Below are 72,089 nucleotides of genomic sequence, written 5' to 3' on the forward strand. Positions count from 1 at the left end.
CGTTAAATCGTAACGTTTTCCGCTGTTCCACGTGTGCACCGATTGCACAGAAGCAACTAGCACATATGGATGCACTGGTGCCATTCAGTGGACTGGGAGTAGACAAGAAGAGGTTTTGCTTCACTCTTCCTGAAAGAAACTGACTACCAGTGACCTACCTGGACTCCCTGTAACTTTGCCACAAATTATATCAGTTGGTACTTCCTTTCAAAGGAGCAAAATGTTGACATAGACGGAATTGAGGCAAAACATGCATGAATGGCTTCAAAGTCTGGATTAGAGAAGAAACCAACCATGGGTGTAACAGAGGCCTCTGACTCAGCCTAACAGATGCATCTGTGAGAGGAAGGCCTCTAATGGGTCTCTCACCTAATTTTTTCAGGCCAGACCCATCACTTTGTGCTGCATCACGAAGACTTGCATTTAACCCCACGGTATTGCTCCTCTTTCTATGAGATATTGGGCTACATCACAGACCTAATAATGTACTTTTTCTTTTTGCTGTGCCAGGTATTTAGCTCTGCACCACACTACAATGAAGATGAGATGCTGCCCCTAATAAAAATGTCATGCCATTTGGTAGTGAAGTTCAAACTACAACCATGAGATTTCGTCCCACTTTGTCTAAAATATTGTATTACATGCGCAGGTGCATATCTTGTGCATAGGTCAGACCGACCATTTATGCATTTGCACAGGCTTCTAAATGGTAAATGTAATGCTACAGTGGAGAAGCACTGAGAGGGAAGTGAGAAAATATATTATGCCAGAGCATGAGATGCAATACTAGCCACCATGCCGGAAGTTGAGCCTAATAAACACCACCGGTAGGCTCTGCAGAGAAAAATGCACAGCAACCTAACAGCGGATGTACTGCATCAGGTGTAGTCCCCCTACCTTCACCACCCTCCGACGAGGATCTCTCCAAAGTTGGTGCACAATCGAAATGGTACATAGAGGGATCCAAGACCAAATAGTAAACTAACACGTGGATCATAACAATTAATCTATGGTACTTCTGGTCAGATATGCTGATGATGATACAATCATTTTCAAGGAAAGAGAAAAATAAAAGACAAAGCACCAAATTAACCGTTCAAATCAAAAAAACATTTTGTAAGAAATACAAAATTAAAAAAACAGTTTAAATGAAACTGATGCTATTCACTGTTGAAATACAGAAAAATCTCAATAAAAATACCAAAGAACTCAACATATCATCTAAAAACATACACATCTGATCGATTTAGGGTAATGAAAAGTGAAGGAGTGGTAATCCAAGGGTAGTCCATCTTCAGGCTCTCCCGATCCTCACAGCAGGTGGATCCCAATATTGCTCTGGGAGTGTTACGGTTCTTTCCTCATCGACTGTCCCAGTTAGAGTATGAGAGCACTCTTGGAGTGAAGATAATGCCAGATGGTAGTACACATATTAGCACATGGCCGCAAAGGGTTTGTGTGGCACACAGTAGAACCAACATGACAGGCTTGGACCAGGCGAAAGCAAGGTCCACCCAACAAGAGCAAGCTCCTCAAATCTTCTAGTTGGAAAAAAAAGCACTTTCCGTTGATTGCTCACATTTGTGGACATATTCACTATGATTTTTAGCTTGTTTGTGAAGTGTGGCAGGCTCCTAATTTTAAAACTGATTATTTATTGTCTGTATCACGAATTGATATTAGAAAGAGAGTTATTACCAAAATGGGTAGGATTTCAAAAGGCAGTCACACCTGTGCTTAATTTGAGCAGGGTATTGCAGGAGGTAGGAACCAGCACTCAGTTTTTGGGACCTGGACTTTTTAATCATAATTTCTTACAAATGAATGGCTTAGGATCTATGAAAAATATCCCCATGGACATGATCAATGCACAAGTTACACATTTGTCAGTGATACTTCCTTCATAGAATAGTAATATCGCATTAGGAACACATTTGACCGGACCAGGGTTGCCGCATTCCTTCTCTTGGACCTCTCAGCTGCCTTTGACACAGTTGGCCATAGCACTCTAACACAAAGACTCTAGGAAGCCTGCATGAGGGGACTGCTCTAGACTGGATCACATCCCACTGTCAAAACAGAACTAATTTCATATATACCTCCCTTTCTCTTCCAAACTGTACTTCTCAAAAGAAGGGGTCCCCCAAGGCTCTATCATCTCATCCATGCTTTTCAACATTTTATCCTGAAGTCATTACGTGCACTGATCAATCAATTTCACCCCACATGCTATAACTATGCAGGTGACACATAAATACTCCTTGAAAGCCCCAAAGGCATTGGAAACTCACACATTTTCACTTGCTCAGAGTGATGGATCAATGGATGACATGGAGCCATCTCAAACTGAATGTTTCTAAAGCAGAGATACTCACGTGTTGCGATTGGAAAAATGATGACCCACTCGCCGCCTGACCCGATGATCTGGGAACACCGTCTCAGTGCCAGTGTTCTAACCCCTTACAAAATGTATGTTGAATTGGATGCCTCCAATTGGCAAGTATTGACTTACTTATAACTCCATAGTATATGGCACCTAGTTTACCAAGGGCATGTAAGGCAGAGTGTCCACCCAGGGCTACAGCACTGTCTGTTCCACCCTGTGTGTGACAAAGTACAAAATGACTACCATCCTGCAACTGCTATCTGGAAAGGCAGTTGTCCCACTGCCAGTTCGTCTTCGCCATTATAACTAATGGCGAAGTCACCAGTTTCCTTAATAATGCATATAAATCTCCCCGGCCTAGGAAGACCTATGGAAGGCACCTGTATATTATTAAGTAGCATATATATTTTTGATATGTGTTGGCAGCAACATCTCGAAATAGTTGTTTTGCTGTGGAAAAGTTATTAGCTCAAAATGCTAACACAGGGTGACCGGCAGCTCCGCAGCCTGGCTAACTTCTGAATGGGATTACCTAACTGGGTACTGTAAGCTATTAAAATAATCATGGCACTGAGCCCGACCTTATACCCAGGTCGAATTTAATGTTGCAATTAAAGTTCTACAACCTTTCAAAGGTTGCCACACTGTGCTCCAGCTAATCCAGTGGTCTCACAAAGGCCCTAACACATAGACAACTTTTTGCCCACCTGGGGAGTCATGTGAATGACTCCCAGGCTTAGGAACAAAGGAAGTTGCCACAGAGTTAACTGTGACCTCCTCTCCCTGGAAGGCCACTCGGGAGGTAGCCCAAAAGGCAAGCTTCAAAGAGGAATCCACCTTTGAAGAGCTGCTAGTGATAACACTCGAGAGCAATCTGCCTTTTGTTCATGTAGACAAGTTGGAGACAGGATCAGAGAGGGAAACCTATCCCCAAACCATTTGTGTCCATGGGTGTGTATCCCTTAGTTAGCCACACCTCTATGGTGGGATACCAAGCTCCTGACGGCCAAAGAGGGGTCCTGGCATTTTGTGAGTGACTAGAATAGTGCACTCTGGGATAGCCAGATGCCACACATTGCAGGACACATGTCACCAGAAGAGAAGGGACCCAGCATCAAATTTGCTAGTTACTGTATGGTCCCCTCAAGGCACTTTCCTGGGATAAACATGGTACCCCATGCATTCTTTTTTCGGCAAAACCTCTCTCAAGTCGAACCTTTACCGATACAACGCATCTGGCTATGACTGCCTGATGCGCAGGACTACGCCATTGTGAAAACTTTATCTACATGTACGCAGATCCACTTTATTATTTTTGAGTACTTATTGAAGAGTTCTACTCACTACTTCAATTATCTTCTATAATATCAAGCCCGAGTAAGTACTGAAATATCTCGTTTTCATGGTTCTTCCCCTGAAGAAGGGACCTCACAGTCCCGAAATGCATCGGCATCAAAATAGAAATGGATGAATATTTTTCTGTATAGAGAAAAGTTTCACAACATTATTGTATACTTATTTTTGCGATGTTTATTACTTTATTATGATTTGTGTCTAGTTCCACAAAGCACATGTGATATATGTGTAATATGAATGTTGCACAGAATTTAAGATAATGCATATAAACTTTATTGCATACATAACTTTATGTTCTTGATTAATTTGTTTACAGAAAGGGGTTTTGGCTATTAAACCCATTGAACAGTGCATGGTACCAGCAGGTCTCCCTGTTATTTATTATAAATTGACCCCTGGCATCCTGCCATTTAGATCACATTTGATTTGCAGAAATGACTGAAGAAGGGCTGCCCAGCTAACCTTGAAGCTGCACAAAGAAAGACTGCACAGTCAGAAGGCCTGCCCCTGCTGCACTGTGGGCTAGTAAAGTTTGGGCTGTGCCTGCAACTCCTGACCAGGAGAGAAGTTAATTCACAGCACTAGTTTAAAGCAGTGACTGCAAGGATAAATTGGTTGATGCTCCAGATCAAGCTACAGGCACACAAGAGCTAAAGAAACCCAACCAGGCAAGTTTGTAGCCAAAGCAGAAGGTTGGCCACTACCTGCTGCTGGGCACACAAAGTGACCAATCTTCAATGGCCAAAATTTAAACCTGAGTCCACTGGACCCAGGAGTGTCATCAGAGTCCAATTTTGTCACCCAGGGGAATACTTTATAATATATGGAGGTTGTCTCCTAAAGTTTGGAACCTGATGTACAATCGCTCTAGTGACCAGGTCACTGTCCAAAGTCTCCTCTTTGACCCCTAGACCTCCATCATGCCAGATGTGGTCACGAACTAACTCTTTCAAACTGTCCAAAAGTTTACAAACTTTTTGATCACCAATGCTTTTTTAAGTTGCATTTAAAAGTGTTCATATCATCACAAATCTGTATATCTGACACGCTCTGGGGATTTTGATCATCAAGGTCACAGCGGGGGTACCTACCTGCAAGAGACACAGCCATGAGGGCAACGGCCTCCAGGGACCGCGAGCACACCAGCGCCTTGCCACTTTGCTCTCGGGCCCGCCACCGCGCCGTGAGGGCAACGGCCAGCGGACTCCAACACCCAGGTGCCCAGGCGTCGCACCTGTGACGTCACCATCAGCGCCCGGAGGCGCTACAAAGCAGCGGGGCTTGCACAGCTCCGTGGGGGTCACAGCGGGGGTACCTACCTGCAAGAGACACAGCCGTGAGGGCAACGGCCTCCAGGGACCGCAAGCACACCAGCGCCTTGTCACTTTGCTCTCGGGTCCGCCACCGCGCCGTGAGGGCAACGGCCAGCGGACTCCAACACCCAGGTGCCCCTGCGTCGCACCTGTGACGTCACCATCAGCGCCCGGAGGCGCTACAAAGCAGCGGGGGTTGCATAGCTCCGTGGGGGTCACAGCGGGGGTACCTACCTGCAAGAGACACAGCTGTGAGGGCAACGGCCTCCAGGGACCGCGAACACACCAGCGTCTTGCCATTTTGCTCTCGGGTCCGCCACCGCGCCGTGAGGGCAACGGCCAGCGGACTCCAAAACCCAGGTGCCCCGGCGTCGCACCTGTGACGTCACCATCAGTGCCTGGAGGCGCTACAAAGCAACGGAGCATATCCCGCTATGCGGGATGCGCGCGAACAGCGCCGGGCGAAGCCCGGGACAAGGGCGGGTCAGTCTTCGTCAGTCATCGGCAGGAAGAGGCAGGGCGGGGCCACCCACCTTGCATCCGACCTGACCATGGGTAAGCAAAAAAACACTACCTGTACAGATGCTGGGGGTAAAAAACCGAAGGTGGCTAGACATTCAGAAAACATCATTTCCTATCTAACATCTGCAGTGGGGGCCCTATCTAAAGAGATAGAAACCGCACAACAGGAACTGGGTTTACAAGTGACTGCTCCATTATCCCTAGAACCGAACCCTCATCAAGGCACCCCTCTGGAACCTGAGATAATTATATTAAAACCACCATCAATATCAGGTCAAACAGACCCTCAAGTTAGCAGTACACCAGCGAGCCCACCTACTCCACCCACCCTGCCCCCTAACCCTGCCACTCAAGCCAAACCAACATCCAGAAAGAGGAAGAAAGGAGATAGGGTCTCCACCACTAAATATATTTCAGAGGACACACTTAAAGAACATCTTGAAACCCTCTTCGAGGAACGGATTGAACCCCTCTTAGTGGGGATTGCAAAGGACATTGTTGAGACCATGAATACATGTCTTGAAGGGTTACTAAAGAAATGTGTACTAATTGATAACCTAGTTAGGAAACTTGAGACACCTCCTCCCCTACAGCTATCGGCAACCCTGGCACCTAAGGGTGGTAATCAATCTGCTTCTAAGCCTTTGCTGAGTATCCCTACAAATAGACCTATGACTGTGCCAGGTACAGAGAAGTATTTACAACAAGGGGTGGTGAGGGACAGAGTCTCTGAATTAAGCAGAAAGCTCTCACCCAGTCAAGAGATCAGGGCTAGATCCAACACCGTTTTTTAGCTCACTGCACCATCCCAGTTTCAGAACCTGGCTGTATGCAAATTAGTCTGTTCCTGTCCCAGTGCATGATGGGAACAGGACAAACCAAACTACAAAAGCCAATTCTTACACTGGGAAGGAAACAAGCTCCCGGGGACCGGTTTCTGGCATTACAGCCGTCTTCGGCCCGGTTTGCTTGAGTCCTGATGGTGCAATGAGCAAGGGTCTCACATCTGAGAATACCCTTCCACGCTTAGGGTGGACAAAAATATTTACAACAAGGGGTGGTGAGGGACAGAGTCTCTGAATTAAGCAGAAAGCTCTCACCCAGTCAAGAGATCAGGGCTAGATCCAACACCGTTTTTTAGCTCACTGCACCATCCCAGTTTCAGAACCTGGCTGTATGCAAATTAGTCTGTTCCTGTCCCAGTGCATGATGGGAACAGGACAAACCAAACTACAAAAGCCAATTCTTACACTGGGAAGGAAACAAGCTCCCGGGGACCGGTTTCTGGCATTACAGCCGTCTTCGGCCCGGTTTGCTTGAATCCTGATGGTGCAATGAGCAAGGGTCTCACATCTGAGAATACCCTTCCACGCTTAGGGTGGACAAAAATATTTACAACAAGGGGTGGTGAGGGACAGAGTCTCTGAATTAAGCAGAAAGCTCTCACCCAGTCAAGATATCAGGGCTAGATCCAACACCGTTTTTTAGCTCACTGCACCATCCCAGTTTCAGAACCTGGCTGTATGCAAATTAGTCTGTTCCTGTCCCAGTGCATGATGGGAACAGGACAAACCAAACTACAAAAGCCAATTTTTACACTGGGAAGGAAACAAGCTCCCGGGGACCGGTTTCTGGCATTACAGCCGTCTTCGGCCCGGTTTGCTTGAATCCTGATGGTGCAATGAGCAAGGGTCTCACATCTGAGAATACCCTTCCACGCTTAGGGTGGACAAAAATATTTACAACAAGGGGTGGTGAGGGACAGAGTCTCTGAATTAAGCAGAAAGCTCTCACCCAGTCAAGAGATCAGGGCTAGATCCAACACCGTTTTTTAGCTCACTGCACCATCCCAGTTTCAGAACCTGGCTGTATGCAAATTAGTCTGTTCCTGTCCCAGTGCATGATGGGAACAGGACAAACCAAACTACAAAAGCCAATTCTTACACTGGGAAGGAAACAAGCTCCCGGGGACCGGTTTCTGGCATTACAGCCGTCTTCGGTACAGAGAAGAGCATGGGCGATAAGATCTGCAAAGTAGGCACCACACAACCCTCCCTAGTTAGGCCCAATACAGCTGCAGAGTCAAAAACAACAGCAGATTCCAAGGTACATCTACATCTCCCCCCAGCTGTAGTACCTTTTGTGGCGGTTTTTGTAGGGGTACCACCCTTATTAGATGGGGAAGCAGAATCCACCAATAGGCTAATTGAAATAGCAAAAGAATGGTGTGAAAACTATAGCTGTGGGGGTATAAATATTTCAGATAGTGTCATCTTTGCAAGAAGGGTGGGGTGGGTGGGCCGTCAACCAAAATCTGTGAGGGGTGACTGTGTGGTGGTAAATTTCGATAACATAAAATGTGTAGACAGACTCCTTTGGGATGGATCAGAAATTCGAGAATATGACACTATTAGACCAGTACCACTAGGTTTTTTCTACCCACCCCACAAAGGGAACTTTCCCCCAAGTACACATCCACATTCATTCCCGAAGACAGGTAAAGACGATACTTTGTGGCAAATGATACCCTTTAAACGACAGCAGGAAAGACGTGTCACCGAAAGTCCGTACCCCAATCTGGTCCTGGCAAATAGTTTTACTCCCTTAGTGGACTTAGACTTAAATGACTGACAATTAACATCTACTCAGCCATTGTCACCAGTATGACTAGGGGAAGGGACACCTCATTTGTGTTAGTTCCTTAGTTGGAATGTGGCGGGCACTAGAGCTAAAAGGTTAGACCCTACCTGGATAGATTTTCTATCCAGTAATCATGTGATAGCCCTCCAAGAAACATGGGACACTTCACCAAATTTCTGGTTAGATGGCTTTTCGAGTTTCACTATACCAGCAATACCAAGCAGTGCAGGAAGAGCGAAAGGCGGTTTAGCTCTGCTCTTTTCTCTTAATCTGGCAGGGACCTTTAGGCAACTAGAGTATGGTTCCCCAAACATTTTAATTATAGAGTGGACTATTTCACCAGGTTGTATCCTTGTGGTAATAAACTTCTATAACTCATGGGTTAGATCAACAGACACAGTCCACGTGGACCTCCTGGAAAACGTCCTTAATAATTACAGCCAAAATACACGTACTCATTTCGAGCTTATTATATTAGGTGATTTTAACATCCACAAATGCATTTTAAAATGTAACTTAGGCAAATACGAGGGTCAGACTGACACTGGAAATTTACATTTTGTGCACACTAAAGCAGGGGAGGCACTTGAATTTTTTCTTGCTAGCCTTAACATGTTTGAACCCCACAGCACAGGAAGTTGCGAAATGTTGCCCACTTACAAAGGCTCAGAAAGCGGGTCTGTGATAGATTATATTTTTATCTCTCAGGGACTAACCTCTAAGGTGAGAAAATATGAGGTAATTGCTTCACCACATAGCGACCACAACCCAGTGTCTGCTGAGTTTCACCGGAGTGACTTGTGGAGCAAACACCTGGGTTTTCCCAGGGTTTGCACATTGACGGTGCCCAGTGACCAGGGCAGACGGCCTAAGTGGGGTAAGGTGGTCCAGGAAACCTTTATGGCATCCCTGCTCCCTAAGATAGAGGAACCCATGTGCATCTGTCTAGACCAAAATGCCACTAATAGCCAAATTATTTTAGCCTTTGACTTTATTTGCTCACAAACTGCTAAAGAGCTCACAGTTCCCCAATCCCGATTGCCACTTAAGCCCCACAAATGGTTTGACACCAACTGCTCAAGGGCCCACAGAGACCTGAAAAATGCATTAAAAACAAAGCCGAGGGATAACGTACTAATCTCCAAATTAAGACGGGATTATAAACTGGCTATTAAGACAAGAAAAAATATAATTAAAAATAACGCCTGGAATGACTTACTTGACGTGGATGTTCTACGTAATAGTAGGAGATTCTGGGAGATCATAAAAAATCAATTTTTCTCGGGGGAGGTTAACACAATTTCCGATTGTATCATTACTGATGAGAAATGAGTTAACCATTTTAAAAACATATATGGCAGCAATGACACTGTGGAAGAAAATGGCATAGGGCTAGGTCTGGGGTTACCTGCAGTAGAGTTTAACGAGGAGGAGGTGTATAAAGCTATAATGGACTCCACCAAAAACAAGGCTCCGGGACCAGATGGAGTCCCGGTGGACTTTTTCAGATACGCCCCAACTACCTGGTCCAAAGTCCTCACCAATGTGTTCAGGGCAACAAATGATGGATGTTTTCCAGATACATGGGCAACATCTGTTATAGTGCCCATTTTCAAAAAAGGAGATAGGGAGGATCCGGGGTGCTACCGACCAATCTCTCTAATAGACTCTGCCTTTAAGATCTTGGGCAGAGTACTATTAACTAAACTGAGAGCAAACCTGGAGCTCTGTGGGGGTCTCGCAGAGATACAATATGGCTTTAGGGAGAAACGGGGCACCCTGGAGCAATGCTCAAACTTACACCACCTAATCTCCAAGTATACGGTGGCCGGGGAGGGGTCAGTTTATCTGGCTTTTATGGACCTCTCCTCGGCCTTCGACCTGGTAAATAGGTCCAAGCTTTGGTCCCTACTCTGTGAGCTTGGTATCGAGGATTCCTTGGTGGCACTTATACCAAGCTTACACCAGGGGCTCTCTGCGAAGGTCCGGGTTTCTAGGGAGGGGCGATGCTCAGACAGCTTCAGGTCAAAGAAAGGGGTGCGCCAAGGTTGCATCTTGGCCCCCCTCCTATTTACTATCTATATAAATGCCTGAGGAAGTCCCGGGTAGCAGGCAACGCAGACGTCCCTCGGGTAGGTGGGAAGCAGGTCCAGGCTCTCCTATATGCGGACGACGCCGTTCTCATCGCCCGTACGGGATTTGGACTACAGACCCTTTTGGAGCTATTTGGTTCTTTTATGGGAAACTTAGACCTAAAGATTAATGTAACCAAATCACACACAATGATTGTGGGCCCACAGAAAAGTAAATCACATACAAAAACCTTTACTTGTAAGGGCGAGGCTCTCTCCAGGGTCCCTGTTTTCCCATATCTAGGGATCCTGTTTGATGAAAAAGGCACCTGGGCGCCGCAGATCAAGGCCAAGAATATCTCTCTAGCACGGTCCACAGCAGCCCTGATGGCCTTCACGAAAAGACTAGGGGCCAAACCAATGGAAGCTGTGTCGAAAGTCTACAAAAGCAAGTGTGTTTCCATTGCTTCATATGGTGCAGCTCTTTGAGGGTATGTTAACTTGGATAGTCTTCAGAGGGTAGAAAACAAGCTTATCAGACGAATTCTATCGGTCCCGAATTCTACACCCACCTACTCTATACACGAGGAAGTAGGCCTACCCTACATTATAGATGGACTGAAAATGGCTCCTTTACTTTTCTGGGCTAATACCTGGTTAAATACAGAGTTGTCTTTAAATCACAGTATTCTTAAATATGTGATTGCAAGGGAGGGGGCAATGAAAATACTATGGTTGAAATACATAAAGTCATCATTCACTGCCCTTGGGAGACCCGATCTATACACAACACCTTCAAATATCAGGAGGGCAGACATTGTATGGATCAAGCAGGAATTCCAGGGGAGGGCCCCTCTAGAGAGAGAGGAGCTTGAAGTTAACAAACCATCAGTAAGAGCAGATTTGGTCCTATCCTCTTCACCCTCTATGGAACCATATTTGCAATTTGTCACTAAACCCCTGCACAGATTTTTATTAACCAGACTCAGAATGAACCTGATCCATTATTCGCTAGGTCGTTTTCCTGTGTGGGAAAAACCAGAGTATGCACCACCTTGTGAGTGTGATCAGTTCTCCAACCAGGACACCCTTCATTTTATGTTCTTTTGTGGGTTATATAATACGGAGAGGGGAAAATATCTAATACCTCTTTTGAAAACCATGGGCTTTACACAAGTGAGACCAGCTTTACTTTTCCTTGTTACCCAATGCACATGTCACTTTCTGTGTTGCAAGTTTCCTTACAGCCGCTTATAGAGGAAGAAACAAAAGAATCCCTAGAACTGTATTGTTTTAAACTAAAATTGCACTAACATATTAATTTTAACCTAATTTTAAATATTTTATGGTGTCTTAATATTTGACTGTTTTAAGATGTGTAAATAAATGTATTGTGGGTGCTTTCAAAATATTTTAAATGTATGTATTACTTTTGCCTTTTATGATTTTAACAAAAATCGAATAAAGTGTATTTTGACTGACTTGACTGACTGATCATCAAGGTCTCTAAAACTTCCTAAAAATATAGTCTATTTTTATAAATTGGTGTCTGATTTCCTTTGTGCTGTGTGGCTTTCTTATTCTGTTATTTGGTGCTGTTAAATGCTTCACAATAAGTTTCTTTGTTAGCCTTGCTGCTTGAAACTGAAGCTACCTAGGGGTGAGCCTAAGGTTTGAAAATGAGCCTACCTGGACCCAAGATAGTTTTTGTGAGTGTATTGCAGGATAAGGCTCCCCAGCCATATCATATAATACACCAAAATCTTCAGATTGGTGCCTAACTGTGGGATCCAGAACTTCTGTTTAGCTGTACCAGACAGCTAATAGGTTAGCAACCACTGAAAAAATTGCCAAGTCAACATGTAGAAAAAGTTTAACAAGTTGTCAAGTTCTGAAATTCCAAATGCCCCTGTTCTTCAGAAAAAAGTCACAAGTAGCAAAACTGCTGTGTTACAAAGTCTTTAAAGATGCAGAGCAGGGGAATAGGCTTGGCTACCCTGCCCTCACCCTAGATTAATACCATGAAGTCACTGTGCAGGGAGACATTTTTTTCCCGGAAATACTCCATCTAAAGAGGGTTGTGGGAACTCCACTTAGCTCTGGAACAGTCCAGGAGCGCCCAGGTTCAGCTGGAATAAAAGGTCACACCTACTGACAGTGGGGAAGAGGAAGAAGATGGAGATTTTGTGGAAACAAATGGTGACAATGAAAGTGGAGTCCCCACAATTTCATCAAGAGTCTACTGCCTGTATGGGGTGAAAGGAGTTCTGCTTCAGCGAGGAGACCTCAGAAGCTTACATCTCAGCCTAACCTCTTAGAGATCCAGAAAAGAAAGCTGGCCCGGGAAGAAAATAAGTCGACCCTAGAGGAGAGAAGGGTCAAGCTGGGGATGAAATCCCAAGAACATGGTGGCAGTAACAGGGAAACAGAGGTAAATGCAATTGGTGTCTGTGATCCCACGTTACCCAAGTGTACTGTTCCAAAATATATGGGGAGATGCATAGACAAGTGGCTGGCATTCTATAAGAGAGTTCTCATGATAAGATGGGTGGGCTCACACCATTGAGAGTCTTTACTGTGGGAACCCATTCCAACAGTAGGGAGAGATAGTTTACTAACACTTGAGGATGAAGTCGCAGAGTCTTACACCCACATGAGGGAGGCACTCATTGAACTCTTTGGTCTTATTCCAGAGGAGTATCATGAAAGTTTAGGAGCATACACAAGGGGATCACACAGACATGGTTGGACTTTGTAGATGTTTCTGTGAAATCAATGGAAGGCTGGTATCAAGGTGGATACATATGTGGTGAAAGAACACATGCTTACCAATTGTACTTCAGAGAAGTTACACCAGCATCAGGTAGACTTTAGTCCTAGAAAGCTGGGGAAGATGGCTGATGAGTGGGTACCCAATACAGAGTCCAAGAAGTCCCAAGTTGGTGAACACAGGAAGGTAGGACAGGTCCCCATTCGGGGGGAAAAGGGGCCAAGTTCAAAAACTCAGAAAAACCCAAAGAGACCCCAAAAGATGCCCAAAGTGGGGAGCCCAAAGCCACACCCCAATCCAAGATAAGGAAGTACCAGGGAAATGATTATGACCTAAAAAAGGCTGCGGTGTGCTTTGAATGTTGACAGCAAGGGTACAAGAGGGGTGATTCTGCATGCACAAAAAAGTCAACCACTGGTGATAATCCCAAGGGTATTGCCAGTGTAGGGAGAGGGTTATAAATTGTCCCTGGGAGTTGTAAGGGTTATACTGAAGCCAGATTAGTTTCACTGGGTGGAGATAAAAATTAACCTTTGGCTCACTGGCCTGATGGTATGTAAAAGTAAAGACAGTGGCCAAAACTCCATGGGACTTGAGGGATACAGGTGCCAGCATTACCATAGTTACGGCCAAGCTGGTTTCCCCAGATAAGATCACCCTTGGTGAAGTGCATCAGATAGTCAACTCTGACACTGTAACAAAGTCGCACCACATAGCTATGGAAGACTTTGAGTGGGGAGGAGTTACTGGCCCTAAGAAAGTAGCTTTGTCCCCTGCCATCCCAGTGGAGTGTCTGCTGGGCAACAACCTAAAAAGCTCTGCCTGGACAGACGTGCAGAAAAAGACTCATGCAGCAATGCTGGGTCTCACTGACTGGGTGTGTATCTACACTAGAGCACACAAGGCCTTAACGGAAAGTCTGGGGGTGGTGGAACCTGAAAGTAAGGCCCAACTCCCTAGTACCAAGAGGAGGAAAGTCTCGCATGGCCACGACCACAAGTCCACAGATCCTGAGCCTAACCCTCAGGGGAAGGCCTAGCCTCTGAGCAGGAGGATGCTCCTTTGAAAGATTTTCCTGAAATGGCAGAACTTCAAGGAACTGGTACTCCAAAGAGGGCTTAAGCCAGGGACAGGATACTTTTCTAACTCTTGAGGGCCTGAGACAGTTGGCTGTCAAACTGGATTAAGGAGATCTCAGAGGTGCTCATAATGTATACTGGGAGAAGAGAATCCGGTACAGTGAGGTAAGGAACCAAAAACCAGCAGCAACCATTAGAATGCTGGTCCCCCAACTGTAGAGAGAGTTTCTCCTTGACCTGGCCCATGACATCCCCTTAACTGGACATCTGGACAGACAAAAACCTGGGACAGGTTGGGCAACCATTTTTATTGGCCTCAGATGTCAGAAAAGACAAAGGAGTTTGGTCACTCCTGTGTTATTTGCCGGGACATTGGCAAAGCAGGTAACGAGTAGGCCTGGGCAGAGGTAGTGGAGGGCAAAGTGACCAAAAAACTCTGCTGCTCTACGCAAGGTTCAGCAAACAGCAGAGTGCGTTAGATTGCGCCATTTGTGCTGATTTTTAGCACCAGGTGTTTGTCCCATGCTGGAAAATCATTGCAAACTGCACCATCCACAGCGCAAGAGTGCACTGCTTCTTTTTGCCGCTCAAGTAGATTTTCAACTCAAGCGGCAGCTTTCTTAACGTGAACAGAAGGTTTCTCAGCGCAATCAGTAACGACAATCCACGACCGCCCGCATTGAGAAAACTTGCTGGGAGGTGGTCTAGCGTTTGATTTTTCTCACTCGTGCTCCCCAACTTAACGATGTTCAGGGCAAATGAGAAAAAAACTTCGCTTTGATTTTTTGGGAACTCTGTGTGCTCTGTGGAGTGCGGAAAACTTTGCAAACTCTGCAAACGGAGCGAAGATCACCACCTAGACATAGTAACAAGCCAATCTCCAGATTGTTTTGTTGGATAAAATGTACCCCTCATTCATTTGGTTGCCCGAGACTTTATTTTTGATGGTAGCTTTCGCTTCAATGGCCAGGGCATTTGGTCCACCTGTGATTTCCTTTGTCAGGGCCCCAGTAGTCAAGTCACAAACTTGAGACTAAGATACTAATACTACAATCCCTGGCAAACTACGTTAAAAATATAGAGACCCAACTAGATAATCTAAATTCCCTTATAATGAAAGCACAGCAGTAGCTGGACAAGTCCCCTGACCCTTGCTACTCTTCATTATTCCTAGAATAAATCTGTCTCAGCTTTTCCTGGAGTCATGTCTGACCTATTGAAAGTGTACAAAGCGAGCAACAACAATTGCAGGCCAAGATCTATTTCGGAAAAACTGGCCAATAACAACATATCCTCTGTCTCTGACATGGGCTTGGCCACCAATGAAAATGCTGCAGACTTGTTCTCTGAAGAAAGTGCTGTGACCCTCACCTGAAGCATAATATTCTCTATTCTTGTACAAGATGATCCACCTTCAATCAAGCTCTCAAAGAAAAACAGAAAACATTTGAAAAAGCTAAACAAGAATCAAAAATATCAGTCAAAATCAGATCTCTATCCCATCTTTGGAAACGCCTCGCTGTGGCACAAGAATAAAGACACAAACCTCCCTCAAAAAAGGTGAACTTGCTAGTTCAGGAAAGCATCCAGCCAAGTGATATACAGCGGTTGCATGAAGTAACTCCAACTTCTCCAAGTATTGGATCGATGAGAACAACCAAAAACACGGATATGGGCATTGCGGTAACCAGCTATCCACTAAATGCCCCAAAGGAAACAATGACTACTATACCCGACCAAGGAAATCACAGGTGGACCAAATGCCCTGGCCATTGAAATGAAAGCTACCATCAAAAATAAAGTCTCGGGCAACCAAATGAATGAGGGGTACATTTTATCCAACAAAACAATCTGGAGAAAGGCAACATGACTCTGTCAGCCCAACTGACCACCCTCCCCCTCCAAACCACCGTCCCCCCGAGGTGTGGAGCAAAGCATCTATCAATTGGGCCTCTTGGGCAAATCCCCCACTAATAACAGCCATCGAGTTACATCCAACAAACATAAAGCCAGTGAACAACTTCAGCAATGCGGAAACCTGTACTGTAGTGACATATAGATCGGGCCCACACCTCTGGATTGCTACAGTGCATAAGCACAAACCTCAGTATGCCTATGCAGGAATGCCACACCGGCTCCAAATACTGTGGAGGAAGGACTCTGGCCCAGAAACTCACTTTTGGACTTCCCTCAAGCCCCTCCTGAGCAAGCAGGTGAACAACAGGAAGCAGAGGGCCCGCAGAAGACTCTCGTATACCATCCCGGATACATCTCCAGTGGCCAGGAAGACATCCTGAACAGATGTAATCTACTTAAACTCCTCTCGGCTCTCCCCGGGCAGCGGTCACTAGAATACAAAGACCTGGTCTACATTGTATTCATCTCTGGTAAAAAGGACAGTCCCAGTGAGGCCACAAAAGTGAGGTTCTGAGATGTGGAGATAGTCAGGTGGGTGGAGAGCCGTTCAATGATTTTGGCAGAATGGGAAATTACCATAAGTAAAGGGTAAAAACCAAAATATCGTTGGCTTCTGGCTAAAAACACCAAGCAGTTTCGCCAGAGAAGCTCAGTGCTCTGCTTATCCAAGGGCCCACAAAACCCACAACCTACAGTATAGGCAATCAGATACCAATGGAACATGTTGCCAACAAAAGAGTGTGCTGGCTGTCCAGGAGCTCCTACTGAAGATCGACAATACATAGGGGATGCAAAGGAGCAATAATTCCGATACCACAAATCCATAATTGAGACTTGCAGATCTGTTCTTGGAACATCTGTGGCTTTCAAACCACCTTGAACAACTCCAATGCGATGGAAGAAATCTGTACAAAAGATATAATCTGTCTACAGGAAACTTGGTCGTCGGCCACAATAGCCTAGCGGGACCATGTTGTAAATAGAATTAAGTAGGTAGCAGGACACGTCTTCAGGTAATTAAGATGGATTTATTAAGTTACATAGAATAAGACAGCAGAGCACAAAACCTCACAGCTGACCAGACCAACTGCCAGGGCTAGAATCCCCACACACTAGATAGAACACAGCTAGGTAAGAAGATAGAAACACAAAGAAAGGACTAAAGACACCAAGAAGCCATATAGAGCTAAGTATGAATTTACAACACATCTTCCCCCCTTACAAACAACACATATGAAAACTCAAACACATAGTAAGAGATAAAGCATGGAAAACACTAAGAAGAAAACATATAACACTTAGGAGGTCGGCGACCTCATGAACTTCCAGAACAGGGAGAAAGAGAATCAGGATCAAGAAGTGAAATAAGATGAAGATCACTATGACCACCTTCTCCCCTTCAATTGACAAAAATGAAGAGCCAGTCCACTCTCTACACTCCATCATTGTGGCCACCAAAAACAGAAATAGAGAGTTCACTATCTCCAACAATAATTGTCCATCACAGATATTCGCTATTTAGAAGATAGAAAAAGTTCTGGAAGAATACTCCCGAAGAAAATTTGGATCTAGACTTCTTTCAGTCCAAAAGTTAGTTCTGAACCAGGTGTCTAGGTTTTGGGTCTTTTCTTCGGGTCAAGAGCCTCAGATTGTTTTTAGGCTTCCGAAATCTCTTTAAATTTCATTTCTCAAGCTCTAGTCCTTCACGAACCTTGGTCGTGAACCCTGCCAGTCTTGGGACTCTCCCGTTACAGGTTGTGGGAGTTTTGTCCTCCTCCGGTCCTGGGACGTCCTTTGTCCTCTCCCGGTCCTAAATCTGGAACTTTTGTCCCCTTCCGGTCCTGGATCATTCTTCGTCCTCTCCCGGTTCCTTTCTGGGATTTGCGTCCCCATCCGGTTCTGGGACATTCTTCTTTCCACTCTCGGTCCAAAATCTGGAACTTTTGTTCCCTTCCAGTCTAGAGACATTCTTCTGTCCCCACCCATCTCTTGGTTCAGCGGGTCCTGGAATTTACTTTGTCCCCTTCCATTCCAATTTGTACCCTTCCAGTCCAGAGACATTCTTCTGTCCCCATCTCTTGGTTCAGCGGGTCCTGGAAATTACTTTGTCCCCTTCCAGTCCAGGGACATTTTTCTGTCCCCACCCATTTCTTGGTTCTTCGGGGTCTGGAATTCACTTTTTTGACTCTCCTTATTTTTTTTTTTACATATTTCTCCTTAGACCACAGGAGTCTCCCTCTAGATCCACTGTGGCAATGGGGCGTTTGCCCACTTCCACATGAGACCCCTTCCAGGACCATTGTCCCCTCCTGGTTCTGGGACCCTTCCCCCCTCCGGTCTTGGGACTTACTTGTCCTCTCCCAGTTAGATTCTTGTATCTTACTTAGTCCCCCGCTGGTTCTAACGGTCCTTGTATTGACCTCCCATTGAGTCCTGACTTGTTGTTGTTTTGCAGTAGCTTTGGCTACTAACTGGACTGAACAGTCAGTCCCACTCTCGTCGCCAAAATGTTGTAAATAGAATTAAGTAGGTAGCAGGACACGTCTTCAGGTAATTAAGATGGATTTATTAAGTTACATAGAATAAGACAGCAGAGCACAAAACCTCACAGCTGACCAGACCAACTTCCAGGGCAAGAATCCCCACACACTAGATAGAACACAGCTAGGTAAGAAGATAGAAAGACAAAGAAAGGACTAAAGACACCAAGAAGCCATATAGAGCTAAGTATGAATTTACAACAGACCACAATGAATTCTCATCAGCGGCGAACCGTCTGCCAAAGGGGGACACCCCTCGGGAGAAGTCTCCATACTGATGGACAAAACTTTGGAGCATGAAGCAATAGTCCTTGCAAGTTTTATGGGTCCCCTTATCTTTGTGAAAGTAACAGCTGCAACGCAGGCTATGGCAGGGAGGCACCCTACCTCATCATTGGAAATATTTACATAAGTCTCAAACAGCCCCAGAAGATAATAGCCACTAGAAAAATTCTGAAACCATTAAGACCATAAGGCAACAGCATTTCGCTGATATGTAGGTCCTTGTGGGCTACTTCAATATGTTTCTGTTAGAAGCAGCAGAACCTCCCCCTGGCAACAAGAAGAAGAGAATGCTTCGGAAATTCCAGAGATCTTCCTGGGAAAATAAAAAAGGACAAGGCTGGCGAAAAATGTGCCTCAACCTTCAATGCCTTGGGCCTCAGAACCCTAAATGGTAGAGGGACTGAGGATCACACTGCTTCCTGTATGTATACTACAACTTCTGTACTTCACTAATAGATTGCATCTGGATATCCACCCAGCATTTTACACAAGCAAGTAACTTACAAGTCCAGCACACACTGAACTGCGACCATGCAAGGCTAACTTGTACTCTCTACAGGGCAATTTCTAGTTTTCTACAAATAGAAACATTTGGCCCTGAGGAGGGCGTTAGCAGGTTTCGAAGAATAAAATGGTCAACAACTCCCTCAGCCACAGACCTGGGTGATCTGAGAGAAATCCTACAACAAGGGGCTGGAGAGTCATCCTCTTTGCCTGCAAATTGGGAAAAAATTCCTGGAAAGTTAACTGAACAAATAATGGGCAAGGATCGTAAGGTAGGAAGCTCACAGACACAAGCGAGAACCCACTGCCTGGGACTGAGAACTCTCAAGGAAGAATTGAACTAGATCAGCTTGTAAAAATAGCACCACCGCACTAAGAAGCAGAGGAAATCTGGAAGGCAAGAAAGGCATAAACAGTCAGAACTATAGTTCTATGGATACTTTACGAGGCTCAAGGATGCCACCTTGGGATCCCTCAAAGAAACGATAAGACAAGGCATCCAAGAATAAAAAAACTCTAGTGAGAGCCATACGTGAGGAACGTCATTGAATCCCTTGGAGCCCAGAACACCGTCAAACAAAATCTGCCTCCAAAACTAACTGCAAAATTGTTGGCCAAAATTGCTCAGATATAATCTGGAGATAAAGACAGACAAGAGCTTTCACAAAAGGCCCATGCTGACTTATGTAGGACTTTGTACCAAGAACAGAGAAACACATTGTACCTATCCAGTGCCATTAAACTGGCCTTAAAAAAAGAACTCATGAGGCTGGGATGGGTGAAATGCCCCTAAAAGATCATAAATGTGGGAGTTGAACTGGATCCTTGGAACACATCCGCTGATTGTGCAACTACCAGAAGGAACCACTGACGCATGTGGCTTGCGCTTGTCCCGCCCTCAAGAGTTATAAGTGCTACTGACTGAAACCGATATTCCACCACCTGGGCCGAACACATTGCAACACGGCCATTACAACATGTCTGAGTAGAGCTGATGCACAGCTATCAGTCAGGTGTGTGAAATTCTTTAGAGTAGCGATTAAGCTACTGAACTAATGCTCTGCGGACTGCTAAAAGTTGAAATTTTACTCATCTTCTATCATTTTGAAGCAGTGCCATTCATGTCAATCCTATGAGGCATCGCCAGGTGTGGCTTGCAGTGGCAGTGGCAGTGCAGGCCTTGTCTATTTGGGTCAATTCATGGCCGACCCTCTTGCATTCCGAGAGAATCGTACTGTTAGAGCAATCCAGAATGAACTTGCCTCATATTGTCACATTTTCTCTTTATCATACTCAAACCGAGTGCAGTCTGCACTTTAGCTACTGGCTTCTCAGTAGAGCTCATCAAAATCATCATGTCAGATGACATCGCACAAGGCACCTTATCAAACTCAATCTGATCTTTGTCTCCTCTTGACTCACTGGTCTCTTCAGTGTAAAAGAACTGTGTTGACAGAATAGGACTCATCCGGGCTTGCAGACATGTCTTGCATGTGCTGATTGCTGCCTACACTTTAATCGCTGGTCTCTTCAGTACAAAAGATCCTTATTGACCCAATAGGAATTATATGGTCTTGCAAAACTAAATAAAATCACCTTGCATATTGTACCAACTGGCCTTTCATCTTTTGCCTGACTCTGGACTCCGGGGATTGAATCAACTCAAAATTAACAGACTATACAATATGGCAAGAGACACCTTACTTAATATAGTCAACCGAGCTTCACTGTGCACTTCACTAATTGACCAGTAATCCAGGTAGTTAAGTCATAGGAAGTGCCCCGTGCATGTTAGCAACCGGTGCAAGAATAGGCAGCTCATGGACAGCAAAGAACTAAGGGGCTCATTACGGTGGCGGAACGATTGCCACCGCCAGGCCGGCGGTGGCGATCATCCAGCCGTCACAATGAGATTTACTCGCTGCCATATTAGGATGGCGGTGGATATCGCGGCAGACGCAAAGTCCGTCCACCACTTTTCCGCCGGTGGCAATCGTAACGATTGCCTGGTGGGTGTCGCAGGTCCACTAATGTGGTGGCGGTGCCCAGCAGCCACGGTCCACCATATTAGGATGTAGGTATTGAAGAGGCCTTTCCATGGCGGCGATCCCGCCATGGAAATGCTGGCGGGGTTTGGGGGCCCGTTGTTGGCCCCCTTGTTTGGGGGGTGTCACTGCACTGAGGGGTACCCATGGTGCCCCCTGCATTTCCATGCACCAAGTTGCAGGCACCGCGTGATGCCTGTCACACGGTGCAGGGCAATGTAGTGCTAGCATTTTCAACATTGCAGCCGGCGCTGCAGCCAGCAGCACCGCCCACAATGTTGAAAGCCCTGGATGCACCCACCAATGTGGAGGGCGCATCCTAATTTTGCTGGTGGGACCGCCGAATGTCTGGAGGGCGGTCCCATCACCGTTTTGATGAGCCCCTAAGTGAGTTGAAATCTGAAGGATACAAGACACTGCAAGATGCACTTTATTAAACTCATTTCGATTGTATTTGCCTTCTTATGTCATGATCTATGTCCCTATATCACTGGAGGAGGTTATCTATCATCGGCTCTTGCCCTTGAATGATTATCATGTTACTGGCAATAGTCTTTTAGAAGCAGTTTAAAAATAAATATTTTCCTATTTTAGATTCGAATTTCTAAGACTTAAGGCACACCTGCCTTTATGATGTACTAAATGGAGAGAAGCAAGCATGATGGAGCTAAACAAAACTGCCTTTGACCCCATGCTATTTTAACTGTTTTCTATACATGTCTTTTATATTGTGATGGTTTTGAATAACTTGAAACAATAATATTTACCTATCTATCTATCCTTGGCAACCTTCCTTCTGGCCGACAAGACTGGGCAGTCCCCCTCGCCCAGTCAACTCAGCAAAAAGCCTGGGGGTCATTATCAGCAGTGACCTCTCAATGAAGTCCCAGATCAGTGCGGTAGTGTCTTCCAGTCATTTCCAGCTCAGGAAGATCCGTAAAATCTCATGCCTCCTCACCACCGAGGCCCTCACTCTGGCTCTGCTTGAGCTAGTCATTTCACGAATTGACTACGCAAACACGCTCTATGTAGGCATCCCTGACTACCAAGCCAAGAGACTGCAGCTAATCCAAAACCAGGCCGCCCGCCTCATTTTTCACCAACCCAGACATCAACATGTCCGTCCCCTCTTAAAAAGTTTACATTGGCTTCCGGTCACTGCACGCTGCAAGTTTAAACTAGGCTGCATAATTTTCAAATCCCTTGCAGGCGGAGGCCCCTCATTCATCTCTTCCCTTCTTCACCCCTATGTTCCTTCTCGTAGCCTTCGTTCGTCTCAGCTGGCCTTACTGACAGTCCCCAGATTCAAGAGGAAGAAACACGGTGGCCTCAGGTTTTCTTTCCTAGCTCCTTCCTTCTGGAATGCCCTCCCCCTCTATCTAAGGTTACCTTCCCCCTACACCAGGTTCAGATGTCTCCTTAAAACCTTTTTGTTTACTGAAGTCTACAATTAGCCCTCTATCCCCTTTCTTTTCCGCTCTCTCCACACAAGCGCCAAGAAACCTTCAGGTGTTAGTCGCGCTCTACAAGAACCTTTCACATCACATATCTAAAGCAGCATCATAATTAATCAGGGGCTTCGGCTCTACCTGGCTTTAAACTAGTAATACCCTTTAGAAAGATTGAATAGCTATAGTATGTGATACACTGCGTTAAGTATAATGCAGCTCTCAGACATAGCCCATCCAACATTCTTTTGCATTACCTTTTTGAATGACATATTTCGTTATTGCCCATCATTTATAACTCTCCCTTTTCCGATTTTCTATTAAAAGCTCTTGTGAGGTGTCTCCATTAATCTCTAGCTAAGAGGTTGGTGCATGAATCTGATCTCCTAAGCAGCCATAACTGCTTACGTAGGCACTATTTCTCTCTCATACATGCTGCAAAAAATCAACAGGCACCCTTGTTTCTCTTATCACTTTGTATTGTATCCTTATAATACATGGTATTCTGCAAATTCTGTTAAAAAACCTGTCTCTGATTTCTTTATAATTGGCGACTTGTGCAGCACCCAGTGCCAATTATACAGAAATGAGTCAGAACTCAACTGTAATAGTTTATTACAGTTGAATTGTGACGAGGCACTGCCTTCTGCCAAAGCCAACAGCCAGAGGAAAGGCAGGACAGGTCACAGAGCATAAGTAGCAGCAGTTGAAGAACAAAAAAAGAATCAGGCTTCTTTCTTTTGCTCTGTTTTCCAGCTGTACAGTAAAATGAGAAATTTGAGGCAACATGTTTTTTTTACACTTGTGTAATTATAGAAAAGTTATAACCCTTCTGCATGTTTCTGCACACTTTGAGATGCTGCACCTTATTTGAAAAATATAACTTGTATTAAAAAAATGAATCTAATAACTTTTGCAACAAATATCTGACAGTTTTTATTTTTAATTTTGCACTATATTCTATCTTTATTCTTCATGTTTGCAAACATGCCCTCTCTTTCATATGAAAAAGATATGCACCAAGGATTTGAGAGGTTGAAGGAATGGTGATGGTATGGCCAGGAATAAAGTACCCCCTGCCATACATTATGAGGGTATTGCAAGTCACCTTGAAGTTCCATATTCTTATAAAGGAACTTGGCCTTCAGCCTCGTTCCTATGTTTGGTCATGGAATTCCTTGGTATCTTCCAATAACCTTACAATGTATGTCAAGGTATACTTTATCCTATATTATATTCACTGCCCAAGTGCTAGTAGTTCAAACAGCCTAGGAAGGAGTTTTCTTTTTTCTGTACTATTCAAGGGGATTGCTGTGAATGTTCCACAATAAATTATTTAGGACAAATGCCAACATGGTGAATGCTGTTTCTGTTCATTTTTCCCCCATGGATTTTTGACTTTCATGTTGACTTTTATAATTTTATGGGGGCTACCCTCATGCTCCCTTTACCTACAACTTATGTTTGCATTCTTTTTTCTCTTCCTACTGGAGCACTCCCTTTCTTCAGTGGCCCAAAAACCTATGCAGACTCTTCCTTTTGTAACTACGTTATCTTTCCAAGACCTCTTAGAATTCTACTTCTCTGAATATATAAAGGGGACTTTTAATGTCCCAGCCTGCATGCATTTGTGCATACGTACACACACACACACACACCAATGCACACAGACACACATACAAAACACACACACATTTCCTGTTGCATGTAGGCTGTTTCTTGTGCGTTCTATTTCTATTTTTTACCTGCTTCTCCAGGTCATCCACTATTTAAGAAAATACATTTTGAGGTACTGCAGATAACCATAGTCCAGGCTCTTATCACCTCTAGACTGGACTACGGCAACATTATCTATCTGGGGACTAACAAGGAGGTCAATGAATGTTGAGGGTAGAACACACTATCCCCGAGGCTGAGCACTCATTTAACAAAGAAAACAAGTTTCTACTCCAAGTTCATCAGTTTTATTTTCTTGATTCAAATTTTAGCAGTTGATGCATTGTATACGTTTAAACGGAAATTTCTGACAAACATAATTCCATTCTTATGAAGTCATTGCATAATTTTCAAATGTTTCAATCCACCCAATGCATTTCGGGTCCATAACAACATGACCCTTCGTCAGGGGTCTGAAAATTAAGCGCAAACAGGACCAAATTAGTCACTCTCACATTATAGAAACAACACAAAACATTGCACTTTGTCACAACTCGATACCGAAAAAATTCCAAGTGATAACTCAGTTAACAATAAAACAACAGTAATTCACTTGCTTTAACCAAAATTAACCATCTAATGCATTAAACTATGACCAACAGATCTCAAAAGCATATATTTAACGCAAAAACCAAAAGCATTATAAGTGAGAAATTTCCGTTTAAACGTATACAACGCATCAACTGCTAAAATTTGAATCAAGAAAATAAAACTGATGAACTTGGAGTAGAAACTTGTTTTCTTTGTTAAATGAGTGCTCAGCCTCGAGGATAGTGTGTTCTACCCTCAACATTCATTGACATTTGTAAGGCACGTTCAGACTACGTGTGACGACCAGAGCACCGCCTTAAGAATCAACTAACTTTGTTGAAAAGTCTAAAAACATTGAGTGCACCGGGATAACATTTTCCTTGACTAACAAGGAGGTGACACGTGAGTTGCAGGTGGTTCAGAACTCCGCCGCCAGATTGATATGCCAGGTTCTAGAGCTGCCCATAGCTACCTGCGTGATCTTGAATGGCGGAGGGTGGAGAACCGAATTAATATCAAAGCCCTGAGCTATATGTTCAAAATCAAAACTGGAGTGGACCCCCAGTGTCTGCAGGCCTTGGTTTATCCTTATGTGCCTTCTCGTATCCTCCGCTCAACCACTCAAGTGAAAATCTCTGTGCCCAGAATTAGATTGTCACAGATGGGCGGTCCATCTTTTGCCTGTCTCGGTCCGTCCTTATGGAACTCTCTTCCCATATCGATTCGCAATGAAACTGTGTATGCCCAATTTCGTAAATCCTTAAAAACTTGACTTCTTAACCAATAGTCTTCAACTTGTTTTGTTCCCCTTCTGGTTGACGCCAGAAAGCCCTTTTTGGTTAGCTGTTGCGCCTTGCAAATTAAATTAACATAACATAACATATCAGGTACTATTTCTCACTCATACTACTTTGTAAAGCAGCGGTTATCATGTTGATCACCTCGTGTCTAGACAATTGTAACGCCATGTATCTAAATATCAATAACTAATCGCTGAACAAACTTCAGATGGTTCAAAATGGGGCATCCGCAACATCCCGAAACATCTTTCCGTGAAAGAACGTCTTCAGAATCTTCACTGGCTGTCAATTTGAGAACACTTGATCTTCAAGGCACTTAATATAGTGCATCTTGCACTTCATGATAAGGGAGCATTGGCAATCAGTTCCACCTTTCATTGGTACAGGCAGACAAGGCAGTTGAGATCAGCCTCTGGCAAGATAGTTGTAGTCCTTACATTTCAAAAGGCAAGATGTAGTGCTCGCTCCTTCTCTGTGGTAGCTGTGAAACTATGGAACACCTTGCCTACGTACATCGATGAGACCGACTCCTTCGCTGACTTTCGAAAGCATTTCAAAGCCTGGCTTTTCATGTCTTAGGCCTGTATGTTTGGATTCAATAGTTGTTCCTGTCTTTTTACCTTTTCTTTTTTGTAGCTTAGGGCATTTTTTTCCTTCCAAGGGATCCCAGAAAGGGTTTGGAATTCCTTAGGTGCAGCGCCTTGATGCCTGCTGGTTAAGAGCGCTTTATAAATCACTTTTCATTTAATTTAATTTCAATACAACAACGTTTGTGCCTTTGGTAAAGACAGTAGTTTGTATCTATACATTAAGAAACCTTTGTCCCATACCGTAGGCTGGATCTAGAGATTGTCATGACCTTGTGCCAAAGACAGTAAACTGGGACCACCGTATTGTGAAAAGCCTGTTTTATACTGAAAAGTCGTTCCTTGTGTACCTTTGTAATTCTTTATATATAGCATTTAACTATATGTGTAGAATAACGTGCATTCCTTTACCAAAGTAAAAGTACAGACTGGTAGCATTATATGACTGTTACAAGTGCTATGCTGAGTTATGTGTTTCTGATTCACACCATCTCCCTGAATAAGCCTTCCACTACTCTGTCAGGGTATATTGAGTGTCAACTGCTAAAGTGGTTCACTTGGTGACCAGTTTGGGCCCCCAGACACCAGAGGAAAGACGCTCCGCATGTCACAACCGGAGCCCAGTAACCTGTGAATGCCATAGGATACCCCAAAATAGTTGCCCCATCTTTGAAGAGTTAAGCATGAGGAAATCTCTTGCCATAGTTGTTTTTGTGAATTCACAAAACTAGTACGGGACAACCCATTGAAACCTGCGACAGTTGCAGGGCTCCAGAAGCACTCTTGTAGCCATGCTTAATTTCAGCTGGTGGTTTCAGATGGGGGGCACCTGCACTGATTTTTGGGGACCGGCACTCTTTTCCCCTCATCTGACTTTGAACCAGAGCACGAAACAGAAAAATACAAAAGGGGGAAAGAAATAGAAAGAGAAAGATGGAAAAACGATGATAAACAAAAGAAAAGGACTGAAAAATAACATGCGAGACTGAAATAAATAGGCAGGGGGTGAATTAAGAGGCATGATGTGGAATCAAGACTACTCAGCCTTGGTTGGTATTCAGCATTTCAATTTTCGAAAATGCCCGATGCGGGCTTCTGAGCAAAAATGTAGGCCCTGAAACTTATTATTTTATACATTTGGCACTTCTTGGTTAGGACTGAGAGACTATCAGCCTGATTCATCAAGGGGCCGTTTTGCGAGCCCCTAATAGCGAATCACAGTGATTCGCTATTAAGGACTTGCAAAACGGTAATCATGTAGGAATCGCATAATAAAATGCGATTCCTACTGATTCCTTATTTGCGATTAGCAAATTGCTAATCGCAAATAAGGAATAACTCGCCATTCATTCCTATGGGCCAAAAGGCCCATAGGAATGAATGGGGAGTATTCCTTATTTGCGATTAGCAATTAGCTAATCGCAAATAAGATTGCGATTTGAAGGGTGCCAGGGGTGTCCATAGGACACCCTATAGCACCCCTCAAATGAAATTTCACACAGGTGTTGCACACACACATGTCCAAAGGACATGTGTGTGTGTAACATGCAACTCAGAAAAATGCATTTAAATGCATTTTTCTGAGTTTTCGCAATTTACCGCGAGGTCTGACCTCGCGGTAAATTGCGGCAAGAAATTGCGAATTCGCAAATTTAAATTGGATGTTGAATTGCATTTAAGGAATCTCTAATAGAGATTCCTTAAATGTAATTCCTCGCACATTTGCGACATCGCAATTAGCGATTTTTGCATTTGGGATGCTGAATCCCAAATGCAAAAATCGCACTCGCAAAGGGCCGGATTCTCAGAATCCGGCCCTTTGCCAGCCGATTTAGCCTTCATGAATAAGGCTGTTTGTTATTCAAGAATCTGAACTAACATAGAGGCGAAAACCTCCAGGTGCGGATCAACGTACAACTTTGTGACAGGTCCCTACCCCGTGTGTCCTCTAAGAACACAACACATGCAACACAATACATTACATAAGCATTGCTGTAAAGACATACAGCAGACATGCACCATGGTACTGAAAGTATGAAATAAATGCATGTATATAATTAAATTTTCACAAAAATATATTGACATTGTGAACAAAAACACACATAGTAGAAAACACCAGGGAAATTCGACTGCACATCTCAAAAACGTGCTTCCCTGCTTCAGGTCTACAGGGAATATTTCTTTTCGACTCTGTAGTAATGCCTTTTTGTTGACAAAAGTGAATTGATGACAGTCAGTAGGGGGCATCTGGTGGAAAAATTCTGTTGACCCATCTCAGATTGGATTTGCCTGCACCGCAAGCTACCAGCAGTTGCGGAAATGATAGATTATTGCAATGACCGGCAGAGTGGTCTCTGGGCATATTTAAATGATAATACATTTTACCAGCAAGGAGGCAATTTAGCCGGTTTAAAGCAGCGAGAGCGCTCTGTGTGTGTTTGAGGTGTAAATATATTGCGGCTCATTAAGGGCGCACAGATCACATTAATGGCTGAACACTGGAGCAAAGAGTGTTAATATTTAATTTAATTTTCCGAGTCGACCATAACTGTTAGCAGTCTCCGGGCCCATCTTCTCAGTCTGCTGACTAATACATCACAGGTTCCACCCCACTAGATTTGTTATCTCTAATATGCTTGGGCGCGGGGCTCCTTAAACAAAGCTGGGTTGCCACACGTGAGGCTTCCCTGCCTCCCAACCTGGTTCAGAGCTTCTCTGAACCCTTCATTAATCTGGCACTTCAGACGACTGCACGCTGAACCCTGGCATGAAGGGAGCAGGCAAAGGTGTCAAGGGAACTTTAACCTGCCTCCAGCAAGGATTCTATTAAAATCCACTTCCTGTACAGCTTTTGTCTCTAATTTTAGATCTCAATGACTGATGGACAGGGGGACGTGAGAGGGTAAAAGAGGGGAAAAGACTGCCTGCGGATCACGCAACCCAATTTGTTAGTAAACAATGCAAACAAGTTGCAACCCAATTTATTAACAGTTCAAGCAATTTTGTGATTTGATTTCTCAGTTTTTAAGATCCTGAATGTATTAACTTCAGATTTATGTTTGTAATAAGTCTTTTTCTTATGTATTGGTCTTGGGCAGAGGGGGGGGGGGGGGGGGGAGGGAGGAGGATGTGTATATATTGAAAAATTGTCAATAAAAAGATTTTAAAAAAAATAAAAAGACCCTGAATGTTTTTAAAGCAAAAACTATCACAAGCGCGGTGCAGTTTCACCTTGAATGCTCTCAGTATGACTGAGTGGCTCATTAGGGGTAATCTTCATTACGCGGAGTCCAGGTCTTCCCTTTCCATTCCTTCACACATGAGCAGTTCCCCTGCTCCACATAACCTATTACCTAGCTGAGGTCAGAAACGTCCCCCAATATGCCTCTGAACTACCCAACATGCATAAAGGGGGGGAAGTACGACATGAAGATATTCTGTGAATACCAAAGAAACCCAAAAGAAAAGAAACAATCACCAAAAACAAGATACGAGAGGGAGGAACAGGCTCAGGAATAGAATGGGAAGACCAGGAGTCGGAGTAATAAAGATAACCAGTAAGTAACAGGGTATTACCTCCTCGCCCGTCCTCCCATCCCATTGTGGAGTAGTGTGGCTCACTGGTTAGAGGCGGCAGACCCAGAAGCAGAGGACGGCCCGGGACCAGGTTTCAATTCCCGATGCAGCAGGGTGTTTGGGCCAATGTCAGCGGGCTCGATAAATCTCGCCTCGGTGTCACTATAACCATGGGTTCCACTCAGCAACTCTGGGCAATAGCTTGCTTAATCTCCACAAATGGCCCCATCAACGCCGGGAATGCCTGGCATCACCTTGGGGGTGCCCAATAGGGACCATCTCACAGGGAAAGCCAGGACGGGTTCCCCAGCGTTTTACAGCGCCAGGAAACCTATGGATAGCAGTGCGCTTTACAAGCTCAAATACATTTACAGTTACATTCCTTCACACAAGAGCCCATGCCCAATCGCATGGTTATTAATTCACACACAAACCCAGGATGATGCAACACACTTTAATCTTACAAAATCATGAATCATAGATTATGATACATTCTTAAGGGCTTCCAGTTTACATGGATTCCTGATGATGGCTGCCAAGTAGGCATGGGCGGAAAATCCGTTCCGCTCGCGGATTTTGCGGATTTTCGGGAAATCCGCAATCCGCGAGATTTGCGAATTTCCTGCAAAATCCGCAAATCCGCGAGCAGCGGATTTTGCTCGCACTGCTCGCACTGTTCGCGTGAGTTCGCGCCCCGCGAATAAGTGCGAAATTGCAGAAATACGATCTAAGCAAAACTGAAAGTAACTACTTACCAGGTTCAAAAGTTCAGGCACATCATTAGTAGCCATTTCCTGTAGTGCTTCCTGAGGGGCCCCTCCAGAGTTCAGTTGCCAGTTGAAACTATTATGTGACCCTGCTCTGAACCTCAGAATAGTTACACATATGCCACAAAGGTCATGAATTACAGCTAAGGGAGACAAGCAGGAGCCAGGCTGGAAGTTAAAATCCATTAATCAGCCCCTAATTCATTATTGTCAGTTGGGGCAGGGCAGGTGTTGTAACTAATTTTGCAACAATGAAAGCACTTAGCAAGTGCAAAAGATCACTAATCAGGGCGCACTAAGGAAGCAGGTGCCAGCTAAAAAAATATTCTGTGACACATTAATCAGCCCCAAATTAATTCAGGTCACTTGAGGCAGGGAAGGTGTGCTTTGCTTTGCCGAAAATAATGTACACTGGACAACCAGAGGGTGTGGTGATGAAACAGAGGGTGGCATGGGTGGGCCAGAGGGTGGCATGAGTAGTCAGAGAGTGGCAGTGGTGACAGAGAGTGGCAGTGATGAAGAAGAGTGTCCCAAACAGGTTGGACACGTAGAAACAACAAGTTCGCAAAACTTGCGACCCGACAGGTAAGTTCGCAAATTGCGAAATTGTAAAAACCCTCGCGAACTGGCAGAAACACGGGCGAACACAAAAAAAAAAAAAATCCGCAAATTCGCGGGAATTCGCGGATTTTGCGGATTGCGAATCCGCAAATCCGCAAAATTCGCGAACGCGAGATCCGCAAAATTCGCTCATGCTTACTGCCAAGCCGAAATGCACGTAGTGTGATGGGAACAAATAAGCCAGGATGAAGATGAAATCTTAGCTCTAACCAATTCTCACAGTTCACCAAACAACTGAGATATTTTCACTGCCAACACATTCATAAAAATATCTGTTATCCTAATAGAAAACATTATTAGCACAAGTATATAAATATATAGAACAAAACATCTTCTATGTGAGATATAAAAGAGAATATTTGATAGATTTGTGAAATGTATTGTTATATTTATGCAATACTGAATCCTATGGATAGTTTAACAATATTGAAGGCTGTATGAATAAGTATGACTGAACGATAGGTTTGGTATGTCCCACATCAATAATGAAAGTCTTTTTTAATTAATTTGTCTGACATATAAATTCAAATGTATATTTATGACTTTTTTAACTCCCTTTTTGATGGAAATAAAAGATTCTATTGTCATTTGTGATCTGGGTCCCTGTATTTATACTTTGATGACCCCATTCTATGCTGTTGCCTAAGTATTTTTTCATACATTATTGCTGTATCCCTGACTTAGGAATTTTATCCAATAACAGAGGAATCCCTATTTTTACATTTGATTTCTCCACAGCCGGCCTGTGCGGGGTATTCCTTATTTTAGAAGGAAGTCGATATACCCAGGTTTTTAGTCTGAGCAGTCACAAGTCGCTATCACCACTTCTTTCTTTCTTTTCTATCTTTTACTTTTTCCAAGGGTCACAGGTGAAACTTTCCTCTTGATGCTTATAAGTCTTTAACTAATTAGTAGTTTTCTTTTGGAGCAACTTCTCCTTGTAAGTACTAGTAAGTTAGCAGTTCCTTTTTGAAGCAACTTCTCTGTGTAAGCACAGGGGCATGTTAGAGACCTCATGTACCCACATGATTGAGAACTCAATAGATCAGAAACATTAATTATGGGAAAACTACAGGCATTTATATTTTCAGACAAAGACTTTGCCTCGCTGGTAGGCAATCAGTCCTGGTTTGATAATACAAACGGTCATAACACTGTTGGTAACAAAGATATACAAAGACTTACCACCCTAAAGAAAAAGATTAAAAGGATAGAGCTACATGGGCACTTTATGCTTGAATATCTAAAAGCAGAAGTAATACCTCAAGCACTCAGTGTCAGAAATCTACCTGGACTTTTAGTCCAAATCCGTAAGTTCCTAGAACGTTAGTCCATGATAGCAAACCGCTGTTCGTGAGCTCTGATGATCCTTATAGTAGAAACAGGAAAAGAACTGGCCCAAACCCTATTGGAAGAGATGCAAGAAATAGAATTAGAAAATAGGATCAAAAACAGTCAGGCACTAGAAGAAGCAAAAAAAGAAACTTGAATAAGTTGAAAAATATATGGCCTCCCATAATGATTACCTGATGAAGAGAAAAACAGTTAAACTTAAAAAGGACATCAGGTTTGCCACCACAGAAAAACAATATCCATACTTAGCAGAAAACTACTATTATCAGGGAGAGACACAATACAAGACAGACCATCCATCATATAATAGACCACCACATAAAATTACCACTTTTTCAGATACCTCGGACAACATCACAACCAATACCAACAAGTGCCGCTCGCAGCCGTAGTGTTTGCCTGTTGCCGGGATTCGGATTGCTGGACATTGGAGGAGCCACCGGGAGCCTGCTTGTTGGTCACTGGGAGAGGCTGTCGTTTTTCGGGGGTGAACTCTGTTTGTGCTCACTGCCTCACAGGACTGCGAGGACCAGCCTGCCTTGCGGCGTGCAATCAGCCGCAGCTGGTCCTCTTCCCGCCACCCCCCCTGCAGCTCTTAACGGCTCGTGGCCCCCACTTCGCGGGAGCCGCTCGCAGCCGTAGTGTTTGCCTGTTGCCGGGATTCGGATTGCTGGACATTGGAGGAGCCATCGGGAGCCTGCTTGTTGGTCACTGGGAGAGGCTGTCGTTTTTCGGGGGCAAACTCTGTTTGTGCTCACTGCCTCACAGGACTGCGAGGACCAGCCTGCCTTGCGGCGCGCAATCAGCCGCAGCTGGTCCTCTTCCCGCCACACCCCCCTGCAGCTCTTAACGGCTCGCGGCCCCAGCTTCGCGGGGGCCGCTAGCAGCTGTAGTGTTTGCCTGTTGCCGGGATTCGGATTGCTGGACATTGGAGGAACCACCGGGAGGCTGCTTGTTGGTCACTGGGAGAGGCTGTCGTTTTTCGGGGGTGAACTCTGTTTGTGCTCATTGCCTCACGGGACTGCGAGGACCAGTCTGCCTTGCGGCATGCAATCAACCGCAGCTGGTCCTCTTCCCGCCACACCCCCCTAGAGCTCTTAACAGCTCGCGGCCCCCGCTTCGCGGGAGCCGCTCGCAGCCGTAGTGTTTGCCTGTTGCCGGGTTTCGGATTGCTGGACATTGGAGGAGTGACCGGGAGCCTGCTTGTTGGTCTCTGGGAGAGGATGTCGTTTTTTGGGGGCAAACTCTGTTTGTGCTCACTGCCTCATGGGACTGCGAGGACCAGCCTGCTTTGCGGCGTGCAATCAGCCACAGCTGGTCCTCTTCCCGCTCACACCTTATTGGACTTCCTATTTATTACCCCCTAACTCCGCGTCTCAGGGGACGCGTGCGGGTGAAGCGCGGGCGAAGCCCGGGCAAAGGACGGGCCCATTTAAGCCCGTTCAAGGGCGGGCGGGCCACCCCCTTTATATTTTTGTAACTTGTGGTTCATACTGTACACATTGTATGCCCCCCTATCTGTATTACTGCCTTGTGTTCATTGTAAATGGCCGCTAAGGAAGGTAGTAGCAAGATGGTTAGTGCTAATTTAATTGGTTCTATGGAGAAATTCATGACCAGGGTGAATTCTGCTATTGATCAGGGTATTTCAATAATGGAGAGGCGGGTCTCTCAGGATCTGGCACTCGCCAGAAGATCCTCAATGGGTCCAATAGCTAATGTTAGGACACCGACTAACCATTATAGCCCTAATAATCCCGTTGTACTCCCTCTTTTGGAAACCCTAATCCCCGATCTGGTGGTTTGTGACACTGATTATTTTTCTGAAGGGAACCAAACCATGGCTTCTGATTTGCTTATGATACCTCCCCATAAATCACCAACAGAGCCTAGTCCCATTATGGAGCATAACACCAGAAAACTTTGGGAAAGGCGTCAAGGGGCTATCCCAAAAACTAAGCAGCGCCAGGTCACTGTTATAGAACAAAAGAAGGAAAAAGTGACCAAACGCAAGGGAAAAGCACCTATTGAAAAAGGGCAGGCCCCCCAGAATACTAAGGCAATTGTACATACACCCAGGGTAATTTTGAGCCCCGTTTGGTTTGGAATGGATGTGGAGGACTCCCTTATAAATAAGATAGGAGATCTATTTAAACTTCTTCTCCGCCCAGTTATAGAGAGGCTGACCAAGATCGAAGAGAAACTAGATTAGATACGAATTGTGAGCCTTGATACGGTTGATCCATTGCGGATGGGGAATGCATCCAGGGCTGAAGCCCCCTCTATCAATCCTCCAGGAGTGGGAGTTGTAAATGATCATATAACCCCGCTACCCAAGCCTTCAGACACACTGGTTGCAGCTGCTTCCTCATTTAAGGCGCAGGCAAAGGTCGCAGTTGCAAGTCAGAGTAAACCGTCTCGAACGAAGACGGGAGACGGGGTTTTGATGGAACCTTCTACCAGTGAAGGAATTAATATTGATCTTCTTCCAGAAGTAAGCCCCTACTTGGTAGTTCTGGCAGGAGTAGCAGTTTTGAAAAAAGATGACCATGGATCATATGCATCCCTTCGGGTTAAGGTTGTAGACTGGCTCAATAAATTTAGACCACTACCTATGCATATTTTGAGCAGAATATTGATGGTCAAAAGGGTTTCTTGGGTGGGACACACAGACAAGGATATCAGAGGGGATTGTGTCTTAGTTAACTTTGATGATCCCAGGACAGTAGAATACATCTGTAATTGGAAAAACCATGGTTTGGGAACTTCCATTCTATCCCTCTCATTGTCCTATTTCTATCCTTCTGGTTTTCCTCCACCAACAGATGATGGTTGGACCCTAATACAGCGGAGAGGGGGGAGACTCAACCAGGGGGGGAGTTTGAATCCTGGGGGCCCCCAGTTTGCCCCGTCTTATATTCCCTGTCAAAACCGGTTTAGCGGACTGGAAGCTGTTGATTGACTCCCGACATGTGTAGGGGTTTTTCCTGCCATGACTGTCCCACTGAGAACTATTAGTAGTAGTCCCCTTAGGTTATCACAGCATGATGGTATCGCACACTCAACCCATGTTATACTAAAACATAGGGGTAAAAAGGATAATATCCCAAGTTTTGATCACCTATTAGGTATGGCCACCCCCCTGGATATTACTGCCTCTGCTGAAAGTGACATTGTTGGGCTCATGGAGCCTACAGTGCCTACACTGGCAAGTCCATTGATACCCACCCTGGAAAGTGTCAAAGGATCAGGTGAGGGGTTGGCTTCGCTATACGATGGTGTTGCCTCTATTAATGGCTGCAATAGTAACCTTAAAATTATTTCATGGAATGTAGCGGGCTTGTGTAAAAAGTTACCTCTCCCCGACTGGAATAATTTTATAGATAAATATGACCTGTGTATTTTCCAGGAAACATGGTGTCTTGAGCCAATGTATAAGTCTGGCTTTTCTTCTTTCCATGTGCCAGCTATCCCCTCTGGGCGGGGTCGCCCGTTGGGAGGATTGTTAATCTGGGCTAAAGTTGCGCTCAATTGTAAAATTACCCACCATCATAGTGCATTAAAGGACTTGATGAGGCTAACAATTAGGGTTTCAAAGGCTAGTGTGACCCTGGAACTGTTTAATGTTCATGCCAGAGGCCTGCAAGGGGGGAGCTAAATCTCCGACTATTTCTGCACTGTCCGAATTACTTTCATGTTGCCCTACTGACTCCCTGGCCTTGATTGCCGGTGATTTTTACTGCACCTTCGAACCGTTGGCTGTCTACGGTGCTGGTGGTTTTTATGATGAGGACACTGGATGGGGCATACCGCAACTGATGATCGAACCAGTTAAGAAATGCTCGCCGCTTGTCATACAAATGAATGCTTTAATAATGGAGCATGCACTAGTAGCAGTAAATGGGCGTACGCCGTCCGACTACTTGGGAGCTCATACATATAACAGGGTCTCCTGCCCAAGTAGAATAGATAATATTTTGGTTGACAAGAGGCTGTGGAAATTTGTGAGTGACATGTCTGTCATTCCATCTATCCATAGCGACCATAACCCCCTGTCCCTTTGTATGCGAATCCGTTTCCAATTGATTAGTAGTAGACCGAGGATGCTGACCAGGGAAATTACCCCTTCCAATTGCAGAAGGTTTATGAAATGGCAAAAATTCATCTTGGATGAACAAAAACTAGTGCCCTCGAAGAGATCGCAAGTGATCAGACTGCGAAGCTTTCAGCAATTTGTACCAATGAGCTGGGACCCTGTCGGGCGGATGTAATTTATGCTGAAACAATCAATATGATGGGTGCTCTCCTCCTAAATACTCGGTCTATAAATCAGTACAGGAGTAAGAAACCTGCAGCCAAGTGGTATAACCAGGATTGTAGGGGAGCAAAATCAAAATTAATATCTGCCATCAAATCCTGTAATGCTGCAGAGGTTCGCTTAGCACGTTTCCAGTATAGGCGAGCAATATCGGTGGCAAAAAGGGAATGGGAGGACCAGCATTGGGATGAGTAGAAGTCGGCATGTCAGTCCAAGAATGGTGAGCTGTTTTGGGCTCTGGTCAGAAAGTCAAATGGTGGTGATACTGATCTAATACCCAACCATATTACTGATAGGGAATGGTTTGACCATTTCAGGAGTTTGTATGAAGGGGCTGAGGTGATAGATAATAGAGGGTTTCCTGAATATGTTCCATTGTCCCGGTCAACTATTACACCCTCCTTTGATCCTGTAGGGCAAAAAGAGGTTGAGGTTGCCATTAATAAAATCGTATCTGGGAAGGCACCGGGTCAGGATGGCATTCCAGGTGATTTATTCCGTGCCAACACTGAGCAATGGGCCAAATACTTTTCCCTCTTGATCAATGCCCTTCTCCGGGGCTCTTCAGTTCCAAGCTCTTGGAAAGGGGCTGAAGTGATCCCTATTTACAAGAAGGGGCCTAGGGGTGACCCTGCCAACTATCGCCCAATCAGACTCATTGATGCTGGCCAGAAGGTGGTTGGCAGGGTACTTCTGGAGAGGATTCTTTCGTGGGCGGAAGGGAATAATATTATCTCGCAATTCCAGGCAGGCTTCAGGGCTTCTACAGGTACTGTCGACCAGGCTTTCAAGCTGGTTTTGTTTCATTGGAAGACAGTAACCATTGGCAAGGGCGGTCTTTATTTAGCATTTATCGATCTGAAGACCGCATTTGACTTGGTTCCCCGAGAGTGCCTGTGGGCGGTCCTGCGGGAGATGGGGTTTCCCTTGCCTATCCAGAATTTGTTGGCCCGTATGCATGATGGAAATTATGCATGCATCAGCTGGGGTACCCAGGAGCAGAAAACGGACAAAATTCCGCTAAATAGAGGTGTCCGCCAAGGATGCGTCCTGGCGCCGACCCTCTTTACGTTGTTTGTGAATGGGGTTGTCTCATTTTTGTCTGAAATTAACGCTGATGCCCCCACCCTGACTGGTGTTAAAGACCCCACTTTGCTTTTTGCGGATGATACGTTATTGGTATCAAAAACACCAGCGGGCCTCCAGAAGCTTTTAGATCGTTTTTGTCTCTTCTGCAACTTAAGGGGCCTGGTAATCAACACAACCAAAACCAAGCTCCTTTATTTTAACCCTAGTAGGAATGCTAAATCTACGCTCACACTTGACGAGGTGCCCCTAGAGCATGTCAAAGTTTTTGACTATCTAGGGATTAGACTATCAGACCAATTGAAATGGCAGCCACACATCGAGAAAATGGCCTTAAGCCACAAGCGTGTTCTGGGAGTCATTGGGAGGGAACACAGAGCCTCAATATCCAGACCCATAGCCCCTGTACTGGAGATTTATGCTGCAAAAGCTGTAGGTTGTGCGCTGTATGGAGCTGAGCTCTGGGGTTTTAACAATGTTGATACACTTGTTACGGCACAAAACAAGTTCTTTAGAGAGCTCGTTTTGCTTCCTAGGGGTACTCCAATTAAGCCACTCCGGTGTGATTTGGGTCGCCGCTCAATCAAAGATCTAATTGTTTTGCGCCCGCTTCTCTATTGGGCCCGTTTGTGGCGTGCACCCGAGCTATCCCGCTATGCAGACGGCTTAAGAGAAGTCATGAATTTGGAGGGTTCGCACAAAATTGTCTGGCTTGCTAGGATAAAAAAGCTTTTACTGGCTATTGGTTTTAATATTGCTTGGGAGTCAGGTGTCTCGGTGTCAAAAGTGGAAATTAAGAGAGCCTATTGGGCATGGGTAGATGCTCAAGATCTCAGAGATACTGACTTGGGGAGATTGACAGATGAGTTCCGCTTGCACAAGACAGTACATCATCTTGAACCCTATCTGGACTTCATTAGGAAACCCAAATATAGGGCACTTTATATTCAGTTCAGAATGGGAACTCTTCCCGTTCGTGAACGTACATGCAAGTGGAAACCACCCAATCAAACCCTTTTTGACTGTCCATTTTGTACTGGTGTACCTGAAACTATCCCGCATTTTTTCTTTGTATGTCACGCTTATAGTAAACCTAGGTGTAAATGGTTAAAACCTGTCTGCCGTCAGCTTGAGACCAAGAATTACTCTTCTGCCCTCAGAATTTTGCAGCCAGATCCTAACACCACCCTAGCTTGTGGGGCGGCCAAATTCCTTAGTTGGGCCTGGGTGATTAGACTGAAAGACTTAGGTTGACTCTATAAGGTGACTAATTTTAACTTTGTCCAAAGCTGTCATTGGTTTAATGCATTTTTATTATATTTGTATTTTTGTCAAAGAGATTTTTAATGTATGTTTAAAATGAATTGTGATTTTAATTGTAGATGTGCTTTTTAAGATATTTTATATCGAAATAAAGCTTTGTACTACTACTAAAAAAACAAGGACACAACCAATATCAGAACCACAACCAGTACCTGGTCACTAGAAATGGCCAGTATTGGCGGGATTAAAACAAATACCGATTTTCAACCTCAGTTCACATACCTTGGAACCCTCCATACAATCTCTATTAACAAAAGGACTATCCTTTGTTCCTCATACAAGGAGAAACCAATTTGAGATATTTCAAGATCTCATGGCCTTTTTTAGGAAGATCAGGTTTCGTGCATATTTTGAGGGCCAGATGGAACATCTCCCTATGTCCATCAACAGATCAGGACCCCCCCCCCTCTATTTTCATTCTTACCCGCCCTGGAACAAGTGGGCCCTGAGGTCACAATCTTTGAGCATCTGGTATATAAAAAAATGACTGCAGCAATGAAGTTTATTCCAACTCCGACTTACAACCTAAATCGGTTGGAACACACAGCGTTACAAGAGCTAAGATATAACAAATCCCTTATGATAATAAATTGTGATAAAGGTGGAGGGATAGTCATATTGGATACTTCCCAATATGTTACAAAAATGCATGAAATGCTATGTAATCTAGATTACTATGTACCTATTGCCATTGACTCTAACACAAGCATTAAGAAAACGATCTCAGAAATTACCACCACAGCACTGAGACAAAACCACATATGTGACAAGGAATAGCAATTCCTTAATGTTACAAAGCCCAAACTGGCGGCTATTTACAGGGTTCCAAAAATCCACAAGATCATTGTAGATCCACCCTACAGACCCATAGTTTCTACTATAGTGTCGGTCATGGAACCCCTATCTAAATATCAGGATTCTATACTCCATCCGCATGTCCCAAAGATCAAGTCTTATGTTCTGTCCATCAATTGTTGCTTTTGCATTTGTCACCCCGAGTGGGATGGGTATGCTCAGATGTGAGTCCAATACTCTCCACACCACTGGAGTGAAGCTATCCTGGCTGAAGACGGCTGATAGCCAGAAACCGGTCCTAAGATGCTTCATTCCGGTTCAGGAAAGACATGGCTTAGCAGTTCGGGCTGGACTGTTCCCATGAGGCTCAGGGTCAAGGCTGATTTGCATATGGCCATGTCTGAACTGGGGTGGTGTGGAGTGCAAAAAAACGATGGATTTAGGCCCAGATCTCTGTACTGGGGTCGATGTATGACATTGTTCTGCATTCTGTCCATCAATTGTTGTTTTTGCATTTGTCGCCCCGAGTGGGATGGGTATGCTCAGATGTGAGTCCCATGCTCTCCACACCACTGGAGTCAAGCTATCCTGGCTGAAGATGGCTGATAGCCAGAAACCGGTCCTAGGATGCTTGATTCCGGTCCAGGAAAGACACGGCTTGGCAGTTCGGGCTGGACTGTTCCCATGAGGCACAGGGTCAAGACTGATTTGCATATGGCCATGTCCGAACTGGGGTGGTGTGGAGTGCAAAAAATTGATGGATTTAGGCCCAGATCTCTGTACTGGGGTGAATGTATGACATTGTTCTGCATTCTGTCAATCAATTGTTGTTTTTGCAGGAGAGACACTGTGGTCACTATGGGCATAGAGGTGTTATATAGCAACATCCCTCAAGAAGATGCCATAGATGCAGTGGAATGGTTCATTCAGGAGTTCCAGATAGAATGCCCCACGACATTTTTCATAGCCTGTCTACGTATCATCCTACAGGAAAATACATTCAAATTCAATGGCCCATTATACAAACAAACCAAAGGCGTAAGTATGGGTGCATCTTGTGCCCCCACAGTAGCCAAAATATATATGGCCAAATTTAAGTCTAAAAAAATCTGCAATGAAATTGTCCTCTTCTATGAATCTATTACCAACTAGTCTAGAGATATAGACAATATGTTCTTTATATGGCCAGAAAACCAAGAAGATCTATCAGAATTTGTGATGTGGCTCAATCTATGTGATATTAACATGCATTTCACTGAATCCATCAGTAATAATCAAGTCAAATTTCTAAACATACGTATTAAACATAACAAACAACATCCAGAGGTTGACTTTTATGTCAAACCTACTTCTAGAAATACTCTACTACACTTTGAGAGTTGCCACCCACACTCACAAAAAAATGGCATTCCGTTTGGCATATTCCTGCTCCTCAACAGGAGTTGTAACAATTTAGCGGACTTTGATCTGAGGGCCACAGAGATGAAGGAGAAATTTATCACAAGAGGGTACCCAAAGTGGTTAATATGTGATTCTTATAAAAGAACACAGTATAATGACAGACAGCACCTGCTAAGTAACGGGGACCCCAAACAGATGTCCAACTTGGTATTTGTCACACGCCATTCTACTATGAAAAGATACGCCAAATTATCAACTCCTGTTGGCACATCCTAAATGCAAAAAGAGAGAGAGAGTACCATATACCTAGACCTCTGTTTGCCCATAGGAGGAATACAAATCTCAAGGAATATGTCGTTAGATCACGCGTGACACAAAGGAAGTCTGCTATTCAAACCACCATAGACAATAGCACTCCCCCTATGGGAAACTACAAATGTACGTCGTGCAAAGCATGCAATTTTGCCATTGAAAAAACCACATGAATTATCAATGGTGTGTATGTCTCATTGAAAAGCTCACTGGTGGACATGGCCCTTTTTGCAGGGTTATCCCTAAACTTTGCTGACGTGGTGTAGGGGGTTTTAGGACTTCGGGCACTTTAGCACTGGTTAGAAGTGCAGAGTGCGTGCGTCCTCTGCCCTCCATAGGCTAACATTGGGCACTTCCCCCTTATGGGATCATTCCTAAATAAAACAAAATAAGTATGGCTTGTTTGGTATGTGTGGAATGGAAATGATAAATGCTGTGCAATGGTGTGCGCAGATTCACTTTTACTATTTTAGGAATACCACTTTTAAAAGTTAGCACTTCTGTCTGCTGTGTGCCTGCCTGCATGTCTGGTTCTAGTAGTGACCCGGGCTGGCGAGGAGTGGGTGGTCCCAGGGAGGCAGGTCAGGCTGAGTGGGAGGTCTGCAACTAGAGTAGTGTGCAGAGAAATCCCCTGTCCCTGACTGGGTCAGTGCCTGCCCTGTACAAGGCTAGCTCCGCCCCCTACTAACACATCTCTCAATACCAGTTGGGACTGGAACTTCCAAGACCCTTCCAGAAATCCCTGCCCCTAGACCCTTCCAGAAGCTTCTACCCCCTTTGAGACGCCGGGCAGCAAGGTGTATAAATATAGGGGCTGTGAGCCCATGTGGTGTGTTGTGCTTGTGCTGACGTGGAGGGGATACCGTGCCAGAAGGAACCGCGGTGGGACCCCTCGTGCTGGCCCCTGTGCCCAACTTGGCCCCTCTACCTTCTACTAGACAAGGGATTGCTACTCTGCTGGGGAAGAGCCCTGTAGGCTGCTGACCTTTGTCCAACCCTGATTGCTTGCCTAGTGCATCATGAGCGCCATACTTTACCCAAGACATGAACGAATGTGGACCCTGCAGCGCTGTGCTGCCGCCGTGCTGGGAGGGAATCCAGGCGTGTGGGATTCCCCCAGCGCTCTTGAGACCAGTGTGTGCCCACCCCACATTTATGCACACTTTTGCTTATTTAAACTAAAGCGGGAGCCATCCCCACGTTGCACCAGGAAGAGCAGGTGCCTACCCTGCTTTATGCTGCACTTGTTTTTATTTGAAAGCGGGTGCCCACCCTGTGAATCCCCGCTGTGGCCCGAGCCGCCAAAAGCACCAAGAAGCGGATGCCCACCCCGCTCTATACTATAAAATAAGAAGGGAGCCTACCCCTCATCACCCCAAGAAGAGAAATCACCGCCGCAGCCCAGGACCCGGCCACCGCAATCGTGCGACGGCCAGGAAGTAAGGGAAGGTCGCGCCTGGCTGTGGGTGGGGCTCCCGGACGGAAAAATCACCGGGAGGAGGCAGCCACGCTGAAGGCTACCGGGAGGCCAGAAGGAGTGTTGCGGGGAAGGCGGGCCCCCGTGTGCTGGTGGGAGCTCGCACCTTTGCTAATTTTAAAACCAGAGCGGGAGCCCACCCAGCGGTTTTTGCCCCGCTGTCAAGAAGAAGTGGCCCGGTGCTTCGTTAGTGGCGGGGCTCTCGTGAGCTGAAGAGAGCCCCACGGGTGGCAGAACCTGCAGCCCGGAGAAGCAGGTGCTGAGGAAGAAGATTGTAGCCTTGCGGGACCCGGTGGCTACCACAAGAGGAGCACTGCTGGAGACCGGGTGAGTGTCCCTTGCCCCCGGGTGCGCCGTGGGTCTTGGGGGCCAAGGGGGTCAGTGGAGAGTTCCTCTGGGTGCTGAGGTGCATCGCCTCCCCCGTGTTGCACAGGAGAAAGACCCTGAAGAGCCCGGGGAGTGGGCCTGCCCAGGGGAGTAAGGCACATTGCTGGTGCCTGTCTACTTGAGCGCCCCACAGGACAGTGGGCCGCTCCAACACGGGGGACAAATTTGGAATCCGAGTGCCATTTTTCCCCGGGGCCACGTGTGTGTAGACAGCCCCATAGGAGGGTGCTCCAGCTGGGCCTGTGTTTTTGTGGGCTGCAACGTGGGTGCTGTGGGGCTCACCTTGATCCCAGCTGTGTCGCAGAAGCAGGCAGCTGCAAAGGAAGGCATTTTTTAATTCTAGAGTCCCGGAGGGGGCGCCAACGGGCAAGTACTTTGGGTGCCACATCATTTTAAATCTTAGAGTCCCAGAAAGTGGCGCGCACTTGGTCAGGGATTTTGGGCCCCATTTTATACAGCTGTGCCGTTGTAGAGGGCAGCTTCAACGTGGGAGGAACTTTTCCTTTCCTTGAGAGTCCCAGAGTAGGGGCTCCCCAGGTGAGTGGCGCCAGAGACTCATCTGCAAAGTAGGGGGCAATTATTTTAGTTGTTACTATGTGTGCACTCCTGATTATGTTTTATGCCCCATGCCCATATGATTAAGCCTCATATTTTTACGCTGATGATGATGCCTAATGTCCTACTACGATGCTTAGATGGTGCCTGAAGCATATGTTTCTGCCTAATGAGATGCCCCATAGTATGCCTAATGCGTTGATGAATTATGTGCTTTACGCCTAATCGGATACATCATGGTCATCATGTCTAAATTTGATTTATGCCTATTGGGGTCATGCCTTCTACTGTTGCATTTATGCTAAGGGGGCTGCCTGACGTCAGGTCATTAGGTGCATGCCTGATCTAATGTGTTTTTTCCCTCATGCTGATATGATGCTAAGTTTATGATCTTGCCAGTAGGTACTGGGTTTTCTATATTGATTACTTGTGCTTGTGATGGTTCTGGCAGAGACCCGATTGGCGCTGCCATGTACATAGTCCCCTGTAAATTGCTACCTGGTGCCAGTTGGCACAGTATATATATATATATATATATCTGTGATTGTTATTCTAATGTGTTGTTAAAATACAAAGGCTATTTTTATATAACCTGTGTGGAGGCTCTTTTGTAGTTTGCCTAGTGTGTTGCCGCTGTGTGTGTGTGTTGCCCAAATGCTTTACACATTGCCCCTGGGATAAGCCTGACTGCTCGTGCCAAGCTACCAAGAGGGTGAGCAGGGATTATCCTCAGTGTGTAGCTCTCTCGCCCTGACTAGACCGGTGGTTTCTGCCTGGCTCTGGCACGTGCCCTAGCCTACTGGGAACCTCCGTTTCTAACACTCACTAATTGCAAAACTAACAACATCATTTATTTGCTACTGTGCCTTTGTAAATGAGGATATGTGGGGGAGACTTCATGCACCATGGCTATGAGGCTGGCAGAACATCGGTCAGCCATACGTACAAAAAAAATCTGCGGCACTACTGGTTACACATTATATTGAGGCACAACACACCCCAATGACAATAGATGATCCTGCAAAATATCCACATGAATACTGGAACTTTAAGCACAGAGATAGGAAAATGAAAGGAAGTTGTTATGTTATGTTATGTTAATTTGATTTTTGAGCGCACAGCTGCCCCAGCGAAGGGGCGTCCCGGCGCTATATCTGAAAAGGTAACATAACTAACAGAAAAGACAAGTAGGGAAAATTAATAAGGCAGGGGGAAAAGATACGTTTTAATGGCTTTCCTGAAAGCAAACAGATCTTCTAAAGATCGGATACTCACAGGGAGCGCGTTCCAAAGCTTGGAAGCCAACACAGTAAAAGAACGGCCGCCTAGTCTGCATTTTTGGTAGCGTGGAACGAGTGCTAGATTTTGAGCTGCAGAGCGAAGACTACGTGAAGGAGTGTACAGGGACAAGAGATGCTGGAGGATGATGGGGGTGTCGGTTTTGAGAATTTTGAATGCAAAACACAGAGTCTTGAACTCTATGCGCCTGATTACAGGTAGCCAATGTAATTTGGAAATTGTACTGCGGGCTGAACAGAACCGTGGCAGGCCAACCAGAGCCCTGGCATCCGCGTTCTGCACCTGCTGGAGTCTCAAGATCTCCGACTAATTGGCACCCAAAAACAATGAACTTGCATAGTCAAGCCTTGATGAAACGCGAGCTTGAATCACCAGCTGGCGAGTGGAGGCATCAAAAAATTTGAGGACATGCCTCAAGCCACGAAGGATGCCGAAGTATGTAGATGCCACCTTCTTAGTGTGACATGAGAAGGTAAGTTTGGAGTCCAGCCACACGCCAAGATTTTTAAGTTCGGCTGCCGGTTTGGGGGGGGGGGGGGCCCAACTTGTTAGGCCACCAGCTCGCACCCCACAGATCAGGTTGTTTCCCTAATACCATCACCTCGGTTTTGAGGGCGTTGAGCTGTAAACAGTTGGTGGTAAGCCAGCCAGCAACAGCCCTCAGACCATCCGCAAAGTTTGATGCCAATTGGCCAGAGTCCCCATTGAGAACCACCGCCAACTGGGTATCATCGGCGTATGATACCATAGTGAGCCCCCAACTCTTCGCAACCGCCGCCAAAGGTTGGACGTATAAGTTGAAGAGAGTGGGGATCAACGCCGATCCCTGCGGGACTCCTTGCGTGATGGCATGAGGCTTAGATCTGAACGGTGGCACTACTACCTGGAAAGATCGTTCCGAGAGAAACGATTGGAACCAATCTAACGCCTTGCCAGATATGCCAGCCTCACCAAGCCTGCGGATAAGAATGGTGTGGGATACAGTGTCAAATGCGGCACTGAGGTCTAATAAGACCAGTGCCGCCGTTTGACCTGCATCTAGTACAGAGCGGAGATGTTCAACCATATACAAGAGTGCCGTCTCTGTACTGTGCCCAGATCTAAAACCATTCTGTGTGGGATCCAGTAGGTGTGCAGAGGTCAGATGTTTCGATAGGATGTTATTTACATGAGCCTCTGTGATCTTTGTCACCCATGGAAGGAGGGAGATAGGTCGATAACTCTCCGGCTTCACTGGATCCAATCCCGGCTTCTTTATAATGGGCATGACACAGGCAGCCTTCCAACTAGGTGGAACTGACCCGGTGGTAAGGGATTGATCCACCAGTTGTCGAATCGGTGGGAGGCAGAAAGATGCCGAGTCCAAAAACTGGGCCGGTCTCAAAGGGTCGTCCGGCGAACCAGACTTAACCTTGGCCGCTAGGAGGTTAAACTCCTGTTCCGATGGTATGGGGAGCGAGGCCAAGCACTGTGATGTACGCAATGTAAAGGTCGTACCGTCAGGATCAGTTTTGGGAAAAGAGCGATAGATGGTGTTTACTTTCTCCACAAAAAAACTGGCTAACGACTCACAGTGGGCAAGGGAGCATATCTCCATATTAGGAAGTCTGCTCGCTGTAAGCTCCTTCAAGACTTTAAAGACCAGTTTGGAGGGATTGGAACTCGCCTGGAACTCTCTAGCATAGTAGTCAGCCCTAGCCCGGCAGACAGCTCTATGATACATCTTTACCTTAGCCAGGTAGCATGCCTTTAGATCTCTGTCATAGTTCTTCCTCCACGCTCTTTCGGCTTGACGGCAGATGGCTTTAGTCCGTCTAAGTGCCTCCGAGTACCAGGGGTTAGACTGAGAAGATCGATTTCTACTCCAGCTGGCTGGGATTAGTGCGTCGAGCGCTTGAACAATCCAAGCGCAAAAGATGTTGTACCCAGTTGCAACGTCATCCTTAAGAACCAGAGGAGTGGTGGCCATTCATTGGATTTTTTCATTGGATACCTACAAAGAGGCTTGAACAGTGAAATACTGTGGGAACAGGCAACAAGGTACTATTCTAAATGATCCCATGAGATTTCACTTTACGTACAAACTTTTTCTGAAGACCTGCCTTTCATCAATGAGTCCCTCCAGTCATGGGACATGAACACATCACAGATCTAGGGGGATCCTTAAGATAGCTTTATTTATTGCCTAGTATGATAACATCACTATATATATTGCTAGTAAAAAGCCCTGCATATAAACTCAAACACTCATCCCAGGAGACCCACACCCACATAACTGAATTGCGTGCATATTCATTTGCCATTTACCATCTTGAGGAATATGGGCTCCATCTGATCGTATGCATAACTCAATAATATCTAGTTAATACTGACATTTTAAATCTTCATTAAAAATTCGAATGTACCAACTGTTTTCCTATAAAAGCCAGTATCAGTTTCTCTTTACATTACTAACACTTGAGAAATGTCCTCCTTTTAATCACATTAAAATACTGAAGGGATTTTATTCAAATGCGGTCGACATTTTCCAGTGGCCGATAGATTTATTCAGTTTTCAGTTTTGAATATTGTGCCAGGATTACGGTGAATCTCATGGTAGCATATTAATACACAAATATATTCCACATGTGATTCATTGGTATCACCGTTTACAGGTATCATCCCTTCAGCACTGAATTTTCTATTTTCTTTTTTATCGTAACAGACCTTTCCAAGATGGCCGACACAATCTCGCTTTAAAACATCTAGTCCAGCCCATTGTGGCCAACCCATTATACACCTGGCGGCTCTTTAATCAAGACCACGCAAACAGCTCTTTTGCCTACTTAAGCCTTGCAGGTCCCAGCTACTTCAGGACGATATTGTGCCGATACATTAACATGCACTGCAATTAGGTGCCCATGAACCCAATGGATTCTGAGGTGGCAGAACCAGCAGGGAGACTTCAGCGGTTGCGCTTCTGCACAATGGCCCCGCAGGGGGAGCGGCGCGAGACGTCTCCCCCTGCGGATTTCGCCCATATGGTAGGATCCAGGAGCGCGCGCTAGAAAGAGCGTCAGGGCAGTCAGCATAGCGTAGGCACTGAGGAGATTAGGCGCAGGGAGTTTTAGAGAGGGCGTTTAGTTTTTGATTAGCGGAATCCCACCCACCCTCCCAGAAGCATATATTGGAATATTTGCATATATATATATTTATATAGTGCTTTTGCCACTTCAGGATGCGTTTCCCAGTACAGATGGCTCGAGGCATAAAATCCCCAGGGAGGAGGGGTCTAGAGCGGGCTCCTCCAGTTATTAGTTAGATAGGGGGAATTATACAGAACAATGGAGGGGAAAAAAATGGAAAGAAAATGTTGGGGAAGTTATGATGAGTTCAATACAAGAAAAGAGATTAATTGATGGTTTCGGTATAAAGTCTAAATTTATAATGAAAGGAAATAAATAAATAAAGAAATGGTTTTGGTTCAAATGCTAAATTTACATGTTGATGAGCTGTTGGGAAATTTATGAATTTCATATCCTGAATAAAGTGGCCTTTTCTGCTATGAAAAGCGAGTGGTCTCAATTTGTGGGCGACTATACCCGAACATCGGCTTGAGTTCCAGATACGGGGTGCACGCTTCCCTGTTGATATACCCAAGAACCCTGCCCTTTGAGATGCTCGACACGAGCTCCCCGCAGAATTAATCAACGATTTGTAGGTAAGAATACGCTTCCAACTTCATAGTGACTGCAACAAACTTCTTCTCTATTATATGGGATCCCTAGTACATCATGTCCTTTTGTTTTTTACATGTTTCATTATCAAGGAGTGCACTACATTGAGCTCCATTACAAACAGACCCTGGCTGGCACAACATAGGGTAAGTTTATACCATAGTGGGCACATGATGGTATTCACACAAAGGGGAAATTCAACACGTTTTCCCTCTCTATATGTTTCCACACTTTATGTGGAGGAGTCCTCTAATGTATCCTTTGTTTGTTTTTGTTAGAATATTGGCCTTGCTTGCAACAGACTCTCCATTTAGGATTGACTTTGACCTAGAAAAACTAATGTTTTTCCAGGTAAATTTGACTTTTAAAGTCCCAAGCTGCGGCTCCAGCTTACATCTGGTCTTACTAAGACTTTTTCATTTGTTCGCTTGACACCCTTAAGCCTTGTTATTACATAAAATGGAAAAATATCATCCACTAACTGCAATCCATGGTTGCTTTATAAGCAGGGCAGTTTTTTACACTCATTGACCCTTTTTTGAAATATGTACTTTTTGAATAGCTTTAATCTTTTGTTTACAAAACCTTATAATAATTTTTCGGGTTTCCTGTTTTTAATCGTTAATCTTTACTGCTTTCACATATGTGGTAGGATTTATCTATTACTGTGAAGCAGTTCCACTGCAAAGTTGGGATATAAGGTGGCACATACATATAATAGAAGTTGTGTCTGATCACATTATTGATCATGTATTCACAATGATGGGATAATAGGCGGCATACTCATTTGTGACGCACTCAACAAAACTCTACAGACTAAAGAAATATATTGGAGGGCTCACAGACCTAAACCCAGATCTTTTTAAATATATACATTCTTATAGGCTTCCAGTATATGTGGCTTCCTGATGAAGGCTGCCAAGCCGAAACATGCGCAGTGTGATGGGAACAAATAAACTATGATGAAGATGAAATCTTAGCTCTAAACAATTCTCACAGTTGACCAAACAACCAAGATTTTTTTCACTGCCAACAAATTCATAAGAATATCTGTTATCCTATTGGAAACCATTATTACCACAAGTATATGAATATATAGATGAAAACATCTTCTATGTGAGATATAAAAGAGAATATTTCATAGCTTTGTGAAATGTATTGTTATATTCATGCAATACTGAATCCTATGGACAGTTTAACAATACTGAAAGCTGAATGAATAAGTATGACTGCACGATAGGGTTGTTACGTCACATATCAACAAAGAAAGTCTTTTCAAATTAATTTGACATATAAATTGAAATGTATATTTATAGCTATTGTTTACTCTCTTTTTGATATAAATCAAAGATTCTATTGTCATTTGTGATCTGGGTCCCTGTATTTATACCTTGATTCCCACATTCTATGCTGTTGGATAAGTATTTTTTCATACATTATTGTAGAAGAGAGGCTGTGCTGAGGAAAGGCACCCACCCGTAATGGAGACGGAGGAATGGTAAACCCCCAATCGGGGCTCACAGCCAAATCCTTAAGAAGGGAAAATACCAATGCCTCCTGGACCATAATGGCATGACCAGAAGAGCATTCACATGATCCACCTAAATCTTTCTGAGAACCCTAGGAATCAAGGGAAATGGAGGGAAAGCAAAAAGAAGATGCCTGGGCCAAGGGATGGAGAAAGCGTTGATCGCCCAGGCTGTTGTGATGGGGATCAGACTGCAAAACTGAGTGAGTAAGGAATTCCCAACGAGGCAAAAAGATCCAGCAAAGGGAGGGAGAATCTGGAGAGAATCTACTGAAAACGAATTGGTGACAGACACATTGTCACAGAAGAGAGAAGTACACTGCTCAGGGAGTCCGCAGCCCCATTCTCCTTTCCAAGAAGTTAGAGTGCTGAGAGATAAAGAAGATTCCTCTCTGTCCACAGGCCGATGTTCCGGGAGAGGAGAAACAGAGAATGCTGCATACCCCCTTGCCAGTTGATATTGGCTTGCACAACCTGGTTTTCTGTCTCCACACAGACTGTCTGGTCTCGTAGAAGAGGAGCAAGCCAAAGATGAGCCTGCCATAAGACCTTCCACTCCCTCCAGTTCAAAGACTGAAGAGCCTAGAAGCAGGACACTTTACCTTGGGCCTTTGAATCCCCCAGAACTGCCCCTCAACACTTGGTATGTGCATCGATTTTCAGGATAAGAGAGAGGATCACTCAGATTGTAACCCCTGGAGAGATTGTATGGTGACAGCCACCACCGGAGAGTCTTCTGAATCTCTGAAATAACAAGAATGAGAGAGTCAAATTCCTGTGAAGCTGGATCTCAGTGGTGGAGGATATAATGTATGAGGGGAAACAAATGTAGGCAAGCCCAGGGAAGAATCTGCAGAGTGGAGGCCATCTCCCCCTCCATTCACAGCCAGAGACGTGCCAAAAGCTGAGACTGGGGAGGATCCAACAAAGGTGTTGGGTTAGGGACAATTGTCTCTCTAGAGTGAGGACCACCTTCCCCAGATTCATTTTGAAGAGGGCCACGATGAACCTGATAGGAGGTGGGGGTGTGGAGAAGACTTCTTATGGTTTACTAGAAATCCGAAACCTTCCAGAAGACAGCAGACTTGTTTAACCTCCTCTGCTGCTTAGAAAATCAGGGAGAGCCAATTAGCCAATGATCCAGGTAAGGGTAGTCTTGAATTCCTTGAAAATTAAGAATGTCCACCAGGTGGGCTTAGAATTTTGTAAAAAAAAATGGCGCGATGAAAGGCCAGAAGGAAGCACCTGGAATCGGTAATGTTTTATGTCCACTGCAAAGCAAAGAACATTCTGATCCATGGGGGGGATGGGACATGCAAGCACACGCCCATCGAGTATAAGGAAGCCAGGTAGCTCCCCTGAAGACTCAACTGAAGGATCAATGTAAAGTCACCATCTTAAAGGGTTTGTGAGGAATTTGCAAATTCAACCCTTTCAGGTCCCAAACTGGATGGTAGTTTCTTGAGGCTTCCTGCATTAGAAAAAGAATGGAATAAGAACAGTGACCCCTTTCCAGGGGCAGAAACTTAATTATGGCTGTTTTCTCCAAAATATGCTGAATACCTTCCAGCAAAGCTGCTTGCTTCATGGAGTTCCATGGCAGAGGAGTGAACTTGAAGGTCTGAGCAGGGTGAGATGAAAATGCTATCAGGTAACCTGAGGACACCGTCTACACTGCCCAGGCATCCAATATTGCCAGTCACTGGGGTTGGAAGTAGCAAAGCCAACCTCCCACCGGTAGGATTAAATAGTCACTGCTTTGGAGGAGAAGTGGTTGAGCCAACAGCAGACTGAGATGACCCAGTCTTGAAAGGGCTGGCTAGTACCTCTAGCTTGAAGATGGACAAAAGTGCTGCAATATGTAAAACCTCTCAGTCTGGAGAGAGGGCAAATGGGAGCAACCAGCTTCCTATTTCCTGCTGACTGTTTCACTATCTCTTCAAGTAGATGTCCAAAATTCATAGACCTCTTGGAAGGTAATTTCAACAGGATTGACTTCAGAGAAGTGTCAGCCTTCCAATCCTGTATCCTGGATATGGAGATGTGCAGCAATACAAGCCTCTGACGCTGCTGCACACAAGTTATTAAAAGACATATCAGATAAATAGCGAACTTGGAGTTCCATCAAAGCCAGCAGGAAGTAGTATCCACTCCCTCACTCATTTGCTCATGCCAGAGCATGAAACCCTTCAATAGAGATTGAACCACATACTTGGTATAGCCGTTGCCCAAATGGAGAAAGTGGAAGCAGAATAAGACCTTTTAACTGCCCCTTCACCTTCTTTTCCACAGGGTCAGAGGGAAGGGCGTCATCAGAAAGTACCATGCCCTGTGTGGATAGGCCAGCCATCAGGTTTTCCACTACGACAGAATGTGAGAATTCTTAAAAAACCTCCAAGGAATACTCTTGCTTTGAAATTGAGGGAAAGCCAATTTGTCAAAGTCCCTCCACACATCTGAAAGTACTTTGCGTACCGCACTGTATAAAGGCAAAGAGTCTGGGTCAGGGTGTTGCTAATGTGTAAAAAAATCTTCCTCCAACTCATTTTCAACTGGAGCAGGAAAACCCAGATTGTCTCTAACATGGGTTTGGAGAGTTCTGCTCCCTGCTCAAATTCCTTCCTTCTAATCTGGGTCATCAAGCTCACTCAGGGGATCGGGCATTGGAACCTTTCTAGGAGGCCCTTCAGACTCCCTAGCTCTGAATGCTGCCTCCACAGCCTAATTAATCAGAAGGCACAGTGCATCGACAGTTGGAACCCCCGCAGTACTACAAGAGGCAGCTGACTCCATTATCCAAAAACTGCAACATAGGCGCTTCCTGTATCGGTTCTGTTTCTATAGGAACCAAATCAAGGGGCTACCGCGATCTTGCGGGAGCCGCTCTGGAATACAGAAAAGTGACCATGTCCACAAAAGGAAGACCACAAAAAAGCCTTGGCTCATGACAGAGCAAATATCAACAAATGGTGGCCAGCCACAAAAATCACAGGCAGCGGCAGCATTTAAAGATAAGTTTAGACCGCAAGCCTGTGGGGGACTTAAAATGGGTGAAAGGACACTCAGTGGCGCAGCTCAAGAAAATGACCAACGACGCTGCGCAAGGTGGCCAGGTCTAACTAAAAGACTGCTAACGCAACTCGCATGGTAAGAGAAAGCATTTAACACATGAATAATAAATAAAGCCTGATTGTTAGATTTGGGGGTCTCTAGTTGGCAGAGGTAGGTACATTTGACCAAATAGGGACCCTTGCGTGTAGTCAGGGTAAGGAGGTACACTCCTAAAATGACCCCTACTCACCCCTTGGTAGCTTGGCACGCGCATACAGGCTTATCTGAGAGGCAGTGTGTAAAGCATTTGTGAACACATACAGTAACCCAGTGACAACACCACAGATGGACACCACACAAGTTGTAGTATAAAAATAAATATTTTGATATGGTCTTAACACAAGACCACAATGGACAAAAAGCGCAATACTGTACTTAAAAATGGAAGAAAGAGCTTAGTTCTCTTAAGATGTAAAATGTGACACTTTGAGTTCAATGTATCTTTGGATGTGTAACGCTATACAATGAAAGTGTTACAGGGAAGGTGAGGCATCGGTTCCTTATACGCAAGAACGGTGATGCGTCGGGTCCCTACTGATGCGCAGGGGATGCGTTGGTTCTTCTCGGCGTGGGGAGGTGATGCGCCGGTTTCTTACTGCGCTTCCGTGGAGATGCAACCAGCAGCACCCTGATGCGATGAAGATCCGGTGCAATGAAACAAAGAAGTCGTCTTCCTTTGGATGTGACACGATGCGTGCACACCCTCGGCGACTCAATGATTCTTCTGAGCCGCGACAGGCCCTGCGACATGCTTCCCGGCAATGCGACGGTGTCTGACACGACTGCAATCCTCTTCTCCGGCGATGCGAGCTGCTTCGGTGATGTGATGCAACAGCTGCAGTGGCGGAGACAGAGTTCTCCGTTGATGCGGCTGCATCTGATGCGATGTCGATCCTCTTCTCTGGAGATGCGACGACTGCGGCAGGGACACGCTTCTTCTTCGTGAGTCCTGCATCCAGCTCCTGGCGACACGCAGTCCCTCAGAATGCCCATCACAACAGCAGGCACTTCCAAGAACTCTTGGGGAGGTGGTTGGTGAAGTCTGTTGTCCCTGAGACTTCAGCAGGAGGCATGCTCTGTCTCAAGCCCTTGGAGATCCTTCACAAGTTGAATGAAAGTAGCACAAAATTCCTTTTTCCTCTCTTTGGCAGTCAGGCAGCAACTGCAGGCCAATCCCCCAACCAGCACTTAAGCTTAGGGATAGTCTCTTCTCAGTCTCTCTGGTTCCTCTCCTCAGCAAAGGTTTCTTCTTGTTTCCCAAAAGTGACCTAAAGTTCTGGGGTCTGGGTCTCCCTTTTTGTACACAGTTTCTTTTTGTTCCCTGAAGGCGGAGAGGCCTTTGCCTAGTCCAAACCAGTTCTGGTCACTCCTGGAGCACTCTGTTTACATGTCTTCTTCCTCCTTTCACATTGCAGGGCAGGGACATCAGACGCACCACAGGAGGTGGAGCCAGCATTATGGAGGGAAGGCACAGCCCTATTCCGGTCCCAGGTGCAACTCCTCCCACCCATCTACATGCAGATCTCTCTATTCAGCCCTATGCTGACTCGCCCTGTCTCCTGGAATCCCCAGCCCCTGTCACTCAAAATCCAGACAAGGAATACACAACCTAGCAGAGGCAGGCTTGAATAGTTAGGCAAGAAAACACCTACTTTCTTAAATTGGTATTTTCAAACAGAATGTTAAAACCAACTTCACTAAAAGATGTATTTTATCATTCTGAGTTCAGGTATACTACACTCTAATTTCTACCTAGTTCCCTGAGTCAGTTAGGATTATAAGATGTTATAATCAAACTGCCCATTCTGGTTTATGGGGAACAGATAGCCTTGCAATAGTGAAAAACGAGAATTGCTGTAATTCACTATTAGCATGAAAATATGGCTGGTCAACAAACTGTTAACACAGGCTTAGGTGCGCACAACACTACTGAAATCTATTGATCAAACTTTACTTTTAACCTTAAGCACATATTTTTATTCATATGTATTTTGACAATCAGTCAAACTTTTTCAACACGACATTCTATACTTATTGATATACACATGATTTTCCATTTACAAAGCAATATAAAATGTTATGTACACTGAAGAACATTAATTTTTCTTGTGTGCATCGTAGTCCGCCCAATGCATTTCGGGACAAAAGTAGGGTCCCTTCGTCAGGGGCAATGCTGCAAAATAACATGTACAGGCGCATCAGTCTGATTATATATATGTCAAGATCACATGGTTCATTGCATTTCTTTAAATTCCCTCCACCGAAAGAAATCACACCCAAAGTGCATAAACAAAGATACACCTCATCCCATCAGATGACGTTTTTATACTACTCACATTTACACACGAGTAAATGATTCTTATGAGCTTCTCTTCTTCTAGGTCCAAAACAACTCTTAGAAAAACAATATAAACAAATCAGGCTATCGCCTCAAACGATATGAAAAAAGACTCTGGCAACAATAAGTTCTAACGTTATTTCAATGCATACCTGCAATTACTTCAGGTTCATGCAATCCATAGACCCTCTCTCGCTTAAACGCGCAGTCGTTTTTCAATACCTGTTCGTGACAAAGGATAAACCACTTAATCAGCTGTTCATCTGCGTAACCACCCTTCATCAAAACGAAATGCGTCTCACTCATGTGGCTCTTACCGTTTATCAAAGAACGTAGCTCACCAACAATCCACAAGGTAATCTTCCAACATTCGGAGTCACCCGCGTTTGTGCAACCGTCAACATTTCCTGGTTAAACTACTCTAACGTCTCACCTTATTGGAGACTTCGATCATCATATCCTCCAATCAGAAACGAGATACCAATCCTTTCCATTTACGTCACAGGTAACTACGGTAACTACGGTAACCGACCTCCCGTTTCACCGCACTCGCCACCTCAAATAACAACTAACACCGAGCGAAGACAAATGAACATCTAGTTTAAATAATGGTGATCAATTTTAACGTTAACGCTGAACAATAAAATACGGTGTCAGACAGACACCGCTTTTGGAAAAGCTGTTAAACGCGTGTCAGAACTAGATAAACAGATAGACGCGACTATGCTTTGAAGTCAAAACCTCATATACAATCAAGTCTCAAAAACTTTATAAAACCCAACCTAAGGACAAATAACACAGTCAAAGCGCAACAATCACTCTCAGTGATTTAATGAGATTCGTGTATGCTAACAATAGACTCTCACCAACTATCCCAGAGTTGTGCAAAAATAACAGGAGTGTTAAAGGTAAATGAAAAAAGAAGTGTGAAGAAAAAATATCATGAACCAACATTACTCATACATTTTGATGAAAACATCAATCAAATGTTTTACATAAAGAAACAATCAGTTATAAACAATCAGTTATTTACAATCCCTACAACAGATTCAATATTTATCATTGGAAACACAGTTATGATATTATTTACAAAAAACTGCTCAATTCAATCCGGTCATTCAGTCCCCCGGGGGTCAGAGTACCCAACATTTTTATCCAAAATGATTCTCTCTGTAGTAATTTTTTATTCTTGTCACTACCCTCTTTTAATGATACTGTTTCAAGAATGGTGAATCTCAGTTGGGCTATAGTGTTTTTTTTTTCTAGCCAATGTGTTGCTAAGGATGATGTCATTGATTTATTTCGTATTCTGCTTTTATGTTCTGAAATACGAATTTTGAGTTTACGTTCAGTTTTTCCAACATATAAAAGTCCGCAAGGACATTTGATGGTGTATATAACATGGTTATTGTTACAGTCTCCTTCAAATTTCAAATGGATAGTTCTTCCAGACTGAGGATGGGTAATCATATTTCCAACAATAACATTGTTGCAATGCACACAGTTTGTGCATCTCCTCATTCCTTTGTAATCCTTCTTTTTTGGAATCTCAGAATGTTTCAGCAATTCTTTCAAGTTCTTTGAACGAGTATAGGCAAACAAGGGTTTATCCATGAAACTGTTATGAAAATCATTTTCTTGCTGAAGAAGATCCCATCTTTGGTGAATAATATTCTTGACCTTTTGTGAGTTTACTGAGAATTTTGAGACAAACACATTCCGTCTCTGAACTTCCTTGTGTGTTTGTACTAATAGATCAGTACGATTTTTCTCAATTGCTTTATTTTGTGCTGTGTCCAATATATCAGTCGGATAGCCTCTTTTTATGTAGTTTTCCTTGTATTCCTTGATATAATCCAAGCATTCATTTTGTTTTGTTACTATTCTCCTGATCCTCAGGAATTGAGAGTATGGGAGGTTCTTCAATAAATTCGGAGGGTGAAAGCTTTGGAAAAGCAACATACTGTTCTTATCAGTCGGTTTTCGATACAAAGAAGTGTTAATCCTTTCTCCATCAAGTTCTACCATCACATCCAGATATGCTATTTTAGATCTACTAGCAGTATGTGTTACTTGAATACGTGGATTCCTTGAGTTCAATGTCTCAATATTCTGGTGTAGTTGAGCTTCTGTTCCAGACCATATTACAAAAATATCGTCGATAAAGCGACAAAAAAATTCAAGATGTTCTGTCCATTCTTTATGAGCGAAGACATGCTCCTGCTCAAATTTTGCCATATAGGTGTTGGCAAATACTGGAGCCCCAGTAAAGCCCATTGATGTTCCATTCAGTTGCATGTAGAATCTGTAATTCACTATTAGGACATGCCACACACATCAGGGCATGTTGTACCTTTTACCTACATTGCACCCTGCCCTTGGGCCTACCTTAGGGGTGACTAATAAGAAGAAAAGGGAATGATTAGGGACTAGCAAGTGGGTGCACTTGCCCAGTCAGGTTGGCAGTACCAGACTGCACACAGTCTCTGCAATGGCAGACCGGAGACACACTTTTACAGGCTGCTTCTGTGGGTGGCACAACCAGTGCTGCAAGCCCACCAGCAGCATTTGGTTTACAAGCCCTGGGCACACTCAGTGCACTGTACCAGGGTCTGACAATAAACCAAACCAGCCAATCATGGAGTCACTAATCCACATATCAATTTACCATAGGGAGCACTTGCACTGCGGCACTGGACAGCAGTGGCACAGGGCCCAACGCATCTATAACCAGCAAAAACACATGTGCAACAGCAAAAATGGAAGGGAGATCCACGCCAAGATGCCAGGTTTAACAATGATCAACTTACCTGACCTTGCTAGGCAGCTTTACTGCAATGCAGAAAGAAAGAACAGAATGTCTTCTTGGTGCACTGTCCCGCTTCATGCATGTTGGGTAGTTTGGCGCCATTTTGGGGAAAGGTTTTACTTAAGCTAGGAAATAGGTTCTGTGGAGCAGGAAAAATGCTCAGGTGCGATGGAATGGGGTAGGAATATGGACGAGGAGGTAATTGCTCTGTGATTCCGGTCCTTGAGCTACCACTACCACTAGAACTGTTTTTCTTCATCTAAAACACAGATGCAAAGGTTATTTATTGATCCCGCTTTCTTATGTTAGAAATCCACATGCTTGAAATACTTCACGTCTTCGTGCTGGAGATACTCGGTAAAAGAGAACTCAGCAGTGACAGAATGCTCTCACAGTGGTACATGCCAATCCTATCAACATTATTGTTTGACCCACGCAAGAACCAATGAAGAAGAGGCTTGGATTCCAATCCCTTTCGGAACTCCCATTGCTTTGATTTTCGCAGAGCTTCAAAGTGAAAGGAAAATGTAGAGCTTCATGAAGAGGGTGGGAAGGAGAATCTGATACAAATCAATTAAAGATACAGACGCTGGAAGGAAGCATTTAAAAGTAAATAGCTGTTCATCTCCTGCACAGGTGAATGTGCTGGATTAAGACTAGCGACAAATCACAAGCAGAAGACTGGAATGAGACTCGCCTTAATAAAAATATGTTTCCATTGGACCAGCAGTGTAAACTCAGACCTGAATGGGGTATGCACAAAGCAGTGAGGTGTTATGGTAGGATTAGGCAGTGACATCTTAAGGATTTTTGGGGCATTTTGCAAGACATATTTTGGGGCGTCTTATGTGGAACAGCTTTGAATTGATCACTCGTTTTCAGCTAATTCATGTTGTGTGGATGCTAAAGACCACATGGGCATTCAAATTTAGACAACAGCTCAAACAGTCTGTTGTCTGCGAGCAAAATCGCAGCAAATAAAAGCTTGAACAAGCATTGGTAAAGTAATTTCTGTTTCACTTGAAACTCGATTTTCAGGTCTCGCCTATCAGACAAAGCATGAAGTGTGGTTGCAAAAGACCTATTGTGGGCTTACCAAAAACTTACAGAGCCTACCTATTCCTTACTACTTGCTGGCTTTATTGTAACATACATTTGCAGTATTATTTTCTGAGGGCCCATGGGCGTAGGAAGTGTGGGGGACGCGGGGGATATGTCCCCCCCAGATTTTGGGGTGGGGGGACACGGGGGACGGGACAAAATAATCACCCCTCGCCCTCCTGTTAATCGCAGGGCCATTAGCGCGTGAAAGCGCTACCTAATGGCCCTGCACTTGCCCTGCTGCAGTCAAAGAGGCCACCCGGCCTCTGCCCTTTTGTTATGCTGTAGTAAGGCTCCGGTTCTGGGAAGGGCCGAGAAGGTAAAAAAACTCTTTGCCTTCATGCCCAGAGAAGGCAAGGACAGTGTCTACTTCTCCTGATCTGCCTCTGGCAGCGCCCTCCTGCCCTCTCTCTATTCATGCTCTCTCTCTGTCTCGCTCTTCCTCACTTGTGTGATTTGAAGAGACCGCTCTTACTTCTCTCTCTTGCCTCTCCTTTTCTTTATTTGTTCCCCTGTGAAATGGATCCAAAAAAGAACGGAACACTTTGGCTGGAAATGTCCTCATTTTCGGACTGTTTTCTACTCCAAAGAACAACCTCGGAGAGAAAATATTATTAAATACCTATTTAAAACAATATGGGCAGCAGACAGGCCAGATTGTTATTTACCCCCACACACATTAGTACCACTTTGCAGAGTTTGCCAGTAAAAGCGCTACTTTCTTTTTATCTTCTTTCTTTGAACAACATTATTTTCCGAGGGTGGGGAAGTGCACCATTCCTAAAGGTACTGCAATACCTGGTCGATGGGTGGAGTAGAATGTTTAATATGATCGTTTTCAACTGTTTTAATTATTTTAGCTTATAAAATGTGTACAGCGGCTCTGTATTTGGGGAGGTAGTCTTTTTTTTTAAATCCAAACTTCTTACATTTTGTAAGGATATAAGCAATGGACATTGAAACTGGTCCCTTCCTGGTCCTGTAGTCATATAGGAGTTTAAAACCGTTAAGATAACCATGTTGTTACTGATTACAGTTCACATGCTTTGCTTATTCTTGCATTCCTTATGAGTGTTTGCTTTTTCCAGGGTGTTACTCATTTTTTTTTCAGGCAGAATTATACTGTTGTCTAGTGCATAATTTGAATTTAGTCGCAGCACAATTGAGATGTAGCCGAAGGCAGTGCGAGATTCTCTCTGTGGGGCAGTATGGTTTTCAGTGTGGGAGAGGATGTGGCACTCTGTCCAGAGCTGCTGAATTTGGACCTGGAGAACCATGTTCAGCCTTCATGACCAGTCCATCAGACCACACTCCTGACAGAGCTTATTCCGATGCTACACCTTAGAAGTCCGGATAGACCTTAGAAGACCTGGTGTCTTAGCATCCGCAGGTGGACCCTAACAGTGGCAAGTGTGAGTTAACCTTGAAGGCCTGTCCACCACAATCCATACTGCAGTTCACCTCCAGTCCTGCGGGCAGACCTATGAAGCAGCACACCCTAGTGCGGCAGTGACTCTGTCACTGAGGTCAGAAGACCCTTGAGGCCAGTCCACCTCACCCGTTGGTACCTCCATTGGCCTTTTTCAGCAGTAGTAGTGCAACTTACCAGGGGCTGGCAATGTAGGATTTGCAAGCACACCAAACTTAGGGGGTGATTATAATGGCAGTGGGACCACCACGTCACCCCATCGGTGGCGCCGCCATCGGTGACTGCATCACCGCCCGCCATATTATAATGGCAGGCTGTTCCCTGGTGGTTGGAAAGACCAACCACCACAAACCCGATGGGCACCTTGAGTGGAGGAGCTTGTGGTTCCTACAGTCCTGGTGGGTGCACCGCAGTAGGGATTACGATGTCTCTTACCCACCAGCCTATCCATGGCGGGTCACACACCATGGAAAAGATGATGGCAAGGGACATCGGACCTGGGGGTCACTTATGATGCCCCGCCTACATATCACTGCATCATGAGGCAGGCACCGCATTGTGCCTGCCACGTAGTGCATTGATATATGTAACCTGTCTTTTTTACATTGCAGTGGATGATGCAGCCAGCAGCACCTGCTGCAATGTAAAAGATAGGCACTGCGAACACCATAGTGGCGGTCGCATTGTAATGCCTATAGTGGGGCCGCCACCTTACAGGCCACCGGTCCCATTCCCCGATTCGATGGCAGACGGACTGAAGTCCACCTGCCATCGTAATCAGCCCCTAATTTTTCAAACGTCATGATCTCTGCTTCATGCACAAACACTTTTAACATGTGCAACCTATTTTCGGGCCACTGGAGTTATGCAGCAATGGAGGGCAAAATGATGATGCAGTGTTCTCTAATTTATGCAACAATAAAAAGGCTGCAGCATAATGCGGTACATTTTATACTTTATTATTTTGACATATTTATACATACTAAGAGCCTCTGCCTCATTACTACCTGTGTAACATACAAATGCAGCACAGGGAAAGGTGACCAGTCAACCTTTGCAAAGGGCCCTACACTCCACAGCAACATAAGTCACATTTCTTTTAGTCATTTTTGATCAGTTTGAGCTACAAAATTGTTTTGGGTGAAATTGTTAGATTATGCAGCAAATTATGTATTATGTGGCATATATTATACAGCCATAGTTAAGTGGAAACATTTTTCCACTTAACTTAATGTTGCCCCAACATTGTAGTTCATCATTTTGTAAGTTCCCCAAACGCAAAAGTCGATTTTGGGCACAATTTGCATTTTAAAAGCAGTCCTACAACACAGGGCTACTTTTAAACTGTCCTCAGGCTTCAGCAGTGCACACATGCAGGTGCAGAAAGGCTACTGGCCTCAACTGCCATGTCCTATTATATACTAGGGACTTAAAGGTAGTTCTAATCCCCGTGCCCTATTATGTACTAGGGCCTTATAGGTCATGCCAATCATAGGGGTACCCTAACCCATAGTGCACACTAGTGCATGTAGGTGTTTCACAGTATCTTTAAGTGTCTCTGTCAGAATAGCACTGGTCCTGGGCATGGTTAGGCAGAGGCCAGGGTCAGTCAGTCAGAGTCAGGTACCACCAGTACCAGTCAGCAAAACGTTGGGGAGTGCCCAGGGCACAGGATGGCTTTGCAACACTAGAGAAGTACAAATTCAGAATTAAAAACATAACACTTTATTTGGGGGGTTCTCTTTAATAATCAGAATTGATTTGTATCCTTATGAACCCATTTTCAAATATAAGGGTAAGGAAAGACTGGGGTAAAGTCATAACATTTTAATCTATACCTTGAGGTTTTCATGCAGTTCTTTGATGACGGTTAATAGCTTACTGATCACTGTTAAGATTTTAACTTATAAACTGCAAATACCAAAAGAATCTCTCAGACAAAAGCAGTAACTCACTGACCTATTTACATGATAAAGCAAAAGGAGCTGATGGACGGAGAGCTGAAACTTTTCAGACACTCACCCCCAGTCACAGATCTGGGTTGAATCCATCATCGTTCTTTAGATCATTTTGCCACCCCAGTTCAGACACAGCTATAGGCAAATCACTCTTGACCCTGTGCCTCATGGGAACAGTCCAGCCCTAACTGCTAAGCCATGTCTTACCTGGAACAGAAACTTTCATACTGGGACCGGTTTCAGGCTAACAGCCCTCATCAGCCAGGCTAGCTTGAATCAAGTGGCAAAGTGAGCAAGGGACCCATGTATGGGCATACCCTGCCAACTTAGGGCGAACAAAGCAAGCACAAGGAGATGATGGTCTGACCACCAGTCACAGATCTGGGTTGAATCCATCGAACTGCCAAGTCATGTCTTCCCTGGACCAGAAACAAGCATCCTGGGACCAGTGTTGGCCTATCAGCCAGGTTTGAATCCAGTGGCAAAGTGAGCAAGGGACCCATGTCTGGGCATACCCTGCCAACTTAGGGTGAACAAAGCAAACAGAAGGAGATGATGGACGGAGTGCTGAAACTTTTCAGACACTCACCCCCAGTCACAGATCTGGGTTGAATCCATCACTGTTCTTTAACTCACTTTGCAACCCCAGTTCAGACACAGCTATATGCAAATCAGTCTTGACCATGTGCCTCATGAGAACGGTCCAGCCCCTACTGCCTAGCCATGTCTTCCCTGGACCAAAAACAAGCATCCTGGGTCTGGTTTCGGGCTAACAGCCCTCATCAGCCAGGCTAGCTTGAATCCAGTGGCAAAGTGAGCAAGGGTCCCACGTCTGGGCATACCCTGCCAATTTAGGGTGAACAAAGCAAACACAAGGAGATGATGGATGGAGTGCTGACACTTTGCAGTCACTCACCCCAGTCACAGATCTGGGTGGAATCCATCATCATTCTTTAGCTCACTTGGCCACCCTAGTTCAGACACAGCTATATGCAAATCAGTCTTGACCCTGTGCCTCATGAGAACAGTCCAGCCCGAACTGCCAAGCCATGTCTTCCCTGGACTGGAAACAAGCATCCTGGGACTGATTTGCATAAAGCTGTGTCTGAACTGGGGTGGCAAAGTGAGCCAAAAAACGATGATGCATTCAACCCAGATCTGTGACTGGGGGTGAGTGTCTAAAAAGTTTCAGCACTCCACCCATCATCTCCTTCTGTTTGCTCTATTTGCATTTGCATGATATGCATTTTGTGATCTATGTGGTACACATTCTTTGCAGTAGGCATATTACCCCACTGTGGCTACCTTACCATGAGTCAAAACTTCCATTAGACAAACCTCTGATCTCTCTCACTAAAGAACATTAATAATCAAAGTTATCTTCACATTTTTATTGTTGCCTGAAAATTGCTGGAGACCAGGAATACAGCAGCAGGTACTTTTCAATCCATAATGCACTTGCAAACACAATGCCCCCACCCTAAATCAGCGACCTTTGTTTGCTTGGTGCATGAAGATGCAAGCTTCATATAAATGTTTTTTTAACATTTGGTCTGATTACTATGTAAATGTAAATAACAATAAAGCGTAGATGCAAACTGTGACTATATGCCTACTTGTCTCAATATTTCATTTCAAAAGTATGCAATTGTATTCGTTTAACGGGCAGTGATTTGTATAGGGTCACCGGAAAGTCCACAAGGTTGTCCCTGTCCCCCCCAGAATTTTAGTGTCTCCTACGCCGCTGTGAGGGCCAGCCTTTGCCGTTTTCTGTTTGAAACTACCCTGCAGCACGGCCTCTAAACCTCTTTACCATCCTTTTGATTGGCTAGCTTGAACCCCTTCACTTCTCATGATTAAGGAAATACTTGTTTTTTTCTTTAAGCACGCCATCTAAGTGCATGCGTTTTCTACCGTTCTCCCTCATGTACTGCTTCTCTTTCTCTCTCAAACACCCTCTGCTCTACCACACACTCGCCATGTTGCTCTCTCCCTCATGCGTTGTTCTCTCTTTGTCCTGTTTCTTCTTCATGCTCCATGCTACCCTCTCCCTCGTGTGCTGCGTTGTCCCTCCTTTACCCACCCAGATTTGTGTTTATTTTATCTCCCTCTTCTCCACAGGGGTGTCCCCCCACATGTTCCTTTGCTGCTCCCCAACCCCTTACGGGCATTGTAATGTTGTTCTTTGGTGCTTGTTACACTCTTCGGGTGTAGCCCAGCAGATGCAATATGGTGCTGGGCTCTTTGCTACATCAAAATCACTTTCACACACTTAGCATTTCTTTGTTTCTATTTACAGATTTATGTGGTATCTGCCATCTTAAATTGATCAATAGACCCTGGAAAATGGAACCTACATCATTCTGTAGGTGCACATATGCATGGCAGTGCATGTGCACCTATGCACAGCAATGGCAATACCATTGGCAAAGAAAATTTGTTCAAAAGGCGCAATCTATTGGCTTTACCAGCGCCTCTTTGATTTGCCCCAGCTTGACACTAACTGCTTGAGAGTGAGAGCTTTCTATTTTGGGAGGCCAGGTATTCACATTAAACTTCTTATAAGCCTTCTCAGATTTTCTGGTTTCCATGTGGAGCATCCAACTGCCCAAATCGCTTTACCAGGAGGGGTAATGGGCAATTGCCCATTTCCCCCATGCATTAAAATGTCTCAGGGACTGGATCTTCACCTTGCAGCTTTGCAGATATCTGTTGGTGGAATGTTGACAAAGAGAGAAGCTGCTATACCCTAGATTGTTTTTCCATTACTTGACAGAGAAACCTTCTTGCTGTGCAGTGTTAAAGCGTGATAGCATCTGCTAACAAAAGGTTTATCCATAATTGGACAACAGTTAACCTTCGTTTGAGTTTCAGATTTCATAAAAGTCTTGCAGAAGGGTATGATCTGCCCTTTATGTTGAGGTCTTTGACTACAGACAGACTATTACAAGCATGACACATTCTTTCAGGTGGAAATCTGTAGGCACCTTTGGAACCAAATAGGTGTTGTTGTGAGTCCCCTATAGTTTTTACTTATGTTAGCCTAACTACACATATAATTGGCTGCTTTTGCTTTGCACATGTTACTCAGTAGCACACTTGTTTTTGTGTCACACTGTTATTTTCTAGATAAGATGCACGTCTTATTAGTCTGTTCTTCTGCTGGGATTCAGTCTGTACATCGTGCAAGGCCAAACAACATTCTGCCCTGTTTTTTTCTGACACCTAGACAAAATAAAGAAATCCAGCTGCTGTTATTAAAACGGAGCAAGTCTTATTATGTAAACCAAGATTTGTGGCTCTAAAAACAGAGCAAAACAAAAGCTTGCGAAGAAAAGGTCCAGAGCTAAACCAGCTACGAACATGAGATATAGACCAACTGATAACGACTCTCAGGTATGGGTTGAGCACTAATCCCAGAGCTCTTCAGTATAATACTGTATTTAATAGTAAGGGCAGGTAGGCTAATTTGCTAGTCACAATGAACAGGCTTTTCATTGTGTACAGTTTAATAATTGTGCTAGTCACAATATTTACTTGCATATGTCTCCTAATTGTAGGGCAGTTTTTGCATGATCGAGCACGTTAGTTTTAATAAATATGGTACACTTTTTACATGTCTCTTTGCTTTTATTGTGGACATGAGTGAGAGAAACGAAAGGTGATGACCTGTTATCCCGACTCTTTAGAAAATTCAGAGTGTTATGTTCTGTGGTGCTAATTTCCCTGTCTCTCTGGCAGTGGCGGCTGGTGACATTTGAAAGTGGTGGAACAGCAAATTATTGTCGTAGCACACTGTGCGCGCGAGCGCACCGAGCGAGCCTGAACCACCAAAGGAGGGTTCGGGGGGTTCTCCCCCCGAGAAAATTTTGAAAAATTAGTAGGCAAATGGTGGGTTTTCAAGACTTTCGGAAGCCACTGTGCTCAACAGAAACAGGCCACTGCCTCCCCTAAAACTATCATCAGTTCCAAGGCCTCATGAATAACCCATTCTAAATTGCAATAAACCACAATTAATTTTAACAATGTTGCATAAATAGGTTGGATCTGTCTACTGAGCCAGTGCCTACGTGAGATCTGCTAAGTAATATCGTTTCTACACCAGTACTGTTCTACATCCTCTTTTTTGTGATATGTATGGATGTTTTGGTTGCCATGCCTATCGAAAATACCCCATATGCATGTTTTTCTCATAATTTACTAAACTGAAGGGGGGGCTCAGACTCAAAGTTCCCAATGTGGCTGTGTTTGTGATTTCAAAAGTACCACATTATGAAGGGCAGATGGAAAAACAGACTGCGCCAGTGTCAGTGGCCAATCGCAAAATAACAACCCACCACAGGCCCCGCACAAGGCAAACGCTGCACAGCACTTCACGAGAGCTAAATTGCAATAACATTGAAATGACTCTACATAACATTTCATAGCAGTTGATCTGACCTCCAGTTAAGTATTTATAATTGTAATTGCATTTATATAGCGCTTACTACCCCTAAATGTCTCACAGGAATAATGACTTAGATTGCTTTCAAGTAGATAAAGACATTAATGAAAACCCTTTCTTATGCAGTAGACGCATCTTTAACTCTGGAGTAATATCTGCTCACTACCTCATTGCTAAGTTTTAAAATAAACAACTCAAGAGAAGCCAAGAAAAATACTATTCCCTTATTCTTGTTTGCAGGACAAATGTGAGCACTACTTTTTTATTTATGATCGACATGTCGCTCACAGTGTGCGCAGGAGGATAAAAGAATATTTTTTCCGTCAGGCATTTAGGAGAGGAGCCAACCACCCCACGCTCGAATGCAACATGTGTAGGAGGGAACATCACTTAATTTTAGAAGATAGTCTATTTTAACACACATTTCTATGTTAAACATTACATGCCAACGTCTCTGCATCTTTAACGTGGACTGGTTAGTCGAGTTCTTCATGATTTTAATTTGAAAATAAACTTTTACATGCAACTCAGCCCCCAAGTATTCATAAGGCAACTAGAAAAATAATTAAAAGGTACAAATGTTCTACGCAGTCAAATGTGGTGGAATCTTTCAAAAGAAGACAGTAGAACAGAAGCAATGTAAAACGGATTTAGAAAGTCTGCATCCTATGAATTAATTATGCTTTATACCTCACAACAATAACTTCTAACCTTTGCTCTGGAGTGTCACATCAAACCTCACAAGCTGATTGACGCTAATAATAATATTTTACTGCAAGGTGAATTATCTCTCCAAAGCACACAGGGTTATCCACCACATCAGAGAATAAATTAAAGTGACACACTAACAGACACTGCATCAGTAAAACATGCTGCTCCACAACAACAGTCAGTGCAAAATATTTTGCAGTGAGGGGAACACGTTTTTAAGGAAGCTAACAGGGTCTTGTCACTAGTGCAATCAATTCCTGTCTTTCACATCTCTCAAGTCTCAACCACATCTCCCTGAAATCGAAGGAAGTTCGGTCTGTGGCTCCCACTTCAGGCACATGTCATCTTCAAGACAATCTGTATCACTTACAACCTACCAGCAGAGCAAACCTTTGTGAGAAACTTGCCTCCGCCAGTCGCAAACACTACTCAAGGAGCCACTAGCTTGACTGGTTTCTTTCTGGAAATAGGGGGCTCACTGCCACTCTCAGATTTGCACAAAAAGGGAAATGGTGTGACCGCTGGAGTGCTATTGAAACATACAACAAAAAATAGAGGGAACTTTGACTACCAAACCCATCAGGTTTTCACATTTCCTTGCCTGCTGCAACATCTGCCAAATATATTATTATTGGACCTACTTAGATTTTGACGGACATGTTCACATTTGTGGCACAGTACTATGCCAAACTCTATAGAATGTAATTTTCCTCCATGTCTGTCTTGGTTACCATGCTGTCTTAAGCATTTTTATAAGTATATAGGCTACAGCTAACGAGGTATTGACTGGCTACAAATGTCATTGTGTCTGTGCCTTCCAGTTCTTCCATTGCCAGCATAGACCCAATTTAGTTTCCACGTCTGTGGGACGGACGAAGCTAACAACTCACAAGTCACGACATCTCGCAACTTGAAACAAACAGGTCACAGGTGTGTCTTCTCAAGCTCTGCAGTATGCACCCACCCACTGGCTGGAACATCGGAATTGTCCAAGTTAACTCTCAGCAAACTGAAGATAGGGCTACTCCGGGGTTAGATAAATAATGGGTTTTCAAAACACTATCCCCGCTTGTGCCCTGCTAGTAATGGTTTGAATACAGTGGGGTAGCCATCAATAGCCTGATGGCCCTGTGTTGAATGAATGTGCTGCGATGGCAGAGCCAGCTATTGCTCTACTATCAAAACCTCTGCAATCCCCATGACTCTGAATAGGGTAGAGGAACCACTAGAGCCCCACAAACACAGCAGTGACAAACATGATTCAGCGCGGGAAATATAAACATTTAAAACATAACAAACCTTTACAGCAGAAATGCACTTAAAGACACAGGAGGCTTCATCCCCTGGCCGCCAGCCCTTGGCAAGCTGGAGAATTTGAAAGGGAGGGAGAAAGGGTATACAAACATGCTCACTTCACCGACCCCGTGTTTTATAAAAGGGTAGAAAAGTGCAATCTTTTTGGGAAGTTGTGCGTGACAGCAGCCATGGGCAGGCAGAGGGAAAGAGATTAAAGGTGTGACTGTTAGTATTGTAGTTACGGTAGCACTCCTGCAAGAGAGATGCACGGGGAGGCACAAGCAGTAATGGCAATGTGCATGCAAGGCCTTCTCTCAAAATGGGAGAGGGAGAGGACCACCTAACCACATGAAAGGGAAGAGGTGGCTGGCTGGCTATCTGTACATTTTCAATGTTTCTTTCGGTTTGTATCTTTTATGTAACGCATGTAATCTTAAGTCCTTATGTTTTCCCACTGGTTCTTATGTAAAGCGCTCTGACACCTTCGGGTAAAGTTTGCACTATATAAAATCTCATTAAATAAATAAATAAAATGATTCCTGCTGCAGAGCAGGGGACTCTTGACGATACCAGGAGAGTTCTCCCCCTGCCCCCTGGCAACTGCGGCTTCAGGTGTGTTGCGTCTGCTGGCCTCTGAGCCAGCCACCTCCAGTCGCTTCAGTTGAGGTAACTTCCCTAGCGCTTGATGGGCTTCCGGCCTCGTGCCGGCCTCCCGGAAGTGGGTGCAGGCTGCGTCTGTCCCTTGGGGCTTGTACAGGAGTTTCTGCAGACCCAGATGCCCACGTGCCAGCAGACGGCCCAAGAAAGACCAATAAAAAAGGTTTCAAGACGTATATATATGTCCTGTGGTGTGGGGAACAGCCCAAGATGTTTCTGCCATGTCGGTAGGGTCTGTGGAAGAGCAGTAGCACATAATGCTGGCTTTTGACAGGAATACATACCATGTGTGCAGGACGCCGAACGCGTAAATATGCCGGCCACAGACTGGAAGATTATTGTTGGATAGAACCTGTCAGCCTTTCGAGGCGGACATGAGTGCTCTCTGCAGGGTTTGACTTGGACATAAAATAGGCCCGGGCACCAAAATAAAAGTACCCCATTAGTGACTTATATGGCTCAGAAAAGTCGCCCATGTTTGCAAATTGAAGCAGGTTTGAACTTGTAAAGACATGCTGTCTTTTGCGAACTATCGAAGAGTGCTTGGATTTGAGCTGTTGCAGACAGTATTTGTTTTAATGTCGAATATATTAGCAGCAAAAGTCGTTCCATCAGAATAATAAAACAGGCCCACAAACAGCCAAAGGAAACTGACCCACACACACGAACTTGTAAGACCAGCCCATCGAGCACTGCCCATTGTCCTATAGGCTAGCCCACCCCGACTCTCTGCCAGGTGTTTCTATTATAAAAGGAAGCCAGATTTCCAAATAATGTACTGAGACTACGAAGGTATGTTTGTGTTCTGCCAAACAAAATAAGAAAACAATCCAATCTGATGCACAGTCAAAAGAGCACTATTCACTCAGCCTTTCACACACCACACCCTCCATTTGCAGAGGTGGTTTCCAGTTTTACACCCTAAAATCTATGCACATTTGAATGATTTAGTGATGTTCTAGCTTTAATAAATTCAGACAAAGCTTAGACTATCGTCTTAATCTAAATAAAGTGTCAAACAAAGATAGACCAAACAAAGATGCAGCGTTAACACGTCCTGTCCGCCATCAAGAACTCAGGGGATTACTTGAAATGAGAGACTAGTAAAGCCAGAGTAAAGCCAGGGTCAATAGTGTACAGTTTAGTATGTAAAAGCCAGTGGGCAGAAGCTGAGACTAGATTACTTGTCAAACCTAAGAATGTCCCCTGT

This window comes from Lissotriton vulgaris, chromosome 3_1, assembly GCF_964263255.1.
Source record: "Lissotriton vulgaris chromosome 3_1, aLisVul1.2, whole genome shotgun sequence".
NCBI classification, from domain to species: Eukaryota; Metazoa; Chordata; class Amphibia; order Caudata; family Salamandridae; genus Lissotriton; species Lissotriton vulgaris.